Source organism: Terrapene carolina, unplaced genomic scaffold, assembly GCF_002925995.2.
Source record: "Terrapene carolina triunguis isolate 2854851 unplaced genomic scaffold, T_m_triunguis-2.0 Scaffold58, whole genome shotgun sequence".
NCBI lineage: Eukaryota > Metazoa > Chordata > Testudines > Emydidae > Terrapene > Terrapene triunguis.
Window position 1 is genome coordinate 49,914,453 of NW_020664409.1, and position 72,089 is coordinate 49,986,541.

Consider the following 72,089-nt stretch of genomic DNA (forward strand, 5'->3'; position numbering starts at 1 on the left):
TACTTTAAGACATGTCCCCTTGTTGGGAGGGTGTGGAGGTGCACCAGCTCAGTAGAACTCCAGTAGGCACAATGCCTCTTGGAGCTCCCAGGGGAGCAGAGAAAATGTGGCTAAGACACCATTCTAGAGGGTGCAAGGGCTGCTTTCCACCACCGGTGACCGCACTGCTAGACAATGTGGAGGTGTCCCAGCCCTTTAAGCCTAACGATTCAGTGGGGCCTAGCCTAATTTTACCGGTGAGATTGTGTCTGGCGCTTGTGGAGAGAAAAGCTTCTTGCAACTTCAGCCCCCACCCACAACAGACTCACTCAGTGCAGGATACAGTCTGGCCTACAGTCAGCCTTTGGGGCCCACAAAGTCTATGATCATATTTTCCACTAATTTGAGGGACCTAACAATATAAAGGAGAATCTCCATTTTAATTTTTAAGCACATTTCTAGTTCCCTGCCTTGAGAGGACAGCCTTGGGAATGAAGCTGAGTTGAAAGGTTGTCAGTAATATTTTTCTAAAGATGACAGCTTATACTGTTTTTCCTTCACAGACTGGCTTTTGGGGTCTGTGAAAACTATGGTCATGGATCCTTATCCCTGAGAGTCCCAGGTCAGTCTAGGATGGTGAGGACAGTTCCTCCCAGGCTGCCACTGATGGACTGTCACACACTCTCTCAGAAGTAGCTACCTACAGGTCAGTCAGCTGGGCAGCCAACGTGAAGTCTGGCCACAAAAAAGGGCATCTCAATAGCATGGGAGGTTACCCAGAGGAGTAGACTAGGTACAGAACTGTATTCTAATTCCAGGCCTGATACTAACTCCGGCACTGGCCTAAATTACTTAACCTTTCTAGTTAGCTCCCCATCTGTAATATCGGGATAATACCCACTATACAGGTGGTGGTAAGGTAGCTGTAATAATGTAGCAGTTAATGTTTAAAGCACTGTATGTGCATTGGATCCTGCTAAAATTTCACAGTGGGAGCTAATTGTCCACCAGACCCCGTATTTGCTTTGACAAATGTCCCTTGTAATTTTTTTTTTAACTATTGGCAACTATGCTCACAGCCCAGCAGCATCTAGAGTCCTCTTCTGCAGCTGGATTTTTCCCTTCCCGACATTCTTTGTGTAAAGTGTGTCATTTATATTTGGTCCGTACTCCAAAGAATTCTCATTGACTTACCCCAAAATCATCAGGATGGCCTTGTATGCGCTGGTATGATCATGTGAACAGAAATTGGTTCGGTTTGGAGTGGGCAGTGAAAAATTGGTTGACAGGCTTGGTCTGACATACCAAGGAGTCACCTCAGTCTGGATCTTAATGAAAAAGAGAGCAGCGAGTGAGATTAGTTTCCTTTTTTTGCTCTCTTTATCCTTGTCATTGGGCCAATGACCCTTCAGTAGAATTAGGACCTAATTGGCCCATGAGAAACCAGTGGGCTACAGTTGGGAGCAATCAGGTATTCCGGGTGGTGGCTTTTAGCTAATTAGTAATGGAGCAACTGAGCTAGAAAGAGGCTGCTAGAGCAGCATAAAGAGTTGCTTGAAAGAAGGAGGGAAAGAAAGAGGGCTCTCACTCTAGAGAAGTCCTGTGGTTGCTGCAGGAACCCATAGGAGGTGGAGCGGTAGAGACAAGTGCTTAGAGGTGACATTGAGAGCCCCAAGAGAACTGTCAGGATCCCTGGGGAAAGGAGACCATGGCCGGCCCTAGACCAAATGGCACCCCAGGTGAGGAGCATCTTCAGCGCCCTCCCCCCTCCATTGGTTAAACTTTTGAATACCTTATTTTTTTACTGCATTTGTAGCCCAGTGCCCCCCACATCCAGCACCCCAGGCAGTCACTTGCATCGCCTGCCCCTAAATCTAGCCCTGAGGGAGACAGTTGGGTGCTCCTATCAATAAGTTCCAGCAAGGAAACTGGGGACTGTGTCTAGACCAGACAGTCCTACAGTTTGATCTGGCTCCTGGGAAGGAGATAGGAAGATCCACAGGGAGTGGAGTAAGCTCCTGGGTGGAGGGGATCCTGAGTTAGGGTCTACAATGGGTAGAAGAAACTCACAGGAAACAGGTTAGGCTACTGTTTAAACTAGGAGATGGGGGAAAGCCAACTGCTGCAGAGGAGCATGTGGATCAGACAGAGACTTCTCTTAGAAGAGAGTCTACTAATAGAGATTCTCTAGGTTCTAGTCGGGAACAGAGGACGGAAGAGGATAATGTAAGGGTCAGATCAGATGAGAAACATTCACATAAAGAATCAGACACATCAGAAAAGGGCAGACAAATAAACAGTGACAAGTTTTTAAAGTGCTTGTACACAAATGCTAGAAGTCTAAATAATAAGATGGGTGAACTAGAGTGCCTCGTGATAAAGGAGGATATTGATATAATAAGTATCACAGAAACCTGGTGGACTGAGGACAATCAATGGGACACAATCATTCCGGGGTACAAAATATATCGGAAGGACAGAACAGGTCATGGGGGAGGGGGGGAGGAGGGAGTGGCACTATATGTGAAAGAAAATGTAGAATCAAATGAAGTAAAAATCTTAAATAAATCCACATGTTCCATAGAAGCTCTATGGATAGTAATTCCATGTTCTAATAAGAATATAACATTAGAGATCTATTATCGACCACCTGACCAGGACAGTGATAGTGATGATGAAATGCTAAGGGAAATTGAGAGGCTATCAAAATTAAGAACTCAATAATAGTGGGGGATTTCAATTATCCCCATATTGACTGGGAACATGTCACCTCAGGACGAAATACAGAGACAAAATTTCTCGATACTTTAAATGACTGCTTCTTGGAGCAGCTGGTAAGGGAACCCACAAGAGGAGAGGCAACTCTAGATTTAGTCCTGAGTGGAGCGCAGGAGCTGGTCCAAGAGGTAACTATAACAGGACCACTTGGAAATAGTGACCATAATATAATAATGTTTAACATCCCTGTGGTGGGAAGAACATCTCAACAGCCCAACACTGTGGCATTTAATTTCAAAAAGGGGAACTATGCAAAAATGAGGGGGTTAGTTAAACAGAAATTAAAAGGTACAGTGACTAAAGTGAAATCCCTGCAAGCTGCATGGGCACTTTTTAAAGACACCAGAATAGAGGCCCAACTTAAATGTGTACCCCATATTAAGAAACACAGTAAAAGAACTAAAAAAGAGCCACCGTGGCTTAACAACCATGTAAAAGAAGCAGTGAGTGATAAAAAGACTTCCTTTAAAAAGTGGAAGTCAAATCCTAGCGAGGTAAATAGAAAGGAGCATAAACACTGCCAAATTAAGTGTAAAAATGTAATAAGAAAAGCCAAAGAGGAGTTTGAAGAACAGCTAGCCAAAAACTCCAAAGGTAATAACAACATGTTTTTTAAGTATATCAGAAGCAGGAAGCCTGCTAAACAACCAGTGGGGCCCCTCGATGATTGAGATAGAAAAGGAGCGCTTAAAGACGATAAATTCATTGCGGAGAAACTGAAGCAAAGAATTCGTTTAGTCTTCACGGCTGAGGATGTTAGGGAGATTCCCAAACCTGAGCTGGCTTTTGTAGGTGACAAATCTGAGGAACTGTCACAGATTGAAGTGTCACTAGAGGAGGTTTTGGAATGAATTAATAAACTTAACATTAACAAGTCACCAGGACCAGATGGCATTCACCCAAGAGTTCTGAAAGAACTCAAATGTGAAATTGCGGAACTATTAACTAGGGTTTGTAACCTGTCCTTTAAATCGGCTTCTGTACCCAACGACTGGAAGATAGCAAATGTAACGCCAATATTTAAAAAGGGCTCTAGAGGTGATCCCGGCAATTACAGACCGGTAAGTCTAAGGTCGGTACCGGGCAAATTAGTCGAAACAATAGTAAAGAATAAAACTGTCAGACACATAGAAGAATATAAATTGTTGGGCAAAAGTCAACATGGTTTCTGTAAAGGGAAATCATGTCTTACTAATCTATTAGAGTTCTTTGAAGGGGTCAACAAACATGTGGACACGGGGGATCCAGTGGACATAGTGTACTTAGATTTCCAGAAAGCCTTTGACAAGGTCCCTCACCAAAGGCTCTTATGTAAATTAGGTTGTCATGGGATAAAAAGGAAGGTCCTTTCATGGATTGAGAACTGGTTAAAAGACAGGGAACAAAGGGTAGGAATTAATGGTAAATTCTCAGATTGGAGAGGGGTAACTAGTGGTGTTTCCCAAGGGTCAGTCCTAGGACCAATACTATTCATAAATGATCTGGAGAAAGGGGTAAAAAGTGAGGTGGCAAAGTTTGCAGATGATACTAAACTGCTCAAGATAGTTAAGACTGTGAAGAACTTCAAAAAGATCTCACAAAACTAAGTGATTGGGCAACAAAATTTAATGTGGATAAATGTAAAGTAATGCACATTGGAAAAAATAACCCCAACTATACATACAATATGATGGGGGCTAATTTAGCTACAACAAATCAGGAAAAAGATCTTGGAGTCATCGTGGATAGTTCTCTGAAGATGTCCACGCAGTGTGCAGAGGCGGTCAAAAAAGCAAACAGGATGTTAGGAATCATTAAAAAGGGGATAGAGAATAAGATGGAGAATATATTATTGCCCTTATATAAATCGATGATACGCCCACATCTTGTATACTGCGTACAGATGAGGTCTCCTCATCTCAAAAAAGATATACTGTCACTAGAAAAGGTTCAGAGAAGGGCAACTAAAATGATTAGGGGTTTGGAAAGGGTCCCATATGAGGAGAGATTAAAGAGGCTAGGACTTTTCAGCTTGGAAAAGAGGAGACTAAGGGGGGATATGATAGAGGTATATAAAATTATGAGTGATGTGGAGAAAGTAGATAAGGAAAAGTTATTTACTTATTCCCATAATACAAGAACTAGGGCTCACCAAATGAAATTAATAGGCATCAGGTTTAAAACAAATAAAAGGAAGTTCTTCTTCACACAGCGCACAGTCAACGTGTGGAACTCCTTGCCTGAGGAGGTTGTGAAGGCTAGGACTATAACAGCGTTTAAAAGAGAACTGGATAAATTCATGGAGGTTAAGTCCATTAATGGCTATTAGCCAGGATGGGTAAGGAATGGTGTCCCTAGACTCTGTTTGTCAGAGGATGGAGATGGATGGCAGGAGAGAGATCACTTGATCATTACCTGTTAGGTTCACTCCCTCTGGGGCACCTGGCATTGGCCACTGTCGGTAGACTGGGCTGGATGGACCTTTGGTCTGACCCAGTACAGTTCTTATGTTATGTACTGTTGGGGATGTCCTGAGAACTGTAAATGGAAATAGGGAGACCCCGGAGATAAAGTGCCACATCCCCTGGGGAAGGGAGGCAGTCAGGGAATCCTGCTGGGGAAGCAGCAATGTAGGAGAAGCTCTGCAGGGGCCAGGAGAAGGGGCCCAGGAAACAAAGCAGAAGAAGTTATTAGTTTGGAGATTCATTTTTTTGGATTTGCATTTGGATCTTTCAGTTATTCCAGAAGGGGGTTTGGATTTTGTGACTTGGCCAGAAGACCAAGCCATGGAAGGCCCTGTGAGAGGCAGATAGCCTGCAGGAGGTGCTGGAGCTGAAGATACCAGTGATATTATGTACAGACTCAAGGGGGCATGCAAAGGGAGAGTGTGTCCCATCAGAATCCCTATGGAGAAAGTGATTTCCCCCCTCAGACCGTTTAATGAGCCCCTCATGCTTTACATCTAAATTTTACTAAAATCTCCAGCTCTTTCTGCTGACAGGAGTGAAATACCAAATAGTGGCGCAATGGACCAAAATGAATGGAAAAAGGGGGGGAGAGAGTTTTGGGTTTTTTTTAAAGACTCTTTAGCATGGTGTCTGGAAAAATATTTGACACCAGGGGTTGTGAGCTTTTGTGCCAAGAGAAATGTTCTTAAACTGCCTTTAGCCCTTATTAAATCCTAATGTATTTCTAGTTCTGAGGTTAGTGCCTATTTGGTGATAAGGGTTGATGACAGCTTTTTAGGTGTTATAGCCTTAGAGGGAGGAACAGTTCTGAACAAATGTTGAATCCATAGGCTAGATCCATCTTGTCGGATAACTGGAAGCAAAGGAGATTTGTAAACCAAATGTTACAAGTCTGAAGGCCTCCAGGAGCTGGAGAGTCGCAGAACATTATTTTATCTGAGCCTTCTGGGGTGCTGGTCCTGAATCAGATGATGTGGTGATGTCGCAAAATTTTAAGTTGTTCATTAAGAGAGTGACTCCTGTTTTGCATGTGTACAGTCTCTACCTATTTTATGGTTTGTGCTTTTCCACTGTCTAGGAGTGCTACTGTTCAATTTTAGATTTCCCCTATTGGTAAAATGAATAATTTTTCTGGTGTCTTTGGTTATTCAGAGAACTGCAAAGTTATCAGAATTGGGATTCTGGACAAATATTATAAAAGCATCACTGTTCTACAACAAAATAAAATATGAACTGGAGAAGTGAGTACATGGCCTACATTTCAAACCACAGTTCCTCCTGAGTGCACTTATGGTAAATTGTTGCAGAAAAAAATTTCATATAGTGAAGCGCTCTCAGACAATCAGTCAGAGAAATACTTTTAGCTGTATTTTACTCAGCATGTGACACGTACTGAAACCAAACTCTGTTCCCTACTGCCAAGACAGACTGGTTCATATAACTGCATATGCATTCTCTCACACACATACAACTCACACAGTATGTGCCTGATTACAATACCACAAACCCACAAAATGGACTGCTTCATACACATATGCGTCTGTTTCCAAGGAAACAGAACTGCATTTTTGACAAATGCACACAATTTGTTACTCATATCTACTACCATGCCAGTTTTCAAACCTTTTTCTCCAGCTACAGTATGTGCTTCCTAATACCCAGTCTAAGCTAAATAAAATGTTTGTGATTGCTACTGGAAAGCTGTCTTCTGTTATTAGCATGGATGCATAGTGACAGTGGATTTCACTCTCTCACATGCCTGCCAGGGGATGAGATTGAATGGACATGGTTGAAAAGTAACTATTACAGCAGGGTTTCCTGGGTTGGTGGACAATAGGCTCATGAATGAGGTGACACTGGGCCAGATTTTAAAGGTATTTAGGCATTCACTGGGACGTTCAAAAGTGCCTAAATCCTATTGAAATCACCTTATTACTGAACCTACTGTCCAGCAAGTGATTAAAGTGCTAGCTAAGGGCCAAACCCTAATCTGTATTATGTGGATATGCTGAGGAGAAATGGGTGTTGGAAACTTCTTCCTTTCCCGCCCCACCCATTCAGCAAGAGGGTGCCTAGTGCTCAAAAAAGTACAAAACTGAAGGGTACTGTAGCCAGTCTACATTAACTCCGACTGTTGCTAGCCCTGGTGAACCTGCTCAGTGCTAGACCAATCATGGGAGAAGTGCCTAAAATTCTTGTTGTAGATACAACTAGAGAGCAAAATGGTTCTGGTGGCAGATCACTGCTTGGCTGCCAATGAGTCAGATAGGATTTCCCCCCTGAAGGTACACAAGACATCTCCATTGGTGGAAAACAGTAGAAAAATTGTGCATGTGACTCTTTAATCGGTGGAGATCACACCATGACTGCAAACCCTTCAAAATACTTTCCTCGGTCCACCAGCATTATCTCTGTCTTGCTCAGATTCAGTCAGCTGTTCTTCCTTCATGAGCTGATCGCATCCAAGCACTGGGCCATCTTGGTGGTAGTGGAGTGGTCATATGTGATGAAAGATAGGTAGAGCTATGTATCATCTGCATATTGCTGGCACTTGAGTCCACGTCTTTAGACTAGTTCACCTAGTGGCTGCATGTAGATGTTGAAAAGGACCAGAGAGAGAATTGATCCTTGTGGATCCCCACAGGTAAGGGGACTAGTGTTGGAAGTGCAATTTCCTATCACTACTTGTTGGGTGCATCCCTTCAAACCATTTTAGTGCATTACCCTGGACCCCTGTCACCTCTCCCACGTGAGACAGAATGATCAACAGTGTTGAATGGTGCAGCAGCATCCAGGATGATGATAGTGGATGTTTGTCCTCTATCCATAGACAGAAAGAGATCATCCATCAGTGCCACTAAGGCTGTTTCATCAATTCTACGCCAGTCTATGTGATCTTCACTAGGCCAGGTAGGTAGTGTCTGCAAAGTCCACCAGCAGTTTGGTGCAAAGATGTTGCACAATGCCCAAAGACCTGGCCTTAAATGTTGTTCTCGCATTTCATTCCATTTTAAAGCCTGGAATGAAGAGAGGTAGAACTGGAAAATTCTGTACATTCAATATACCAGTTACTAAGGTTTGAAAAGCATGGAAACTGGAATATGCTTTTTCAGGGCTTCAGAACTTTATACTGAAATTTATAGCTTAAGTTCTTTAAATGAATGCTTCAGAACTTAGTTAAATTTATTGTGCTCAGTTACAATATGGAATCTTCTACTGTCAATCATACTATCATGTGTCCTAAAATAGGGGGTGTTAGCAGCTAGTTGGCAGATACTGCATCTTTCCTGGAGCCAAATGAAGCTTTTGGACTGCACTAGGGTCAGCTAGAAATTGTGTGTGTGTTTGTAAATCCCAGGGTGAGCATTATAAGATCTGTTTACTGAGGCTTCAACAGCAAACAATCAAACATACATTTTAACAAAAGGCTATACTGCAAGCTTTGGATATTTCCTATTCTAGAGGTAAATTTGCATTTTGGTGGTGGATGAGAGATGAAAGGGATTAGAGGTGGGCAACGAAGGTGGGCTTTGGATCTGAATTAGATTGGGGCTAAGATTTGGCTTTTAGGTTCAAGGTCCAACCAGGGTTAAGATGCAGGCTCAGGCTTAAAATGAATATACCTGAAGTCTCACAAACATTTCTTGTAGGATTCCAGACCACAATGGCAGGGACTTTCCAGTTCTGTTGTTCACAGGAGATTTCTACCATTTGGGGCTGTAATTGCGCAAGAATAATTTGCATGATTCTGGCCACATCCAACCTGGAAGCAGGAAACAAGACCTCTTGCAGTTTTGGAACCTATTGATAACCAAAATTGTGGAGGAAGGATAACATCTGCGATTGTGAATCTAAACCCCACAAAATTAAAGTGATTCCATGTTCCAAAGTTGGCCCATTTCTAGTTACACTGGACATCAGCAGAATCAAGGGCCACAATGCAGTAGTTTGTTAAAGGTGGAAGCTTTAAAAGTAAAAACCTCTGAAGTAACTTTCTTTTTTTCTTTAAGCACCATTCAGGTTGTTCTCTCAAGAAACACGTGACTCAGCTGCCTATTACCTGCGGTTGGTCCTGGAAAACTTAGAAAGAGCAGTTACAATGGATTCTTCTCCTTCACCTCAGGCAGTGGGAAGCAAAAATTCTACCACAACAGTCAATAAGGTAATAGCAATATTCACTGGATAAAAATGGTTTGAGGTTTCAGCCTTTAAAGCACAACCCTTTTTAATGTCATTCTTACGCTATTTTTTTCATTAGACTGTTTTTTTTAATGTAGAATCTGAACTGTATAGAGATTGTTACCTTTCAGATCCATGTGCAGTATTACATGTCATATAGAAGTTTAATATTATGTGTGTATGTGCATAAACATTTATAGAGCATGTGATCAGGTCTCTGGAAACAAGCACAATATGACAATGTTATCAAAGTTTTTGTGAAAATTACATGCTTTTTCCATGGTGTCAACATCTTTCAGAGGAAAGAATAAGTTAAAGTAATTCAATGAGAGGCATAATTAGACACTACTGGCTTTGTTGTTGTAATGTGTTTACTGGTGACAACCTAGTACGTGTTGCATCTAGGTCAAGTCAGGCCAATTTACCTAATTCCGTGCAATCATTATTTTGTAGCAATCCTATTCCCAGAAGCCCTCGAATGACTAAATCCAGTTATTCTGAACTCTAATCAAAGTTAATCTGATGACTGAAATGGTCTTTGTAGTGGTTGCCATATAGCAAGCTGGTTAAAACTGAGACATAGAAGGGTTAAGCATCTTACCTGAGGAGACATTGTCACCTGGGCACAAGGCTGGCAGTAAGGAGACCAAGGTATGACACAGGATATGTCACTTAACCTCTCTATACTTTTGTTTCCACAGCTATAAATGAGAATACATATATGCCGAACTACACCATGTTTGGAAAGTGTTGTATCTAGTAAGTGCAAAGTATTTAGCCAGCCATTGGCAGACATGAGACTAGAACTCAGATCAGAGATGGTTTGTCTGAGACAGTGATGTCCCCCAGCCTTTTTCTCTTCCCTCTGAGGAGGTTCTTCCTCTGCCAGCTTCTTAAAAATTTAATGCGCATTTTTGAGTGGAAGTGGCCCATTGCGTGCAAAAAAAATCTAAATTGTGGAACATCTGTTACATGAAACTCTAATGGAGAAAAATATATTATTTTTTTCAGAATTCATCCAATTTTGCAGAGTTTTTCAAACCATAATATAGGCAAATATTAATTTGGAGAAAAAATTGATGAATATTTTGCCCAGTTCTATTCTAAACATATAAGCCCAGATCGTCAGATGCAACAGACTTCCACTCGGTGCTGCTGAATGGGGAAGGGGTTGAAGTGAAAGGTGTCTTTTTGCTACTTCTGCACTGCCCCAGTGGCTATGGCTGCTAAGGGGATATATACTTCACTTTGGCTCAGCATAATTTAGAGTGGCTCCGAGACAACAGTGCATCTGGTTTTTTTCAGTAGAACTGATCAAAAATCAGAATTTCTGTCTCATGGGAAATCCTGGTATTTATTTACTACTTTTTTTATTCTGAATCATGACAAAATATCGAACACTCTGTAAACAAGAAGTTCTGAAAAATTTCAGTATGGAAATGAAAAGTTTCAAAACTTCTACTTGGACCTTTTTGAGCAAAATGAAATGTTGCAACATTCCTGAATCTGAAAATTTTGTCGCAGGTTGGTTCAACGTTAACAATGCATCTACTTGAGCTGCAATATTACTTCATAGGAGTTGTGGTTTGAGTGCCTCATGGCCTCCTATGGGCCAGGCTTCCCAGCCAGACTGCATCTTCCATAGTGCAACATGATTGTGGGGTTACTGTGATACACGGTAGCAGCTCAGTCAGAGGGGAGACTCTGGTGCATCATGGGAGATTAAGTTTGGCTACAAGTCTGACCCATAAGGGAGAACAACAGGGGTATAAGGCACCTGAATTCCTGTTTCTATGAGGTGTCACAGCAACTTAGGAGAAGGCATATTAATATCAAACTGGTCCGACACGTAATGTTTCATTTGAGCTGACTGACCCAAAATGAAATTATTTGGAAACTAAATATTTCATTTCAACTTAACCAATGGCACATTAATTTTTTTTTGCAAAATTGATATCTTCCCATGGAAAATTTTGATTTTTTTTGCAGAAACATTTTCTGTTTAAACATTTTGACAGGAAATTTCCAAGCCGCTCTATTTATTAGACAGCAGGCCACATCTTTTCCTCCCCTGATACTTTTCTTACTCCTGTGTTAATAGACGGGTTGTGGCATAGAGCTAGCTATGCCAGTTCCATGCCACCATCGGATTCCTCATGCCAGGTCACTATATAAGTGCTAAGTATCACTGTAGTAATCTTCTGATACTGTCATGTATATGTAGTAATAACAGGACTATGAAATTATCTGACCACTAATTCGTTTGATCTCAACTATAGAAGTCAGTTGAAGTTTGCACAAATAATAGTGGAAGGCAGACATAGTGGGGGAACAAAGGTGACTTTTCTGAGGATATATCAGGGACTAAGGAAAGAGAAGATGATCTTCAGCCCATAAACCATTGTATTCTTTGGGAACTGGCTGGAATTAAGACGGTAGGTATACAGTACCTGAAATGCAAACATATATCAGCAAAGTAAGATTAATGCTCCATAATTAAGACAGTTACTGGAAGGCAAAAGAAAATTACTGGTCTTACTGAAGATCATGATTCAATTTGGTGGATGGAGTGAGCTTGTGTTACTGGAGAACATTTTTTCTTAAGAATCCTGTTAAGAAATATCCCTGTACCCAAATTGTTCCTATAAAGGGATGAGAGCTAGAATGTTCTAAAAACTTATCAAGGTAAGCTTCCTTTTAAATACACTTAGAAATAGAGAAGTATCTCACTCTTCTTTTTATTTATTTATTATTATTTTTTTTGGTCTTGCGGCCCTAAAGATAGAGAAATAACATTAAAATGCTTGTAGAGTATTGAGGCGTAAATTTTCACGATAGTTATAAAGAGTCCTTTACAAGGTTATATCAATTATGTTATCTCAAGTGGAGAATGATGACATTTCTTCTGAGTAGATTTATGACCAATGATGTTTTGGATTAGTCTGACCAGCAAGCTTTGTCTCAAACAGCTGTCACATGTCAATAGTAAGTTTGGGGGGTTTTGGCGGTAGGAGGTATTGAGGAAGATTGTGCATTTGCCAAAGCTGTAGGTATACAGTACCTGAAATGCAAACGTATATCAGCAAAGTAGGATTAACGCTCAATAATCACAGCAATATTTGTATCCATCTCTCATGTGCATATAGTGGAGATGTTGCTATTATCTGAAATTAAACCGAAGTCTAAGATGGTGTGACTGCCCTGATAGTGGATGAAGCATGGTTTGACAGATTTTTATGATAAGTCCCAGTGCAACCAGAATTTTAATAATGCACAAATACCTATTATGTATGTACTTACACTCAATTTGAAATAAAATGTAATAGAGTAAATCATAAAACGTCCATTTAAATGGTCTACAGACAGCCTTGTGCCTTTACAGAATAAACTTTGTGTCCTCTCCCACCCTGTATAACAGCAGAAACTTTCAGTTGCACTTATGCCACAAAACCCAAACAATGGGTGTCTTAAATCTGTAATGTGTTCAGTAGACATGAATTTACCTTTTCCCATACCCAACCCCTTCAAGCTGTTGGGGCACTTTCGTAGCCTGGCTTTCTTCAGGGCTTTAATTAGTACAGTTCTCCTTGCAAAGTGCTACACAAAAGAGAAATAAGGCAGAAATGTCTTGAGAGGGATTGGAGGTGAGCAGCACCTAGAGGTCTTCTCCCCCTCTGCTGGGGCTTTGACACTACCCCTGGCAGGGTGGATGTCCTGGACCTCCAATCCCTTGAATTGCTGTGAACTGGAAGAACATAACTATTTAAAGGATTGTGGGGAAGTCCTTCTAGAGCTGAGTGGTGCCAAAGGCCTCCACCTTCCCTTTCTGTTTCAGGTTCCGTGGCTTCAACTACACAGCTTAGAGCTGTTTCAACCATCTGGACAACCGTAGGGAATTCTCTCCAAGGCTCCCAAACAAACTGGTAATACTGATACGTAGGTGCTGGCTCCTATGTTTCGTTTGGTGAACAATCCTCTTTATAACAGCCTGTAGCGAAGAGGCATGGCCTCCCTCCCTGACAGATGGGGAGAGACCCACGACCGCCCCCTGGTGAGCAGAGCTGTGACACCTGTGACCACCCTGCTGGAAGCAGAGGGGCGGGACAGGAACCAGAAATATAAAAGGCAGGCCCTCCGGCTCACTTAGAGGAGAGCTGCTGGAGGAGCAGGACATTTCCCCTTTCCTGCTGTTGGAGCTCAGGTCTGACAGAGGCTGCTACAGTGTCAGAGACCTGGAGGGACTGCTGGAGCTACCAGGCACCAGGGGCACCGAGGAGCTGTTGGGGCTGCCACTAGCCATTTATCCTAGTGATGACCCCAGAACCCAGGTACCCTCTGAATGGAAGTGTAGGAAGAAGCCCAGGGAAGCTGAATAGGGGTTGGCTGCATTACTGACTGTTGCATGTTGCGGCCGGATTCACTGCTGACTGGTGGCAGACAATTCCACCACTGTTCGGGCCATGGGCTGGGACGCAGTGGAGTCAGGTGGGCCTGTGTTTCCCTACTACCCCACCCCTGGGGATGGCAGCCTCCCCACCTTTAGGCCAAGAGGCCTGCACTGGTCTGTTGTCCACCCGAGCTAGGATGCCAGACAGTTTTGCTGTCTGCCCTGCCAGAGAGCTGATCCCTCTAGAGTGCAGCCTGACTGCAGTCCAGAGCCATTAGCTGTTTGTTGCCCATCCTGATTGAGGTCCTGGGGCCTATAGACTCAATGCTGTTCTGCTTGACTACAGGCCAGTGACCAGAGCCATTAACTGTTGGCTGCCCCACCGTGGCAGAGGGCTGGGGCTCACAGACTCAATTGCTGCCCGGCTCGGACTGCAGGCTTGGGCCTACTAGCTGTCGGCTAATTCCTCCCTGAACTGGGTCACTCCAGAGGCATTATAGCGAGGGGGGCGTGCTCTCCCTCCCTGACAGATGTGGATAGAGATGTGACTACCTTAAACAGCCCTTAACATATCTGAAGACTGTATTATCAGGTTCCCCCCTCAGTATTCTCGTGTCAAGACTAAATATGCTCAGTTTTTTAACCTTTCCACATAGGTCAGGTTTTCTAAACCTTTTATCATTTTTTCTCTCTCTCCCCTCTGGACTGTCCAATTTGTCCACATCTTTCCTGAAGTGTAGCACCCAGAATTGGACACAGGACTCCAGCTGAGGTCTCACTAGTGACGAGTAGAGCAAAAAATTACTTTCTTTTTATGGAACACTTGGTGGAAAAGAGAGTGTGCACAACTGTCACTTGTGTCACATCAGCTTTTACATTGTGAACTATTTGGGCCAGGGATTGTGTCTTTTTATATATTTTTGTAAATGGTCTATCACATTTTTGTATTGAAAAACCATTTATTAATAATAATGAATCATAGATATGCTGCTTTACCAGTTCCAGTAGATGTTTGTGCTGATCCAACTTGTTGCGGATAGTTGTAATAGAAATTTTTAATGTCCCAATTTCAGAAATAATTACTTGTTGTGATTGCTACCCCCAAGGCTCTTTCCAGGACCTCTGAAATATAAACTGTGGACTTAGGTCCTCCTGGTTCCTGTAATGGGATTTGCTCAGCAGGTCCTTAGTGCTGCACAGAGTCCTCCTGTTGATTTCAATAGGACTTTACAAAGCTGGAATGGTCAAGTGCATGTTTCCCTTTGCACGACCAGGGCCTTAGACTCTGCAAAACATACACGCTACTTTTCTGTGTCACTGTCCTGGTGCAGAAAGGAGTTAATCTTACTAGTCCTTGCAACAATCCTACATGGTTTTATTTGGTCAGGACAGATTGCTTTTATATGGAATAAAAACAGCGTTGGAGCTTTACAGATTCAGTTTTGCCATAGGTGTAGGGATGGAATAAGGGATGGAATAGAGGAAGAGTGCAGCTACCGTCTGTTAGTGTCATGGGCTCTCGTGCGCACGCGGTTCTTTAACAGATATCGCACTAGGGCTGAGCTCAGCAATTCTCTGCCCCTTGTTTTTTCATCTAAGTCTATGAACTATCCTTTTAACTTGTAGCACTCTTTTGCGGTCCTTGTGGGGTGAGGGAGGGGGTCGTTTTATGTCTTGGATTAAAGAGAGACGCAGCAACCTGCTTCCACTCCCACTAGCTGCCATCTAGCAGCTCCCTGTCAATGGAGCTTGGAAGCAAATTGTTTGTTTTTAAAAAAGGCTTGAGCTAAAAATAAATATATTAGGAAGATTATTTTGAATAGTAATGGGCCTTAATGGAGCTGTTAAAGTAGAGTCTTAGAGCATAGGTGTCCCTTGGTGTTACTCCTAGTTTAATGTATATAGATAAATGGGCACACTTCCTGAAGTGTTCTTGTGCACACACCCAAATTTTTACATGTATACTCCATCCCTCCTTTCCTATGTGAAGCAGTTCCCACAGACACTGCAGCTAGGAGAAATGTCACAATACATTATTCCCTGAGGAGATGCAGCTTCTCAGTGGTTTAAAGGAGGGAAGGATCCCTAAGTCTCCCACATGCAGGAGAGAACCATCTGCCACTCTTGCCTGGTAGGTCTGACCCTGCCACCCTGGTCTGGTAGGTCAAACAGGATTTGAACATCCAGGGGCTTGCTTCACACCAAATGGAAACCTCTCTGCCTTGCAAAGGGGAACATCTCACACATCACACTATGAAAAGCTCTGGTCAGCTAATGTCTGAGGGGAGACTATGGTGTTTCTCCTCTTGATTTTTGTACTCAGTGGGATTGTAGTCAAGTGAGGAGGGAAGTATTTGATAAATGCAGTGGAGTTATTCTTTTGACTACTTTGATGGTCTTGATTTCCATGCTTTTCCCTTTTATCCCTGGTTCCTGTCTGCACACCTTCTTTTAATGTCACCCCATCCTTTCCCTTAGTAAAGGGCTAGTTTCTTTTTACTATATGATTCCTCTAAACAGAGATCATAAGACCTGTATATACATTCATTCACGAGGACACTAGGGTTATGTCTACAGTACACCTGGAAATGAGCCTCCCAGCCCAGGTCCACAGACGTGTTCACAGAGCTTGCGTTAGCTTGTTAAAAATAGCTGTGTAGATGTTGCTTGGACGCTGTGGCTCAAGCTTCCAAGCTGCACTGTCTACACAAGCTGCACCGTTCTTGACATGCTAGTGCAAACTCTGCTAGCACAAGTCCATGGACCTAGGCTGGGAGGCTCGCTCCCAGATGCAGTGTAGACATACCCTAGGTGGGAGGCACTGCACCTTAGTGTGTATACTCCAGGAAGGCTGAGCTAAAGGCTGAGACCTGGGCCACTTAGGAAGGAGGGGTAAGTGGACTCTCCCACTCTAGTGTGCTGGGGGTGCTCCAGGATGGAGCTACATATACACTACATATGAATAGGAATACTAAATTCTTATGGACTTTATTTTTACATATTACAGAAATATACTGTATCATTCATTGCACATATATGTCCCTGTATAAAATCACTCAATGTTTATTAAACTTAATACAAGTGAACATTTCTTAAAGAAATGGAAACAAATTACTACCCTGTCTCTTTAAGCATTTGTGATTATATTATTGCATCATTGCACGCTGCCTTTGGCATTTTAGACACCGCCCCCACATTGAAACAGCATGGACAACATCATTTTAAATAAATGTTTTTACTTCTGAAGTGCTTGTGATTAAGGTCAAGTTTAACTAATATCCTTCATGAGTATAAGAGCCAATATAAGTTAGCCTTAAAAGGCTGTTTTTGTTCAGAGTCCTAATTCAGAGTCCTAAAATGCATTGCACTTGAAATACTGCTATTGTGTCACTAAAGTGTTAAATATTTACAGTATGTTCTCCCCCAAAATCACATCAGTTGCAATAGATGTGTGGCATGCCTCTCCCCTGCCCCTGCTTCCCCCTCCTCCCCCACAGCATTGCTCATTCTCTTATGGCTACCTGCACTTGTAACACAGCATAAATCCACAACACCCATAGCTCTGACACTTTGTTTTTTTAACCGTATTCAACACATGGATAGGTCCAGCCATTCAAGTTTATTATTACTTGTAATCAAGCTCTTTACAGAAAGGAAACTACAGGGACTCAAGCCACAAACACTTGCTGCCACCACCACGGACATTTGTATTGCACATAGTTGTTTTTTTTAATTATCTTAATTTTTCTTGGCAGTGGCCCCAGACTTTAAGACTCTCTGTCGTCCTTCTGAACCCCAGCCAGGATACATGCTACAGGAGCCAGGCCATAACCATTGAGACAGTAACTCAGAAATGTTAAGTTGTTTCATCAGCACAGATCCTTCATGTGGATGCATCATTTTTTCCCATTTGCAATTATCTTCCTCAGCCCTCTGCTCCAACAGTTGGATCATGGAATATGCCCTGAAGTCATGACAGTATCAACCTTAATTTTTAATTTTCTTGCTCTTGTTGATTTTTGTTTCTTACTCTTAGATGTAGAGGGTTTCATGTGTGTTATACTTCCCGGGGGGATAGTTTCCTGTCCATGTCTGTGTTTAACTCCATTTGACATTAATGGAAGTTATGTCCCTATGCTTAAAAATGTCTAAACATTAGAGCTCCTTAAGGTACTCCGTGCACAGACAACTTTCTCTTTCCTCTGTTTGGGTAGATTTTGTTTTTGTTTGTTTTTTGTTTTCTTTACATAGAAGTCAGTGTCAGGAAGAGCCTTTATTTTAATTTAATTTTATTGTATTAAGCCAAACAAACTGGAGTGAAATCTTGATCCCATTGCAGTCAGCAGTAAAACTCCCACTGACTTCAGTGAGCCCAGGATTTTGCACTTGGCATCCCCAGGAATGATAGCAGCAGCAGGCCCTCGCATCCAAATGCGTCTCCTTTGGGTAATGTTTCTACCTTCCCGCTCTTCAAGCAACAAATCAAATCATTACCAAGTGTCTGTCAATGTTCTGATCCCTTTGAGGAAATGGCTGAGGGACAACAAAGCCATAAATTGAAAGGAAAAAAATCTCCTCTTGATCTCTGTATTATGCAGATAGAACAGATAAACAGCAAACTAAAGCTCTCTCACTTGCTTTAACATATTCCCTGCTGCTCATGGACAGATTTAGGGATACGCTGTGCATTCCACAGTATGATTTTTTTTTTTCAGTATGGGAATGAGCCTTAGGTTCATCTTAAGTTGCTTTCTATGTCTATTTACAAATCTTTTAGGCAACTTTGACCCCTCTGATGTCAGGGTCCTTGCATGGGCCTCCGGCTCTTGAGCCATGTCTCCTACCATCCCAGGCAACCCCATTGTACAATTGTATTAAAAAATGTGTCCATCTCTCACTCTCAAAACGAATTACACTGTTGGCCCACACAACTCCCATTTGGAAAGTGTTCCAGAACCTCACCCCTCTGAAACCTTCTTCTAATTTCCTGCCTGAATTTGTTCATGGCAATTTATATCCACTTGTTCTTGTGCCAACATTGTCCTTTAGCTTAAATAGCTCTTCACGCTCCCAGGTATTTGCCCCTCCCTCCACTGTATATAGAGAGAGTAGGGCTGTCAAGCGATTAAAAAAAAAATCGTGATTAATCACACTGTTAAACAACAATAGAATACCATTTATTTAAATATTTTTGGATGTTTTCTACATTTTCAAATATATTGATATCAATTACAACACAGAATACAAGGTGTACAATGCTCACTTTATATTTATTTTTATTACAAATATTTGCACTGTAAAAACAAAATAAATAGTATATTTCAATTCACCTGTGGAAGTAGACACACCTAATACAAGTACTGTAGTGCAATCTCTTTATAATGAAAGTTGAACTTACAAATGTAGAATTATGTACAAAAAATAACTGCATTTAATAAATAAAACAATGTAAAACTTTAGAACCTACAAGTCCACTCAGTCCTACTTCTTGTTCAGCCAATCACTCAGACAGACAAGTTTGATTACTATTTGCAGGAGATAATGCTGCCCACATTTTGTTTACAATGTCACCTGAAAGTGAGAACAGGCATTCGCATGGCACTGTTGTAGCTGGCATCTCAAGATATTTACATGCCAGATGCGCAAAAGATTCATATGTCCCTTTATGCTTCAACCACCATTCCAGAAGACATGCGTCCATGCTGATGATGGGTTCTGCTCGATAATGATCCAAAGCAGAGTAGACCGATGCATGTTCATTTTCATCATCTCTAGTCAGATGCCACCAGCAGAAGGTTGATTTCCTTTTTCGGTGGTTCGGGTTCTGTAGTTTCCGCATTGGAGTGCTGCTCTTTTAAGACTTCTGAAAACAAGCTCCACTCCTCGTCCCTCTCAGATTTTGGAAGGCACTTCATATTCTTAAACCTTGTGTTGAGTGCTATATCTATCCTTAGAAATCTCACATTGGTATCTGCTTTGCGTTTTGTCAAATCTGCTGTGAAAGTGGTCTTAAAACGACCATGTGCTGGGTCATCATCAGAGACTGCTAACATGAAATATATAGCAGAATGTGGGTAAAATAGAACAGGAGACATACAATTCTCCCCCAAGGAGTTCAGTCACAAATTTAATTAACGCATTATTTTTTTAACGAGCATCATCAGCATGGAAGCGTGTCGTCTGGAATGGTGGCTGAAGCATGAAGGGGCATATGAATGTTTAGCATATCTGGCATGTAAATACCTTTAAATGCCGGCTACAAAAGTGCTATGCGAACACCTGTTCTCACTTTCAGGTGACATTGTAAATAAGAAGCAGTCAGCAGTATCTCCCGTAAATGTAAACAAACTTGTTTGTCTTAGCAATTGGCTGAACAAGAAGTAGGACTGAGTGGACTTGTAGGCTCTGAAGTTTTACATTGTTTTGTTTTTGAATGCAGTTATGTAGCAAAAAAAATCTACATTTGTAAGCTACACTTTCACGACGCAGAGATTGCACCATAGTACTTGCATGAGGTGAATTGAAAAATACTATTTCTTTTGTTTATCATTTTTACAGTGCAAATATTTGTAATAAAAAATAATAATATAAAGTGAGCACTGTACACTTTGTATTCTGTGTTGTAGTAGAAATCAATATATTTGAAAATGTAGAAAAACATCCAAAATATTTAATAAATTTCATTTGGTATTCTATTGTTTAACAATGTGATTAATCGTGATTAATGTTTTTAATCTCAGTTAATTTTTTTGAGTTAATCATGTGAGTTAACTGCGATTAATCGACAGCCCTAATAGAGAGCAATCATATCCCCCCCCCCATCCTTCTTTTTGCTAGAATAAACAAGCCAACCTTTTCCAATCTCCTTTTATAAGATAGAACAATCAGGGGGAAGGGAGAGCCTATTAGCTCATCGCTGTGCCTTTTCTATTTAAATATATCTTTCTTGAAGAGGGGGGAAGATTTCCTGAGACTGGATGCTCAGGGAGCAGGATAGAGAGCAGGTGAAGGACTCTTAAACATCTGTAGTACTATAAATGCTTATAAACATTCAAGAGTTGGTTTGCAGTAATGGGAGTTCACAATAAATAAAGAAAATAAACATAAATGTGACTTCTCAATATATTAATGCTGTATCAAGCACTCAAAGGAAAATGTTAGCTGTGTGAGCTTATCCTTATACCATATTTTGATCTACAAAAATAGAAATTGCTGAAGAATGTAGTAAAAAGAACAGTGTGTGTGAATGATAGATACACAGAGAGAGAGAGAGATACCTGGATAGATTTCCAGAATAGGACAGATCCTGTAGTCCTCAGTCAGGCAAAAATCCCCATGGAGGTCCACTCTGGTTCAATTCTGGCAGCTTCTAAAATATAGAACATTCTGAGCTCCACTGTGGGACTCATAAACTATTAAAAATGATACTACCCTATTCCTGTACATTATCACACTCCCATTGATTTTGTAGGGTATGAGGGCACTCCCTAAAGGCTTGATGCTGCAGCCAGTTAACCTTGACCTATTAGCAACATTTTGGAGCAAGCCTCCCAGCCTGAGTGGAGAGATCTAGGCTAGCAGGGCTTGCGCTAGTGCTCTAAAAATAGTTATATAGACATCGCTTTGAAGATGTGGCTTGGGCTGGCGCTCGGGCTCTGAAGCCACAACTTCAAACAACTATCTTTACAGCACTTTTGAGCACTAACGTGAGCCCTGCTAGCTTGTGTCTGTCGATCCGGGCTGGGACGCTCTCTCAAAAATGCTGTAGACATACCCTTAGATGGAGCAGGGGAAATATAAAGGCAGCAAGGGGGAGGAGTGGAGGGAGAAATACCTGGGTATGAGCTGGAGCCCTGCCAACAGATCTCTATGTGGAAACTCTTGACTGTAGTTGCTGCCTTTGTTCTGCAATAGCTGTTTTTTTTTTCTGCTTGGACTCTTTGTAAATTCTCATAAAGATGGCGCTGGGAAGAAGTGACCACAACTGACTGACTGTTTTATTTTCTTGGGCAGGGAAATCTGTGCACCAGTCCACAGGGAGTTTTACTTTAGTAAAACCTGATGGATCAGGTCCATAATTGGTTAGTTAGCTTTTTTATTCAATATTATCAATTTTATCTATCATTTATTGCTGAGTGTTTCCCCTCATTTATTAACCCTTCTTCCTTCCTTTCCTTTATATCTTAACTCCCCTGTTTTTCTTGGTCCCTTCTCTCCTATTTTTTCATTCATTTTATATTTGTTTCCTTTTCTTCATATTTATCCCTTCTTTATTTTAGCCTTTCTGCCTTTATTTTCTTTTTTCTTCATCTCTCTCTTTTTTCACATGTACGTATCTGATATTGAAATCACCAGGAGGCACATTAGGAGGCCCCAGAGCTCACCTTGAACTAGAGAAATAGAAAAAGCTTGCTCATGCTATAAACAGAATGCTAATTTCAATTAATTGATGGAAATGCTTTTCCATGCTTTTAGGAAAGAAAGGTGTACTACAGATGCAATATTTGCAATGAGGCAAAAGTTTGAAAGAACGATAAATGGAGGGCATAACTGCTATGTAGCTTTTATTGATCTTGAGGGAGCTTATGACTTGGTTCCACAGGAGTTGGTGTTTGGAGTATTGAGATGGATGGGAGGGGGAATGCAAGAAGTAGGGAAGATAGAGGAGCTGAAGTGAGGGTCAAGAGCTAAGGTGGTAATGATACATGGAATTTCAGAGAGTTTTACAGTGATGATGGGTTTGAGACAAGGCAATGTGCTGAGTCCATTTCTCATCGTCCTAGTTATGGAGTTAATTAGCAGGAGAACCAAGCTTGTGGAAAGGCAGAGAAAACTCATATATATTGCTGACAATCTGGCCCCTTTGGCTTATAGCAAAGAGGAATTGGTAAATATGGGATCAGACTAGGCTTCTGTGTTTGAAGAGCATGATTTGAAGGTAAACACAAAGAAATCTGAAGTAGAGAAGGTGGAAGAATAGCTGTTGATTGACGTTTCAGGAGAGAAGCTGAATCAAAAGAAAGAATTTGTGTACTTGGGAAGTACACTTGGTGCCATGGGAGAGAGATCTGGAGAACTGAAAAGAAGAAACCAGTGTGCCTGGGCCTCAGTCAGAGAGGCAGCAGGAGTACTATGAGACAAGCAGTTAAGTAAACTAAAAGGAAAAGTGTATGTTGCGTATGTTTGACGCTGCCTGGTTTGGAAACAGTGGGTCTTACGGAAATGAAAAAAGAGAAGAAACAGGCAGTAGAAAATAATATACTGAGGAGATTAGCAGGCAAGCAGAGGGTAGACAGAGTGCGCATGGAAGAAATTAGGGGAAAGATGAATTTAGGACTCTCAGGCTGGAGAACACATGTTTGAGGCAGGCTTAGAAATGTGATAAGAATGGGTGAAGAACGACCATCAAACAAAGCATGGGAGGAAGAGAACAGCAGGAAAGGATGTGGAAGACCTAGCATACAATGGAAATACTTTGTCAAGAGAACTTTGAAGAGAAAAGGACTGGAACTCCAAGACCTCGGAACCTGTGCTGTGGACTAGAAGAAGTGGCAAAGGATCGTGGGCACCTCCCACCCTTTGAAAACAGGACAAGGAGTCAGAAAGTGAAGTGAAGGAAATGCTTTTCCTGTGAATAACTTCAGCCAAAGTAGTAAACATTAGGGGCTGTGATTATTTTGCTCTCAATTATACCAGTATCAGTCTGAAGTTAATACATTGGTATTAATGGCACTTCGCTGGTTTGACCCTTAGAGCAAAATCTGGTCCCATAATTCCATGAGAGACAAACATAAAAACAACCCTCCATAAGTAGGCTTGGCAGAACTCATTTTTTCTATATAATTTCAGTGGATAATATTGTTTTGTTTTTAACATTTTATCAATCTTAAATTTTTACAGTTGCAGGAAATTATGGAGGGTCAGAGAATTATTTAATGACAGTAGATGTTTAGATTCAAAAAGTTAAAGCTTTATAACCCTAAAAACACAAATTGTCAACATCACATGTCAAAATATACAAAATAAATATCCTTAAATCAAACTGTAAATTCTCAAGCAGCATATTTCTTACTTTGCCTTTCTATAAATTTCAGTTATAGATGGAAACATTTTTTTTCACCTGTATGTATGGTGAAATTGACATTTACTGATATTTATTGATAAAAATCTAATCCTTCCAAGTATACACACAATCCATATTTTGGTAAAATGTGCAAGATTTGAAATTTGCTGCAGTGACTTAAGTGGTTTCCTTGTTCATGCCATGCCATTTAAAATTAATGCTTTCATAATAGCATTAGGTCCAATGCTCCCTCTCGAGTTGCATGCTGAAGACATCTCTGTATTCTAGCACCCCCTACCTCTCATTGATAGGGGAGGGGTGATTCAACAGCCTCTTCTTATGGACCAGGAAGGGGACACTTCTTGAGTGCTGGGATCTACATGGGGGAAGAGGAGTAAATGGGGGAGGGCATAAAGCTGTGGAAAGGAGGCATAGAGTCCTTGAAGAGCTCATGGCAGAGAAATAATACAGTTCCAGGCGCCGTGATATTTCTGCAGCCCATCTCCATGGTGTGGCTCTCTTAAGGATCACCTCTATGTTGTGGGAATCTTGCTGGAGGGATCATCATTGACCTAGAGCCAGCAAAGGATCAAGGGCCCTCTACTGGGTGGCCTGGACCTTCTGTTAAGATCCATTTAGGAATCTGAAGGAAATGGGGGGTCTTGCACCAGTGCAAGTGGGCAACAACCCTCCCTTCTCAATGGAAGGATCAGACATGTCTCTCTGAGGTAAAATTTACATAGATGTCCTGCCCTTTTGCTCCCCCCTGTGGATATTCCTGCAGGAGACAGGCCCTCTATTAATTTCAAATATAATATCACACCTCAAGCTACAAAGCCAAATGTTTTCCTCATCAATAATACTTGAATGTCATGAAGAAAACACTTCAAGCCAGAAATTAGAGAAACAACCTGTATTATCATACAAGTATGGTTCAAATCATGTATTTATAATCATATGATGATTTCTCAGAGAAACTACAACAATGATGAGAGGCAAATTACCAAGTAAATGCTTTATTGGCCATGGTAACATGATACAGGAGAGAGAGGAGAATAATTTGGGCATCCTCTCTTAATGCCTCAAAAACCAATAGCTGTCTTCATCTTCCACGGTCTTTCCTCAAGAATCTGTGGCTTAACACATCTGTCTGTTCTAGTCTATATAAGTTCTTATACCACACTCATTGCCATAGTATCTGAACACCTTCCAGTAGAATGTTAAGCAACATGTCTAGTATCTGACACGTTTGTACTCTTGTCCTCTCCCCAGGGGAAGAAACATGCAGTGGAGTGCTTTGTTTTGGAATTGTTTAAATAAATATATGTCCATACACAAAAATTACTGTTTGCTAGAATACAAGTTTAAAAAATGAACCTTATATATACAGCAGAAGGTGATGAGGTTTGTGATGGCCCTTATTCCTGTGAGAGTTCATTCCAGAGGCTTGGATCAGCACTTGAGAAAGCACTGTCTCCTGCACAGACGAATTTTACCCTTATTGCAGAGAGTTCAGTTTTGTCAGAGGAACGAAGTTGTCAAACACAGTCTTCATCCCAGAGCCTTAGTAATCTTTTAGATATCTGGAGCTCAGGCCATCTAAGTGTCTTAGGAATAAGGACAGAGACCAGAAACCAGACACTTGTTTAAGATAAGATCTTGTAATCATTGCCAAATAATGCTGTAAGAAGGAAATAAGAGAATTCATGTGCAAACAGAAGGTAGGAGATTCCTTCTACTTTAATGTAAGAAAAGGTGAGCTAATTTGTGCAGGGCTGATGCTGATTGAAATAATGTCTATGGCCAGTAGACTGGAGAAACTGGTCTGTAGCAGTTCACTGAAATGAGGATATTACTGCTGCACTGCTTCTGAGGTCAATGTCAGTTTGCATTATCTACCCTATAAGTACCATTCCTTCAACCCAGACTGAATCTGGCTAGATCAAATTGGACAGTTATATATTTTTTAAATGAAAACATAATAAATAATAAATACGTTTGCAACCAAACATTGGTGTTTGTTATATTTCAGTTAGTAAAGAGAGGGGTTTTTAATGATAAATGTCAATATTTTGAATTTCCTACATTAGGAGTTAAGAGTCTGATCCACAACCCATAAATGCCAATATGAATCTTTCCGTTGACTTTAGTGGGTTTGGGATCAGAGCCTGAAACTGTACTGTGCTGCACCAACCTCAGCTTTCTTGTAGTGGTTGCATAGTTGCAATAGTTAAACTAGATTAAATGAGAGGTCTTAGTATGAGGAGAGAGGATCAGACTGCTGGCCAGCTGAAATGGGAGAAGGCAATCTACTGGTCAAATTCATACTGCTCAATCACATGATCTGTATTTGGCCAATTTCTAGCTCCATGTCAAGGAATGGCTGTTATTGATTCAAGGAGCCTTCTTCCTTTTGCCACTGGTCTCATCTTCTTTAACACATGATAAATACTGTCTCTACTAAAAATATCTGAAGCCTACTTGTCTTGGTGTGGTAAGACCAGCATCAGTAGATCAATGGTTCTTAATCGTTCCACACTGTGACCCCATGCTACAACAGAAGAAAGTTTCAATGCCTTCCCCCCCACACACGCTATCTACCCATAAAGAAAAGGAGGGTGGCTGTGACCCTCTGGACCTGTTTGTGATACCCAGGCTGAGAATACATGTAACAGAGAATGAGAATTAATGTTCCACAGTCGATTACACCAGACAATGATTTTCATAAATTTTCCCAATCACAAGTAAAAAGTCATGTAACTCCTGTTCTGCATCTGCTTTCAAGTCATGCTTACAGACACCATGAGAATAGGTCAAAAAACAAATCAATAAAAGTCTCATTATAAGGCAGGTAAGCCAGTGAAGTGAAAGGCAGATCAAAGATTTAATTGCTGCCTATTAAATATATTGGAGGGGAATATAAATGAGTTTTAGCAGAGCATGATAAGAGGATCTGGTTTTGTTCCAAATAAAATTGTTTTTTATCTATCAAATTGGCAAATACATAGTCAATTTCTTTCTGATTTTTCTGATATAGGGTAACATCTAGATCTGCAATAGTTTTGAATAGTATTCAGATTTAATGAATACAACTTCTTAAATCTAATCAACTACTGATGTGCATCTACAATTTAGGTAGGCAAGCATTATTAGTTGGCCTTTGTAGAACTGCAGAGATTTTCAGAATCCTATGTATTTCCTTTCTAGCTGTGATTACAGAATTATGACATCTGGAATGACGTCAGATGTAAATACTTCAAATGAAAAAAAATCAGAAATTGATTAGAAAAATCAGACAGATCTACAAAATAATTATATTTTGAAGGCCTCTGGCCCTCCCTGTTTGTTTTACATTACGGGACACTTAAAGAGATCTCACTTCCCACTGAATAATGTCAGTCTTGAATTTCTAATGATTAGAGAGTTGTGGTGGTTGCATTCAAAGGTGTAGCAATTGGAAGTAACGTTGGCTTGCCTATTTTTTATGAAATTACACATTGATTTTAAAACTTGATCCTGTACCAATGGAGCTACACAACTTTACATAGCTTACAATCTGACCTGATATATTTTTTGTAGCAATTGACAATTCTGTATAGCTGAATGATCTTTGTTCTTTTACTCACCTGCATTTCTTTAGCTTTCATATTAGTTTTTATTTTTAAAAGATCTATTTCCCACTGCAAAGAGCAACTGAACTGCCTAAAAGCACAAGAATTTCAAATTCACTTTTATTTCTAGTTCTGTTCTCTTTTATCCTTCTAGGATAAATACTTGAAGCCTTTGATCATTGATCCTGATAACCCAGAGAGGTACTCGCAAGTGCTTGTGGACCCCAACAAACTATACAATGTGGTGAAGAAAGCACGAGAGCAGAAATCCCACCAGGAAGTTAGCCTGTTGAATGGACTCATAGATCTCGTGTTCAGCACTCAGGAGCTAGCAGTAGCCCATGGGCTGGGGCTGAAAGGGAAGGATAAAGAAGAAAAGGCCCTCAACAGGGTAAAAGTATCAGCCTGTGAAGGTAAATATTATTTTTAAAAGGCCAAATGATTGATTTGATGTAGAAACAGGTCTGAACTAAAATAATGGAGCCTGAATACCCTGCCACTAGGGGGTAAGGAACTCCCATTCTTGGCTGGAGCTACTCCTGATTTATGCTGGTGCAAATGGAAGGAGAAGCAGGCCCACACTTTCTAACTGAAGTGATCAATTTGTGTCTTCTGGCATGGCTAAAAGAGCACAGATTTGTTAATAAACAATGTAACTTCCCCTGAGCTGCGCAGATCTTGTTGAGTTGAATTTTCTAGCAATGATTTTCAGCTTTTTCTCACTCTTACTAGCTTCTCCCCTTCTTCTTTCAGGGAACAGTCTCTCATTTTATCTCCCATTGCTAGTACCTCTTAGTCTTTGTGTCTCTGTTTCTTTAATCCTCCCTTTAATTCATACCCGCAGCTACTATTTTCTGAGTCTGTTCTCTCACTTCCTCAGCTTTCTGGCTCACTAGCCCCTACACTCTTTATGTACTTAAACTTCAAGATCATCGCTTGTTATGTCCACACCCTCCTTCTGCTCCTGCTCCTCCTCAAGTAGATTAAAATTGTACATCTTGGATTACCTAATGGAACTGGAATAAATATTTAGAAAACAGGCACAGTGACTCTGTCAAGGCTGTATCCCCACTTTGAACTTTAGGGTACAAATGTAGGGGCCTGCATGAAAACTTCTAAGCTTAACTACCAGCTTAGCTCTGGTCCCGCTGCCACCATTCCCAATGGATTCCCTCCCTGGGAAGCCTTGAGAAACCTCTCACCAATTCCCTGGTGAATACAGATCCAAACCCCCTCCTTCCTTTCACCAACTCCTGGTGAATACAGATCCAAACCCCCTTGGATCTTAAAACAAGGAGAAATCAATCTGGTTCTTAAAAAGAAGGCTTTTAATTAAAGAAAAAGGTAAAAATCATCTCTGTAAAATCAGTATGAAAAATAACTTTACAGGGTAATCAAACTTAAAGAGCTCAGAGGTTCAAAGTACAGCAAACAAAGATAAACACTCTGGTAAATGGTACATTTACAAGTTGAGAAAACAAAGTAAAACTAAGACGCCTTGCCTGGCTTTTTTACTTACAAGTTTGAAATAGGAGAGACTTGTTTAGAAAGATGGGGAGAACCTGGATTGATGTCTGGTCCCTCTCAGTCCCAAGAGCGAACAACCCTTTAAAACAAAGAGCACACACAAAAGCCTTCCCCCCCCAAGATTTGAAAGTATCTTGTCCCCTTATTGGTCCTTTGGGTCAGGTGTCAGCCAGGTTACCCGAGCTTCTTAACCCTTTACAGGTAAAAGGATTTTGGAGTCTCTGGCCAGGAGGGATTTTAGTACTGTACACAGGAGAGCTGTTACCCTTCCCTTTATAGTTATGACAGACTCCTCTAATCTATGTATTTTAAAAGTTCCCAAACCATTCAGCAGTATCCCTGCACCTAGCTGAGATCTGATCACATGCATGAATGCACCTCCAAATGCAGCAGAAAGGATTTACCCTTTTGATCATTATGAATTATTTACAGAACTGATTTGTTTCATACATGGCACAAAAGAACTAGCTCAGCCCAGTCCATTCATACCTATGCCTCTGATGCTGTTGCTCGTGTGCTGATGTTTGTAACATGGTGATCTGCACCTTTAAGGGCCTGTTTAGTGATAGAGACCCTTTTAACAATAGGTGTTTGAGCTTGGGTGAAGGGATTATTGGACTGAGCTGGAAGGGACCAGGTGACTGCTATAAAGAGCTGAAAGAGCTCAGCTGAAGGGGAGCTGCAGGAAAGAGGTTGTCTTTTGTGGCAGGCCCTAGAGCAGGGGTGTGTGCAAGGGGGAAAGTCTCTGAGCCCCTGCAGCTTGGTTTGGTCGGGGGATGGTTGTTTTATTTACCTTGATTGATTTTGTGTTTCAATATTAAACTGTCCCCTGAAGAAAGGGCCTAAACAGACTCTTAGTGTGGTGTTTAATGCTTCCTGGGCTGGGGAGACAGGCCAGCAGCTTACAGTGCCATTGCACACTCTTGCCTGGTCTACACTGGCCTTAATTTCTTAAAATTTTCCACTGTTTGCTACCGCCAGTTCAGCTCTCCGAATTGGAGCAACAGCATGAGTGCTAGTGTAGGGAAATGTTGGCTACCAGTGTGCTAACCACAAGGTCATCTAGACCTGCTCTGAGCTAGTTAGCACACAGCTCAGGGTCTTCAGATATTTTTATCCATGCAGGCGCAGAAGGCCGCTAAATGTTACCATCTGCTCTCTGGCACTGAGTTTGCTGTGGGACCCAGAAACCAGACACCTGTGTGGAATAAGTTCTTGTAATAAATCATTGCCAAACAATGTTGTAAGAAGTATGTGAGTAAATTCAAATGAGCAGAAGTAAAACTGGGATAACACACGCAGGGCTGAGGCTGATGGACTTGGGAAATCATGCCTGTGGCCAGTAGACTGGAGAAACTGGTCTGTAGCGATTCACAGAAGTGCTGATATTACTGCTGCACTGCGTCTGATGTCACTGTCAATTTGAACTACCTACCAGGCAAGCACCAATCATTCAACTGAGACCAAACCTTGGGTTAGGTCTAAACTGCATAGTTAACTTTTCCTAAACTGCTCCATTTTTCATTCATGAATTTGGGTTCCTGCTTTGTTATGGCCATAACAATTCCTGCCACTTAATGTCCTGTCCACCCTTATTTATATACACATGCCTCATATCTGCAGTGTAACCAGAGGTGAAAGTAACTTAAAGGACTTACTGGTACTCCGGAGTCCTGAGCAGAGAGCGTGGCCTCCACCGGAAGAGGCATGGCCTCAACTGGAAGAGCAGGGCCTTTAAGTTCCCAGGGCCCTTTAAATCAAGATTTAAAAGCCCCTGGGCTCCGACTGTGGCTGGGAGCCCTGGGGCCTTTAAATCACCCCTGGAGCTCCCAGCTGCAGAGGCGGCTGTGAGCCCCGGGGCTCAGGGGCGATTTAAAGGGCCCGGGACTCCCGCTGCTACCACAGCGGCGCTCCAGGCCCTTTAAATCACCATGGAAGCCCTGCTGCGCTACCCCAGGGCTCCGGCAGTGGGGCTTAGGTGGCGCTTTAAAGGGCCCGGGGCTCCAGCCGCTGCGGGGAGCCCCGGGCCCTTTAAATCACCGCCCGAGCCCTGCTGCCGCTACCCCAGGGCTCTGGCAGTGGGGCTCAGGAGGCGATTTAAAGGGTCCGGGGCTCCAGCCACTGCGGGGAGCCCCGGGCCCTTTAAATCACCAGCCAGTCTGGTCCGGCGCAGCATACTGGCTTTTGCCAGTATGCCGTACCGGGCGGTACCAGCTTACTTTCACCTCTGAGGGTAACACATTTTCCAGAAGTAGAAGTTCCTTGTACAACTTTTCTAGTGACATGCCTGAAATCCAAGCTTGTTTACTATGCAGAAGCCCATCCCTGTTCAGGGCACCATGTAAGCATATGTTTAACTTAAAGCACATTGACTTCAGTGAGACTTAAGCATATGCTTCAAGTTAAGTATTGATTTAGTTGCTAAATTCTCTTCTGAATCTTATCCATAGATAATACTGTACATTTAAAGTCAATTACACTTCTACTTAGATTTTGTAAAAGTATGGTGAAACAAATTATTCGGTGTGACTTTCTGAGATTTTATTATTAATGTGTCTTATAAAATGTCTAGGACATTAATCAAATCAATTATACATTTTAACTATATGACCTTATTTCACCTTTACGTATGTAAATAGATTTTAATTGAAGCTCCTTCTTATAGCAAGCAGCAATAAATCTGAGTGGGAATATAACCAGAAACTGAAATAAAAATATAGAATTTTAATTTTAATACAGCAGGTGATCCTGTTGCCCAGGATAGTAAGTGACTCAGGAGAGGAAGTCACTAACGGAGCAGTGAGTTTATTTAGAGCCAGTTTCCCTCTCTGTGGTGTTTGGTTTGGTTTGGAAGAGACTTGATACTGCCATAATTTAAGCTTCATTCTATAAACACAGCCTTGGCTTTCACTCTGCTTCACTCTTTCCTTACTTCACATTTTCCGGGCATTTCCTGCCAAGCTACGTTTACTCTTTTTCGTAGCAGATTACTGCCAGCTATCTCCTGGTTTCCCTCACACTAAGTCCCTTTAGGCACCATCACAGTTCTTTTGGGTGACTCTTCCCTTTGAACTGTGAAAGAGCAGCACAGAAACTCCCAAGTTCTGGGAACTGGTAGTCTGGCAGCACCTTGTTCATGTCATAAATCAGGCTGACAGATCACTAAATATTATTTGATATGGCCTGAATTGAAATGCATATTGACGTTGGAAAAGCCCTTTTTCTTTTTATCCCTCAGAACTTTCACATGGTTTTCTTTTCCTGTCCAAAGATGTGGCTGGTGAATTTTCATTGGTTGTAGAAAGTTGAAATGTTACTCTTCATTGTAAATTAATTTCTTTTATAATACTCTGTCTGTGTACACACAGTGGCTGATCAGAAAAGGGTTGTGTTCTGCTTCATCCTAACATTTGAACTAAGCAAAAAGCGTGAACAAAGGGGAAGGGGATTTAGTTTCTCATTAACAATGTGTCCCCCATCTTGAAAAAAGTGTAATATAAAGCCACAAGCTATTAAAGATGTATACTGCATATGCATGTTTAATAATTCATTGTAAAGTCTGCCTGGGTGAACTATAGATCATATAATTATAGAAATGAAATAGACAAGATTAACTGGGCCAAAATTTCAAAAGGTAGAAGATGTGGCATGGCTGGTTGAATAGGCTGCAAAATCAGTGGCCACCGGGGTTCTCTGGATTATGGAGCCTTCCAGGGTTGCCCACTGAAGAGTGTTCATTCATGGCCCAGGCACATGAGAGTTCCATCTGAAGCCAAGGCTTGTATACACAGCCTTGCAGTGTGGGCAGGGGGTTGCACTGTAATTGCCCATGTAGACCCTGATAGCGTGAACTAAAAGGTACCTAGTTGACGGTAACATAGTCCTGTTTCAAATAGGACTAGCTACCTATTTCATGTTTACATAGTTCACAGGACTACATAAATGCAAACTAGAAACCTGTTACTTTGGCTAGCAGGGTCTGCATGGGTCAGTTACAGTGCAACACCTTAGTATACTTTGCAATTCACACCCCCACGCTCGGCACTGCAGGGCCCTGCAGACAAGTCCTGAGAATTGACAAGATCTCAATGTAGTGATCTTGAGGCTGCTGCATTGCCTCTCAAGCCTGCTGGGGTACCTCAGACTGGGCTCCTGACACCAAGTAATAGATCAGAGTTGCTGTGGAACTTGACCAGTGAGAATGAACAAATTGATGTTGAGAGCTACAAATTCAATTCTGCTGCTGCGGTGGGATGTCCTCCATTATCAAACTCCTTTGCTGTCTGTTACAATGCTCAGCTTCAGGGCCCTGTCAGTCCTGCTGCCTATGACACGTCAGGAAATGGAGAAGTTCCATGCAATGAAAAAAAAAAAAAAAGAGAATCCTATTAGCCTCTAATGCCTCAAGTGTATAACTCACACATTTGTCCAGCAACTCCACGTGTCAGAAATCCAGTAGTATAGTTAACTTTATGAAACCACTTCTGGCTCTGTGCTGGCTAAAAATGCCAAACAGAAGGTTGGTTATGAAGCAAAACTTTGTTCTAAGCTTGGAAATTTTTCCAAAATAATTGGGTTGTCAAAAGTTCAATAAAAAACCTTTTCTTTGCATTGCTGGCTCTGTGTGTGTGTGTGTATGTGAACAGATATGATCATTTGTGGCATTGTGGAACTCCATGTTTGCAAATGCTGCTAAGTGATGATAAAATGGCAATATTACTGTTTGTGTAAACATAGCACTTATGAAAGTCAGGACTTAATAGCATTGACTAAAGCAGGCTTAACGTGGGTAAAGAAAAGCTTTGTCCCGCAAAGCTCCACCAAAGCACCTCAGTCCTGCTGTGCAGCACAACTGTTATTCTTGTCTAAGTTGGGCATCTCTGGAGCAAAAGCTGTTGATTCCAGTTTTGCAGACGTTTTGGGGAGAAGACCATCACACTGATTTACACTCCTCGTGGCATAAGATAAAATGTGAATCTAGATCAAAAGAGGTGAATGGCTAGTGCACTAATTAACTGTGCAAGCTGGTACTTGACTTAGAAAGTGACTTTTTGACAAACAATATGGGCCAAATCCTGGAGGGTCTTTTTTTTTTTTTTTTTAATTAAATTAATGGAGATATCCTATCTCCTAGAACTGGAAGGGACCTTGAAAGGTCATTGAGTCCTGCCCCCTGCCTTCACTAGCAGAACCAAGTACTGATTTTGCCCCAGATCCCTAAGTGGCCCCCTCAAGGATTGAACTCACAACCCAGGGTTTAGCAGGCCAATGCTCAAACCACTGAGCTGTCCCTCCCCCCATATTCTTAGTCAGTCCTTATTCAGACAAAGCTCCCATTGAAGTCTATTCATGTTCCCATCTAAGTGCCTGATCCAAAACCTTGAAATCACTGGAGTCTTTCCATTGATTTCATTGAGCTTTGGATCAGGCCCTAAGTGAGTCTTCTGTGATTTCACACACCCTAGATTTCACTTTGTGAAATTTCTATAAAATAGCTATTTTTGCACTGAACGCCTGAAGGCGGTAGGCGTTCTGTCTGATGACTATGTAAAAACTGAGGAAAGCTTTCATGGTTTTTGCCATTATTACTAGCTTTGTGTCTTCCAAACACTTTCCCGCTTATCTGTGGTGAAAATGAATGGGAGAAGTGTTGGAGAGCACTGCAGTGAGACATAGCCGCACTGAACAATCAAGTCACTAATATGCTCTACAGGATTATGGGTGCTATCCACTCAACAATTAAAGACCAAATTGTTTACTATATACAAAAAGACTTTATCCTTTTAACCAATTTGTTTGTAAGAGCTTTCTCTTTCAGCAGCGGAGTACTAACAGATTCAGTAAGGTGCTCTCTCAAATATTAACAGCAGTTACACATTTATGCAGCTGTAATTAAGGCTGAGTTGAAGTTTCCAAAATGCATCCCTTGAGAGTCCTTATGACTCAGACTTAGTGCATTTTCCTCTGGTCTAAAGTTAGGCATTCAAGGTCTCAACTTGGAACACTTTTATTTTTGCTTTCCTAAGAGTACGGAAAATTTGGTCCAGCCATTTTAAAATTATAGCTGCGAAAAAAATAAAATAAATAGAGCTATTGCCTTAGATTGGGATGCTTTCATGTACTCGAACCCAGCTTCCATTTAAAGAAAAAAATGTTGGCGAGCTGCAAGTCCATAATAAGTTGGTATTTTGGAGAAAGGAAATTTAAAATGGGCCTTTGAAGAACATTTAAATACATATTTACTCACGAATCCAAAGTGGCTCAGGAGAAGGAACTATTCTAGTTTGTTGGATAGTGCTACGGGTTTACAGCTGCCTGGAATATATGTTTACCTGACAGAATGTTCTTGTCTCTTAGAAAATAATTTATAGTGTATGCGTGGTTTTACTTATATAAAGGAAAATATCGTCACAATATATTTTAACTAACCTGAAAAAGCAAGGTCCTTAATCCTTTCTTTTCTTATTGGGGGGGTCTTGCCATGCTACAGTGTGAGTTAATGCAAGGACAGTGAATCAGAGTTTATAAATGAGTGGTAAGAACTGGAATTATAATCATTAGAAAAAGAGAAAAACAAAAAGGGACATGACAGATGTTTTGAAATATTGAAGGTCAAAGAGAATATAGGTGCCAAAAACCTTTCCAAAAGTAATGGGTTGAAAATCAAGACGTGAAACGAAGAAAAGATCAAAAAGGAAGGAAGTTTATATTTCCAGACTTTGTCCAAAACCCACTGAAGTCAACGGGAGTCTTTTCTACTGTCTTCAGTGGCCTCTGCATCAATCTCTCTCTGGACAACAGATAATTAGGTCCTGATTCAGCAAAACTCTTAAGCGAATGATTAACTCCCATTGAGGTAAATGTGATTTAAGCATCTGTTTAAAATTAAGCACAAGATTACGAGCTCTGCTGAATTGGAGCCTTAAATGCTAAATGCAGGCAGATTAGATTCATGTCGTTTCCACTTCAGGAAAACAGTCTTTACATTCTAGTCTACTCTAGAAAAATTACCTATTGCTGCCAATGGGTGTTAAACCACATAAAGCAGAAACCATTGTTAACTGCAAGCATAGATGAGGCTAGATCATGCTCAGCACCATTACAAAAAACTGGGATTAAAAATTAATCTGTGCAGATGTCTTTTAAACAAATGGAATTTAATTTCCAAATTAGGTAAGGTATGGCCAGGTGAAAATTGTGAAACATTAAAGGGCAAGACTATACAGGTAGCAAAGACATCTATATTAAACATTTAAAGTTATGTATAGGCACCTAAATCAGTTACCTGCTTTTTTCAAAAGTGCTGAGAGCACAGAAGCTCCTACCTAAGTCAAATAGAATGGCTAGGTCAGGGGTCGGCAAGTGGTGTGCCGAGTCTTCATTTATTCACTCTGATTTAAGGTTTTGCATGCCAGTAATACATTTTAACGTTTTTAGAAGGTCTTTTTCTATAAGTCTATAATATATAACTAAACTATTGTTGTATGTAAAGTAAATAAAGTTTTTAAAATGTTTAAGAAGCTTCCTTTAAAATTAAATTAAAATGCAGAGGCCCCTGGACCGGTGGCCAGGACCCTGGCAGTGTGAGTGCCACTAAAAATCAGCTCGCGTGCCACCTTTGGCACGCGTGCCATAGGTTATCTACCCCTGGGCTAGGTACTTGGCATTTTTGAAAATCAGGCCACCAATTTAGGTGCCTACATATTGCTTTGGGAGCTTAACTTTACATGATCATTTTTGAAAGTCTTGTCTAGAAGCTGTAATCATGAACACCGTCAAACAAGTTAGACAAATCATTTTTATGGTCTAATAACTCCACTGAAGCCATTTATATATTAGATTAACACATTTCTGATTTCCAGCAGTCTAGGTTGGATCACAATCAGGCCATTAAGATCCAACTTTACCTTTTGATGTTAGCACAGATTTCCTCCTGACTGCAAGGAGAGCTGTTATACACCAACACATCAAAGGGTGGGAGCTCAAGATGGGAGGCAGGGGGAACTTTGGAAAAAGAAAATGCTAGATGGATAGGCAATTGGCCTAGATGTTTGAGTCCTTCAACCCCAAACTGGTATTGTTGTGCATGCAAGCCTTTGCTTCCAATTTTCTGGTTTGTCAGTTTGATACAGCACTAATGTTATTTGAACCAGGCTCTTTAATAAATTATAAATCTGTGAACATAGGTGAAGTCCTAAAGCACAGTGTTTTCGGTTCTTATCTATTACAGCACATTTGCTGAATTTTACTCCTTCCAGCTCCAGTGGCTCAAAAAGAAAACAGGAAAGCATTCTTTGTTTCAATAATACATGGAAAAATGAGCTGAAACTATGATATTTGTGAGACATGAGAGCATACATCTTAGATTGCTATTATTATCCAATGCTGGGATCATAGTCCTGGAACATATGCTTAAAATATTGCTAACCCCCTCATGAATATAATTTCAGTAGAAACGTGGTAATCTGTTGAAACAAATCTACACAGAACATTATGGTATAATTGAAGTTGTTTAATTGCCTGTTATATCCTTTAACTGATCCCTCGAAACACTGTTATTAGTATTTAATGTAACATTTCTGTAATAAAAAAAGATGAATTTATTGGGTGAGAGGACAATCTTCCCTTTCATGAAATAAACTGGCAGATGGAAATATGAAATAAAGTACCTCGAGCCAGCTTTTGCTATACCTGCACATAATCTCACTTACTCTGAGCCATTAAAAATGTGTTTCTTTGGAACTATTACAGTCTGTTGAAGGATCTGCTCCTCCTCCAGTTCCACAGTGATACAGATGCTCTGCAACTCTAATATATTGTATTGACCTCCAATGAAAAAGGGTGGTGGTAAGGGAGAATGTACCTTCTCATGTTAAGATAAATTAAAATGTTTAATAAGTATGAGAAGGCAAAGTGGGAGTTCCTCACATCACTCTGGCTGGTGCCTTTTATATATGCCTAGAAAGAGCTTTGACAGTATTATGTAAATACATATAGCGTCTGTATTGTGATGCACATGGGATAAACTGCAGAGCCACATGATAAATTATCATGCACATTTCAACCATCTCACCTAGCCTCTGCCCCAACAATCCATTTCCTTGGCATTTATTCTAGCATTCCAGCCCTCTGAGCAGCTTCAAACAGCATCCTGCTAGAGACCTATTTCCTCCTCCTCCAAATGTGGAATTTCAACCCTACCCTCAGATTACACCTGCCCATGCCCCATGGTAGACAAGAGTCAATCCTGACTCAGTAACTGTTTTTCTCTACAGAAAAAAAAAATCTTGACTGCTTTAAAATCCATTATTTCAAACCATAAAGGGAAGGAAACAGGAGATTTAGGCCAGTAGAAATTCTCCATTTGCTATTGGCACCCAGCACTCCCCTCTAGCCTTGAAATGGCCCAAACATTGGACTTTAAAGTTCTGACCTCCCTCTTTTTTTTTTTAAAGCTACATTAAGAGCTTTTATGGTTCCCTCTGAGCCCTGCACAGTTAGACTAATAGTTAAGGCCCTGAACTGCAAACACTGACACATAACCTTAACTTAATCTGAGTGAGTAGTTCCACTGAAGTCAATGGGACTACTCAGGTGCTCATGCATGAGACCTACCCCGGTCTCAGAGCCCAAGCATCTACACTGCAATTTTATAGCCCTGCTGTTCTAGACCCGTGACCCCAAGTCAGCTGACTCAGGCCAGCTGCATCCATGCCCTGGGTCGTTTATTGTAGCGTAGACATATCCTGTGATTCTAATTGTTTGCAGGTCCTGGGCTTATGGCATCCAGCCTTATAGGCAAAGGGATACAAGAAATAATCTTAACTTTTAACTTTCTCTCAAATATCCTTCAAATAATATTTCGGTAATAGATGTGGCACACAGACTGTATGATGGTGTTGTATGGAAGTTTTACCAGCACTCATTTGGGATGAACTGTGTAACTCAGTTTTGGCTTCACTTCTTGTGAGTAATGTGGACACTGGTCACGCCGATAAAACCTTTACATCGCCATGTACACTCTCTATGCATGTGTCAATATTCTTCTGAGTAAATTTTGGATCCTCAAATGATAGATTACATAAAAGTCGATGTTCATTGCTAGGTCCTCATCACTAGTATTTTAGCAGGTGGTACTATTTGAATGCAAGAGTTTCCTGTGATTTCATCAAAACTCCAAAGCATGGCCAAAATATTTAGGTAAATTCAGCACCAGACGATTCACTGCCTCATACATTTATTCATTCATATAAAATAATACTAATAGTTATCCTTACTGCATGGTATCAAATGCTGTCAATGCGTATATTCAACTAGACTGCCCAAAATTACTTACCAAAACAACAAGTCGTTTAGAATCCAGTGCAACTGCTTTAGTGCTTGCTTATAGTACCGAGTGGCAGATGTTGTGATATGCTCGTTTCCAGCAGATTTTGAGGTGAGTTAGAGCACTCAGGAAACAGATGTTAATTGGGTGAAGTTCCATTATAGTACTAATTATTATTGCAAGTTCTTTTCACTCTCACTCTTTTTACTTATTGACTTCTGAGATCATCTCTCTCCTTTTCTGTGACAGCTTTTTTAAGACAAACATGCACTGCAGAAGGCTGGAAAGAGCTGAGCCAGGTTGAATTCCGAAGAAAATTCACAGCAAAGATTTGCAATGCCCGGCGGGATCTGAAAAATTCCATGCAAAAGTCCTCTTGAAAACACCCTACCTCTGAGGTCTATGGGACTTTGATATGTAACTCCAGATAATCTAATGAGAATCCTCTGACTGCATTTTCACATGGCATGTTAAGAAACTTGGTACTTCTGCTGAATAACTTGAAACAATTATGAAACAATCTAAGTGATTTTGGGGCCATCAGACTGCCTCAACGAAACTAACCATATCATTCTGCATATAGAGTGCCTCAAGCATGGATATGAATGAGGAGACTATGTATGAGAGAGAGAGAGGGTTTTTTTTTTTACCACCTACTGTTACATTTACTTTTTAAAGTGGTGTTGGGATAGTAAATTTGAACAAAAGCATTGAGTTTCTTTAGCTAGTTATTGTCATCCTGTACAATGCATTTTCTGTTGTGTCTGAGGATAACTTTGCATGATAGGGTGCCTTGTTCTTAGCACTTTGAGTGTTGGGGTTTTGCTCTGCAGTCCTGCAGCCTGTATATATTGCTCATGAAACTGGACTGTAACTGCAGACACCAATTACATGCTAGAAATCATCACCTGAGAAAATGAGCGATTCAAAATAAAATCTCTGTGATAAAACTTTACTGGTGAATGAGTAATATAAGTGAGTGCATGAAAATGGAACCCTCCTGGAAAGGCTGGGCAAAATGCACCTCGTGAGCTAATTATGCACAAAATGGCATTTATGAACACGGATTGTTCAATAGAAAATGGAACACTTGGCCACAACAAGTGGAAAGGTTAATGCTCAAGTCAAATCTAAGAGGAAATGGCATAATGAAACAACTGTTTGATCAAAGTTCTGCATTGTTTTAAGTTGTACATTCCCCAGCCGGGAATCTTAACCCAGACAGAGTCCAAACTACCCTGTGGTGGGGCAGCTCCCCCACCCCAGCAAAGAGGGGTTAAAAGCAACCGGGAAAGCTGGGTTGATTAAGGAAGCAGCCACAGCTGTGGTCAGCTGAATCTCTCTAGCCTTTGAGAGAGAAGGACCAGGCTGCCTGGGAGTTGAGCAGGGTACCTGAGGTGGAGCAGTGCTGGGGAAGGGCAGAGGGACCTGGGGGAGCTCCAGCCTAGCAAAGCCCCAGGCTGCAGGCCTTGTCAAAGGCCTACAAAAGGGTACTGGAGCTGCAAAGGTAGGGTGACCAGATGTCCCGGTTTTATAGGGACAGTCCTGATTTTTGGGTCTTTTTCTTATATAGGCTCCTATTATCCCTCACCCCCGTCCCGATTTTTCACACTTGCTGTCTGGTCACCCTATGCAAAGGGGCAGCCCCTAGTTAGGCAGAGGCAGCTGGTCCAACCTCCCTTGCTGATGATCAGTGGTTTACAGACTGCAGTTTGCCCCAGGGAGTGGGGGCTAGATGATGACTGGCAGTAGCCACTGAGGCAAGGTGGGGATAGGGGGTTGGGGGTTCCCCTGGGAGGGGAGACCCAGAGTGAGGGGGTACTGCTGGGGGCCGAACCTCTGGGCAAAGGGCACCAGGGTCTGGGAAGAACATGGGCCAGCGGCAGGCAAGACATCAGCCGGCCTGCAGAGGGCGCTCTGAGCTGGAAAAGAGTTAATTCCCTGGACAACCAGCAGGAGGCACCGCACCAGTGAGTCTCAACCCTGCCACATACCCACATAAACAATAGCTCTTTATTCAACCTGGAGCTTCAAAGGCTCTTAAACAGTAATTCCAATCTTCTGCAATGGAACACTGAGGAGTGGCAGGGAGTGATACACATGCAAGGCTCCAGCCGTTATAATAGAGCAGGGGCCGGCAACGTTTGGCACGCGGCTCGCCAGGGTAAGCACCCTAGCGGGCCAGGCCAGTTTATTTACCTGCTGACGTGGCAGGTTCGGCCGATCGCGGCCCCCACTGGCTGCGGTTCACCGTCCCGGGCCAATGGGGGCGGAGAGAAGCGGCGCGGGCGAGGGATGTGCTGGCCGCGGCTTCCCGCCACCACCATTGGCCCGGGACGGCGAACCGCGGCCAGTGGGGGCTGCGATCAGCCGAACCTGCCGCGACAGCAGGTAAATAAACTGGCCCGGCCCGCCAGGGTGCGGGCGAGCCGCATGCCAAACGTTGCCGACCCCTGTAATAGAGCATGTACTCAGATGGACGTAGAAACAACAATCTCCTTTTACGGGATACACACATGTGTGCCTTGTAATGAGAGCACTAGCATTTTCTTTTCCAATCAGATATTTACATAATTTTTTTCACTTTTAAACACCTTGCCAATTCTAGCCCATCCAAAGTTAAAACCTCTCTGCAAACGTGTGTGAGATGATGAGTTATCTTATGACTATGTTGGTGCATATCAGATCAACTTCATGCCACATCCTGCCTCTTCTGCACCAAAATGTGGGAAGTAACAGGTCATTTGCTTTCACAACACTATTTCTCCTTTACTGGGGGTCCATGGGTCTGAGATCCACACTGACGGACCAGGCAAACTACATCATCATCATTCCCTAAATTTGAGGCTGCTCTACCTTTTTCTACACAGAGCCCTGCATTGGTGGGGCACCTGACTCCATCCATCTAAGGAGTGGTCCAAGGGCAGCCATTGGCAGGAAAAGCCATAGTAATGGTGCTGCTGGGGAGTGTTGCCCCAGAGCCAGTGCAGAGGCACTGAAATTCTACACAGAGCTGTGGGCTCAGTCCTGCAAGGTGGTGTGCACTCCTGTGAGATGTTGTGGAGTCAGTGGGAGTGGAGGCACTTAGTACCTTGAAAGACCGATGGGCCAGATTTTCAAATGTTCTGCATCCACAACTGGGGACAGATTTTTCAAAAGAACTCATGTGCCATATTGGCCCCTAACGTGGGTGCTCATCACGCAATATTGTTTTGAAAATCTGTCTGACACCGTGGCTGCTGAACACTCTTGAAAGTGTGGATCTATGTGGCTTACACAGAATTGCCAAGTGCCTTGAGATCTCTGCACATTCCAGGGGAGCCACTGGTTTTTGGGGACAAAGCTAGAGCTCATTAAATAGCAGCAAATTTAGCCCCACCAAAGAATTTGGAAGAACTGCACAAAGATAATAGAAATTTGCAGGAATTTCTGGCAAAATCCACGTCAATGTTTCCCTTCAAATTTCTGGAATTTAATTATGTTGGGTTTTATTTTTTATCCTACCACTACTACTACACCTTTTAAATACCAGATCTCATTTTTAAACATAAGAAAAGTCATTCACAACTGTGTTGGGCAGTGTGTCTCTTTATTAGACCATGCAAATAGGAGCCAGAGCTCCAGTTTTGTTGATAAGGGCAGGTTCAAGGCTTGTGACCCTATCAAATTGTTTGTGTGACTTGCAAAATTAGTTCATGTATGTGAAGCATTTTTTCTCCTTCTATTTAAACCCATTTTTGTTCCATGTTGGATTGCTGGCAAATTCTCTGTCTATGCTCCACCCTAACTCTTGCTCAACACAGACTTTAAAACATAACTAGGACATTAATAGTTCAACAAGGAAAAGAGCATCTTAAGAAACTGTTATGTGAACCCTAAACAGGCTTAGCAAAGGTATAATACTAACTGCAGAAAAAAGTACAAGCACATAAAGTGTGTATGTATGTGTATATATACATATAAAAAAAACCATGCTATACTGGTACAGGCTTTATCAGTCTAGATAGACTTATTTTTGTGTTCCTTGCTCAAGTTTTCTAATAACTCTCACTCTTTTTATTCAATACAGAGCTTTCCCTCTTTGCTCTTGAGAACGTCTTTGAGTACAGTCACATGACCCACTTTAATAGGTCTACCCTTATTCAGGTGGTCACTTAGATCTCCCAGGCATTTCTTATAAGAAACACAGCAGCCACTCTGTAGGTAATGAATACTAGTCACATAGCATACTTCTGGCTAAGAAAACCCTGAGTTAAGGTAAGCTTTGTAGGAAAACTTCCAAATGTGATTCTAGAGACTGAATGATGATGAGGTGATTTCTCCCCCCCCCCCAAAGTTAAAAAATAAAGGAGCATTACCATGTGCAGATTATGATAAGGCAGCTCTCTCTTCTCATGCAAGGGTGTTGTGATTCTAGGCAGGTCTTGTTTCTTTGTATTAAACAGTGTGTAAGAAGTGGCTCTGTGGAAATTGTACCCAATAAGCAAAATCCTGTAACTATTGATGTTTGGCAAAAGTCTCATTGACTTTAATAGAACTGGGATTGGCCCTGTCTCTTCTTTGGTCATAAATTGGCATTCTCTCTGTACCTGGTGTGATCAGGATTGTTGTTAGCTATTGTGTTATATTAGCCTGTCTTCCTTTCTTTATTTTATTTGGTGGCTAAAACTAATGGGAATCTGAAGGAGGACATGGAGGATATGAGCACAAAAGTGTAATGCTGATTAACAGAGCCTGTTATGTCATACTATGTATCTTACATGTAATTAGCAAGATGTAAACAGTTGTATTTAATAATTGCTTGTTGCATAGTTTGCACTACAGCATGCTCTTTTTCTAAAGTTTTTAGGAAATAAGGCTAATACATAAATGCCTAGAAAATACCATTCTGAGGTATGCATCATAAAAAACAGCACTATATAACTCAATATGTTACATACAATTACACCGATGATTTGTGTATGTTTGTTGTTGGCTCTGAATAACAAAAGCTTTTCAAAATTAAGCAACAACTACTGGCAACTTCATTTTAGTAACAGAGCTTGACATATCACAAGCAAAATTATTGATTCAAAAAATAACACCAAAACCATATAAACAGCATCGTATGTATTAACTGATGTTTTGTTAGAAGTACCAAACTAAAAATGAAGGGGTTTTATCTCTTCTTTTGAAATTGTATGATAAACTCATTTACATTTTCACACAGGTGCCTTGGATTTCAAATACACTTCCTGTTTGTTTGTTTTTTTTATTTTTTTTTTTTTAATTTTAAATGTTTGTATTGATTTATTGCACATTCTATGCAAATAGTCCTATTGGTTTGGGCATGACCTGGTCTGCCAAAATTTGCAAGATGGCGAATTGATGAATTAGAACACAATACAAAAGTGAGGTACTGTATACAGTGTAGATTTTGAAGGCATTAACTGCAACATGAATGAAATAAAGTGAAAATCATGTACTGTGAGATGGTTTTCATAACAGTGCATATGTCTACAGAGCACTACAACAGAGCATCTGATCCATCCTGCAGAGGTGTCATTCAATAATTACTTTTGAGAAATAGAAGATACTTGGGGGAGGGGGGTTCCAGACTTTCACTTCCCAGAGTCTATTAAAGCCACTGGATTATCCTTTAAAAATAACTCCATTAAATGGAGTGCTCCATTCAATCGCATGGCTTTATAGTCTACTCCAAAATATGTTCATTCCCTAAAAAGGAGAAAAGATATATTTTTGGGGGGACAAGGGGGTTGAATTTTGTGACTATTGGAGTTAACAGATTGTAAATGTCTTATGGTATTTTTGGCACACTGTATCTTTTTAAAAAGGTTCTCTCTGACTTTATTCCACTGTGCCATTTCCACTGCTAGCAATTCAAAGAGAAGCAATCTCCATTTCTTGGTGGTAAGGGGTTAAGGATCCTTTCCAGTTCCAATTGAAGGCAATAGGATTTTTTTCCATTACTTTATGTGAGCTGGATCAAACCCTTAAAGTGCACACTTCCACCTTTTCTTTTAGTGCCTGGTATCCCCATTAAGAAAGTTACAGGTTGAGAATTCTGAGTATATATTCTACCTTAGTCTTGGGTGTCAATAATTTATACTGTTAAGGCGAAATGTCTGCTATAAAGGTGAAGTTTATAGTAGACATCAATGAAATTAAGAGCCTGGGTTTCCAGCAAAGGATCATTGTGTTTTACTCACATAGCAATGACATATTAGAGGAGTTCAAGACCTGGCAAAAAACTGAACTTGCTTGACCCATTTGTGTATGTTGGAGGGCCAGTCTCTTGGTCACTTATTTAAGAACATAGATCAGAGGTCACATTTTATTTTTAAAAGAAAACACTTCCTTGTCATTTTTCTGGTGCTGAGAAATGGCCCTTCCATCTCATCTGCTTTGTTTCTCAATATTTAAAAGTACTTTACCACTCAAGTCACGCCTGCTGCTACCAACCAACCAGCTTTGCTCCCGTTCCAATAATGGGATCTTTGACGTCTGTAATTAGTTTTATTTCTTCTATCTACCCTCTTTTTCTTAAAAGGACTTATCGTAGCATGTAAAAAGGAGCAGGTTACAAAGGCAAGTTGAAGTATGCTATTAACTGCTTTATAATAAAGTCCCTTAACATGCTGGGTATCGCTCTTGTGTGTCACAATGTGCAGTACATTAGGGATTGGAGGGTTATTACTTTTTCAAATTGCCAGTCCTTTGCTGCTTGTTAAATTCTTATTCAGAGCCCAAGTTTGGTATGGTGTGACAGAGCTCTGCCTTCTCGGACAAGAGACTTAACTTCATTTTCAATTACCCCCCGCCCCCAAGATCTAATTTATTTTCACTTCCAGAAAAGTTAATGGCCAAGGATGAAATTCACTTCACTTCTTTAAGGCCTGACTAACTGGGGGAAAAACCATTTCCTCCGTCAGGAACCAGGGCACGGGACTGCAATCTGGGCCATGGGGGGACGGTACCTGCATGGTGTGTTTTGTGCACTGAGCCCATGTGAGCATGGGTACTCTGGCCAGTCCCCATTGCTGCCCTCTATGCCAAGCCATGTATGATCAGCACAGAGTACAAGGAAGCTGTGACTGTTCTGCCAATGACCATCTTCCCCATCCTCCCCCGCATTTAATATGGGGTTTAAGTGGTACAGAGGACCTGGTATTATAAGGATGGCTGTTTACATCTAGGGCCTGATCCAAAGCATGCTGAAGTTAGTGGAAAAGCAAATCATTAGCTAAAAGTAACTATTCAGTGAGATGTCTATCTTATCTTGAGTCTGTAAACTCTGTCACAAGAAACTAAATTGAAATGTGAGCTGTTCTTTACTTGCAAAGAACATTATCACTGTGGCTTGCATTTAGTAAAATACCTGTAACACATCAGTTTGAGACATTTAAATGTGTACAGAGTAAAAATGTTACAAAAAATCAAAATGGGAGCACTTCCCATTGTGTTTGGCTTTATCTCAAAATCCTGGGATGATTTTTTTGGTATACATTGTGTATGGAAAAAATAGAATTCTAGCTTTGTATTCACACCAATTATCTTTGCATTTTGTCTTTACTCTTGGGCATCACTTTGTTTTGTAACTCCTCTCATTGAGCCTTTAAATTTAATGTCAGGTGCCTGAATGTGTGTTCATTGGTTATAAATCTGATTTAACTATATAGTACATCATATCCTAAAAAATGTATATTTAAGTCCTATTTAAAGTAGCAGATTAATTGTTGATCTCTCGATGTTCTCCAGTTTCAGAAAACTAAACTGCAAGTGAATGAGTGTGCTGACTACTGGCAGGAGATACAATCAAGACAGTGCTATTGTAAGAACAACTAGGAGTCTGGTGGCACCTTAAAGACTAGCAGATTTATTTGGGCATAAGCTTTCATGGGTAAAAAATCCCACTCCTTCAGATGCAACATCTGAGATGCATCTGAAGAAGTGGGGTTTTTTACCCACGAAATCTTATGCCCAAATAAATCCGCTAGTCTTTAAGGTGCCACAGGACTCCTTGTTGTTTTTGTGCATACAGACTAACATGGCTACCCCTCTGATACTTGACTGTAAGAGTACGTCTCTGGAGACTTCCGAGTCACAGTCAAGACTTTCAAAAGTGGATGCCTAATTTTAGGCTCATATGTTCATATTTAGGCACTAAGAGTGGCTTGACTTTCAAAGGTACTCACTGTGGAGATAAAAGGAGAAGGAAACATGCGTCAGGACCCTAATGAGGCCCTGGGTGATCACTACTTCCCACCACCCAACACAGATGTAATAAGGTTGAGCAGTGTCTGTATAAGAGAAACTAAAACTACTGATTATTCCTCAGATAAGGCTTTTAATGACTTTCAACTATAAAGGCAACACAGACAAAATAAGAAAAGCAGAATTAAAGACCAACACTAAATAAGGATTAATATAAATGGCAAGTTGTATTGAAGACAAGCACAAGTACAAATAATATTATGCATCAGGTACTTACTACTATTTTTAATACTGCAGTATTGATATAACCTGAGGTCAAATTATCCCGACACCACTATTCTTAATACTGTAGTGTCAACACAACTTGACATCAAATCAGCTCAAGCTTACCCTGCATTCATCCAAAAAAATACAGTTCAGTCGGCCATTTTCCGCACTGGCCAGGTACAGACGGTCACAAAGTGCACGTCCCTTTGGTTCAGAGAGTGTGGGTCAAGTTTCCCTTATGACCAAAACACACACACAGCTCTGTGCCTTAGTTCCTTTTATCTTATCTGTCGCCGTGTCTCAAAACAGACCAACCAATCGGGTTACGCCAAATGTTTACTGTGGTTATTGTGGTTGCTTTAATATCCAATGGTTGTTTTAGTTTTATCGTTAGATAACTTATCTCCATATAGCCAATTATCTCAACTGTGAGTAATGTGGTTTTATAAGCCGTGCCTGAGGGCATGACCTATTTCACCATATAGGAGTCAGCATAAAACGTTGTCTGGCTGCAGGTGTCTTTTGACCACAAGTTGCAGCTTAATTTTGCAAAGCTTGCTTTTTAAAGCTAATTTTACAACGCTCGCTCTGTAAAATTTCCGGAAGTTTTAGGCCTAACACTGACAATACTGTTGTTCATTTTAAGCTTGACAATACTCTTGTTCAAATTATTCACACCCACCATCCATCCTCTCCCTTCTACTTTGGTGTGAGCTGCTCAGTGCTCAGCTCACTTAAAAATCAGGCCAGTTAGGTGCCTAAGTGTGGAGTTAGAAGCATAACTTTACAGAGCTGCTTTTGAGAATTTTGGCCCAGAAGTCAGATTTTTTTTTTAAGAAGAAAAATGTGTGGTTGGGAAACACGTTAACAGGGAGATGGTGTCAGGATTTTGATATTTCTCAAGGTTTCCCCATGGCACAATTTAATTTAATTTTATTTATTTATTTATTTATTTATTGGTAAGAAACTTTTGTACTAGCAGGACAAAAATGAGAATCACATTTGATGAATGTGATCGCATTCTGCTCTCCGGTCCATGCCTCGGCTGATGTTCTATTCCCCTTTCACGTGTGGAACTTTATGTGAGGAATACACGCCCCCCCCTCCCCCCCAGGATGGCAGCAGTCCCACTGATGGAAGTTGGAATTGAGTATATAGGTAGGACAGAGCTTAGACTTGTGCTGTGCAAGTCTAAGAGCATAATTTTACCCTAAATGAGGTATTTCTTTATGTGGGTATTTATTTTACATTCTTGCAGACTGTGTAATACTTTTCCATTCCATGCAATATATCTTTTTAATACACTCAAAGAAATAGAAAGGTATCCAAGCTTTACTTAACATTTAAAAAAAATTACCTTTGAAATCATGATTACTGTGTGTATTTTTAACAATATAATAAGCACTCATAAAAGACTGGATTTTGATCTGTTGAACCATTGTGATTGATTCAGTGGTGGGGCTTTTTGTTTCTTATACTAGAGTAAATGTGATCAGTGATTTTTTTGAGCCATACCTGTATTGTTTTAATTCAGTGTTTAAATGTTATTTAACTGATCATTTTAAAAGAAGATTTCCTCTAGATGCAGCTGCCTCTTTTAGGAGCACAGAAGTTAATTGTTCAAAAAAATAACTTTTTCCTCTGTCTGTAAGAGAAAGCAGAAGATCAATTTATTTCCCAACCACAGGATTTACTTTCTTCCCAGGACTGCAGCTGCCATGACGCACACATGTTTTCTCAGAATGAGAAGAACTTGAAACTCACCATAATCACAGCCGTCACTTTCTACCCAGCCAGACACACCCAGAGTACTAGTCTCTCTTCAGGAATTTAATCCCCAGAATAATATAAAAACCACCATGCAAAATGACTTGTTTTATGCTAGCAACACTTTTTTCCCAGCTGTATAAAAGCTGGCTTGCTCTTTCTCAGAATTGTAGATGTGGGAAGGAAGGGGCATAAGACATGAAAAGAGGGGTTAAAGCCTGCGCTACTGTCATTATTTTGATCTTTTCACAGCGCAGATGCAACAACTCCCAGTTGAAATTTAAAAAAAAAAAAGACAATTCTGTTCTGTAAAAGAATGAATCTATTGTCATTTAAAAGTTTTATCTTCTTGATCTCTTCTGGTTTCCAGAGCATACAATGTACTGTTGCTTCCTGTTTCATATAATATTAAGTCAGGGTGGACATTTCTGGGGCCAGATTTTCAACTGCTATAAATTGGTATAGTTTTGAGTTCAATGGAGATACGTCAATTTTATGCTAGCTGAGGGTCTGGCTGTAGCCTGCAGTAAACAAATGATGCTGTTGTCCAGGATGTACTTTCCTAGTGGCAACAAAGAGATTTTGCAACATTGCTATTTAAACACCACCCCTCCAAAAATGATCAAACCCAACACATGTACTCCGAACAGGAGAGGATGGAGAGATGTGAGGCGGGCAGTTTCAAGCTCCCTGTTTCTCCCTACCAGCCCCATCCCTGAAATGATTTAGAACAGCTGGTGGGCTCCTCCAGGTTGTGCCACTGGTATAGGGTTCTTAATAGATCCTACACAGGGCAGATAAATGTATCAGAGTTCTGCTCCAGCACAACCCATTCATGCCTTGTGAGTAGGATGGATGACTATACAGGGCTGTCAGCAAAACAGAGAGACTCTCTGGTAGTCCCCCACCAAAAGGGTACTACTTTGCTTGACACTTGTAGATAGGTTATGGTTCCTTTGTGCCTTAATGAATTACAGCATCTGGCCCATGATCCTGTACTTCTTACTCAGGTATAATTAAAACTGATGTTAATTGGAGCTTTGCCTGTATGCATATTGTAGAATCAGGCCCCTAATACGCCGGTATACAATAAATTACTCCATGCTAATTACAGCAGAAATAGATTTTTCTTCCACAAAGTTGATGGGGTTGGGCCATTGTGTTCAATCAGGGTTAACATACCTATTGTAGATGATGGTATGCAAAATACATTGATATGTGGAAGACTGAGTTTAATTCCTTGAAATAACTATATAAACGTGCACTTCAATAATCCACTTTCCTTTTTGCTTGAATGAAAGCTTTGCCTTTGAAATACTGACCTTGCAACACAAGAAGTTTATCGGCTCAGATATTTCCATTGCAAACGAAGCTCTTGTTTTGATTTTGAATTTAGGCTTGGGGACTGTGAAAGAATTGCAGCATTAATCCTAAATTTTATAGTCTTTATTGACCAAAAGATGTTATCGCGTAATCATGCTTTAAATGGAGCGTCTATAGTGCTAGATCCTTCTGGGACACTCACTTTACTTTGTTTTATTTTTACAATGCAACGCATTTGTTTTCTAGAGGAATTTATATCTATACTGTGATCCATCCATACACGTTATATAGCAGTGTGCTCATAAAACTACAGTCCAGTGCTGACTCAGGAGCACACTTTAAGTCAGAGGCTGAAAAAGAACAAAGTTGGTTCGATAAATTATGGCCGTACATGCCATTTCAGAGACTGCCTAAATCCAATTCTTTAGCAAGCTGGCAACGGCAAAATAGTAAAGTCCTACCAAATCAAAAGAAGTTCAATCAAATGCTTGCTGCTAGCCTTAAATCCCTAATTGCACAATAATGCAGGACTAAACAAATTTCTACCTAAAACTGCTGTAATAGGAAGCTGTGGTTGAGTCCTGGTTCAATTTCACACCACTACTGTGCTGTAGATACCCAAGTCATTTTCAGTATATTAATGGACACTTGGGGTAGCAAACAGTTTGATGCTGACTGCTGTGTAGTGCTCTTATATTAAGCTCTGTAAGGCTGAAAAATAGTGTTTACATTTATTCAGCCTATTTAAACAAAGGAAATAGCACAGGAAACAGTTTCCTTGCGCAACGTTTGTATTTGCTGCCCTGCCACATCCTTGCTATTGCATGGAGACTATCTTAGACACATTTAAGTGATACTCTGACAAGATTTTTATTGTTTTTTAATATATGTTTCATAAAACATGATTCTAGGAGCTGCACTCCTCCAGAGTACAGAAACTTGTCATGAGGCCTATGTTTCTACTCAAAACTGTTCAAGTTCTGTATTTCAAGTAGCAAATATCTTGAATGACATGCTGGTAAACAATATATGCACCAAGAATTATTCATTTGAATTTTAAATAAACAAATCTGAGAACCACAACATACATTCAGAAAAATTGCAAATGGAAAGAGGTGAAATATATGTAATAAATAGCTTGTTGTTCACCCATTTCTATTTAGTCAAATCAGTGTAATTCTCATTAAGACTGACCAAGTCTCAGGACAAAATGCCATTTAAAAAATGAACACCTCTGTGACAGTAGAAACTGATGATTTGGATTTATTAGAAGCAAAATTTAAATGTATACTTACAGTTTCACTGCTCTATTAAAATATTGTGTGCTGCTATTGGCTCTTTCTACAGTTTTTGGCCTTAAATCTATAAGTGAAGATTTATTATCATTATGTTTTTCTTAATTCTTTATATAACACCCAATAGTTTCCTAGGTGCTGTACAAATAGTGGCAAAGGATTATATTATACTGGTGTTTCATTAAAAGCTCAAAATTGGCTATGCCATTATTTATGCTGCAGTTGAGAAGGTCTGGATACTTGATAACCGTATATATCTTAAACTGGAGGGAGGGAGGGGGGATGGGAAAGTGTATGCATACACATTTTACTTGGTACAAGTTCACTGGCATTATACCAGATATGAGTCTCTATAACTTATAGGGCAATTTGGATTCCTGTTAGACTACAGTGGGCAGGCCTCTTAAATTCTAACTAATGTTGGTCCTATCAGCACCATGCTGGCCCATTCATTTCCCAGTTCATGGATGGGTAGATAAATTTCCAACCTTTGATCTATTTTTTTGTTTTTGTTTTGGCTTGTAAGATAGTGATTAAGAACTGCATATGCCAGCCAACACTTTATGGTAGGAGAGTGATCTTGCCTTCAGACACAGATGGGGGGGGGGGCGCGGGGGAAGAGATGAATGTGTTCATTCTCTTCCTTGGAAGGTTGAGGGTGATCATCCTGGCGATTGACTTCAAGATGTTGCTTTGTGCCTCAACTTCCTCAATGCAGCTTTGGTCAAGGAGGTCAAATTTAGCCAAGGTAGGGAAACCTATGACGTTAGGGAGGGCTTTACAAATTCCAGCAAATTGGAAGTAACCAGTCTACCCTGGTAGAGGTGATCAATGCATTTGACCTGCCATTGCACATTTTAATACCAAACACTTTCCCTGTGAGCTAGGAATGCTTAAGGATATTCCACTTACCCATTTTCTGCTAAAGTTCTAAGCACACAAGCATCCTCAGAAGGTGTCCAGCTGTGTTTGTCACCATGCTCTCTCTCTCTCTCTTATATATGATTTTTTTCCCACCATTTGGGTGCTGTTTCCGTTTCCTTCAGGCCTTGATCCTGCATGGCCTGTGAGGTGAGCACCAGGATGTATATAGCTGTTGTGCTTCCTCTGAGATGTGAGTTTAGGCTACATGTGGAACAAGTGAGAATGATAACCAACAGGGTTAGTCCTCTACACTGTGTTAGTGCCCTTGAGTACCCATTCCCATACTCAAGTACAGGGTAAAAGAGGAACTCTGTCCGTGATAGCTGTGTTTTGAGGAGACATCAGCCTATACGTGCAAACCTCATCATGTATATGAAGTGCTTAGCTAACCACCCTCTTTGGACCCACTACTGCTACAAGCAGGAGTAACTTGGAAGCTGCACAGTAGCACACTCCTTAAAGCAGTATCATGTCCCCGTATATCTCATTCTTCTCCTACCTTTTCACCTTCCACTTGTATGCACAAGTATTGTGGAGGATGAAGTCCTAAGTATAATCTGGACATTAGAAACCACACAAATGCCTCTTCTAAGTTAAGAAATATTAATACTCAGCACTCTATGTCCAAAGCACTGCACAAATTTGAACATCCTCAAGGTGTAGATATGATTCAGCAAGCTACATCTGAAATGAAGATGGACTTTTCCATGTCCCCATTCATTGATGGGCATCCACTGAAGAAAATTGACTGGAAGGTAAGTCCTTATGGAGAAAAAAGGAATTCAAACTTTTAACATCAAGGATGCTTAGCCTTCACCTTACTTTACTTCAAAAGGCAAAGTAATTAGTTAACAGAAACATGTTGTGGCTTACCCCCTCATGGATTAAAATATTTTATGTATTTATTACTTATCACTGCCAATATTGCTACATAAGACACACAGATAGTCAGGTCTTACCATGAGTTAACAATGCCAAAGACTGACATACTCTATTACCCAGCAAGAAGCTCCATCTTGGAGGATCCCTGTACCTGCACAAATGAAGTCAATGTGGTTCTGTGAAGGTAGAGAGGCCAGGATACAATAGGAAAGCCAGAGGAGGGAATAAACTAGGGGTTTAGTAGATATTCTGTTGTAGTGATTATGGAATTAATGAGTTTTCAGGAGGAATCTAAATGAGTAGTGAGGCTTCTATTCTAAATATGCCTCTTTTGTTAAGAAGAGACTGCATTTTCTAAGACCAGCTTTAGTTTATAATTAACTGGGATGTAACTCTAATCACAAGGTTAGCCACCACATATAGCCATAGTATAAATATTTTATACAGTCCCTTGAAGGATGTAAATTGTTGTGTACTGTAATGTTTGAGTATTATAACAACAAGAGATTCTGGACTCCTAAATATTATGGAAACATCAGTGTTTGAGTAATTTGACCCTCATACGTAATAAAGAACAAGTTGTTTACCCTTCTACAGAGTATTCTGATATAAATGTTTCATGAAATTAATACATGAAAAGCTGAAGATCAAGGGACCTCAGGATCAGGGCCGGCTCCAGGGTTTCGGCCACCCCAAGCAGCCCAAAAAAAAAAAAAAAAAAAAAGCCGCGATCGCTATCTGCGGCTGCAATTCGGCGGGAGGTCCTTCGCTCCGAGCCAGAGTGAGGGACTGTCCACCGAATTGCCGCCGAATAGCTGGACGTGCCGCCCCTCTCCGGAGTGGCTGCCCCAAGCACCTGCTTGACAAGCTGGTGCCTGGAGCCGGCTCTGTTCAGGATTCATAGGATAAATTACTTGATTGTATTAATAGTCAATAATTGTTGATTTGAGGATTTGAAGTGGGAAGATCATTCGGTTCTTCTTTGAGCGCTGATCCCTATGTGTATTCCACATGAGGATATGCATGAGCCTGCCACTGAAGAATTTGCAAGTAGTGTCCATTGATCCACACCTGAGCCCTGACACTCCACATGCTCAGTACCATGATATAAGGGAAGGGGTGGACTAACCACCCCTCCAGTTCCTTCTTACCACATGGCCTGAGTCGAAATCCTCTGTGTCCAAAGCTGCTTCATCATTTTATTATCTATACTGTAAATAGTTCTGTCTTTTACTGTTTTAGTCTTTGTTTAGTATAGAGTAGCTTTTGCCCACCTTGGGGATCCTCCCTGTGCTCCTCCTCAGGAGCAGGACTGTCAGGGTTCCCTCCCCAATCTGAACTCTGGGGTACAGATGTGGGGACCCACATGAAAGACCCCCTAAGCTTATTTCTACCAGCTTAGGTTAAAAACTTCCCCAAGGCACAAATTCTTCCTTGTCCTTGGACGGTACCGCTGCCACCACCAAGTGAGTTAGACAAAGATTCAGGAAAAGGACCACTTGGAGTTCCTGTTTCCCCACAATATATCCCCCCCAAGCCCTTTCACCCCCTTTCTTGGGGAGGCTTGAGAATAATATACCAACCAAATAAGTAAACAAGGTGAGCACAGAGCAGACCTTTGGGTTTTGAGGACACTAAAAACCCAACAGGTTCTTAAAAGCAGAACTTTATTATAAAGAAAAAAAAGTAAAAGAAGCACCTCTGTAAAATCAGGATGGAAGGTAATTTTACAGGGTAATAAGATTTAAAACAAGGAGGATTCCCCTCTAGGCAAAACTTCAGTTACAAAAAACAGGAATAAACCTCCCTCTTAGCATAGGGAAAATTCACAAGCTAAAACAAAAGATAATCTAACGCATTTCCTTGCTTTACTTACAATTTTTGTAATCTTGGATGCTTATTTCAGGCAGAGTTTTAGGAGATGTTTTTTTCTGACCTGGTCCCTCTCTGTCCCAGAGAGAACAACAAAGAGAGCAGAAACTTTCAAATCTGTGGGGGGAGGTTTTGTATCTTCTTCCCTTATTGGTCCTCTTGGTCAGGTGCCAACCAGGTTATTTGAGCTTCTTAACCCCTTACAGGTAAAAGAGCGATTTTATGCTACCCTTAGCTGTATTTTTATGACAAGGACTATGCCCAGAGTTCCAGGGCCGAAGAACTACATCTCCTGCCCACATTCCTTCTTCATCAGCGACAACCACCGGCATGGCTGGACTCCCTTGAGGGATCTCCACCAAGTGCAGCATCTGCTACTCCTTCCCTCCCCAAACCTCCTCAGTTAAAACTCTTGGGTATCTCAGGGAGACCTCAGTCAGATCCAGGCCAAGAGGATCCCCCATACATTGGTCTGTCTGCCAGCAGTGACCCTCCAAGCACAAGTTCTGGAGCTGAGACATCCCCTTCATATTGGTGCACATAAAAAAAATCGTGTGGTGGGAGTGGGGCTGAGGGGTTCAGAGAGTAGGAGGGGGCTCAAGGCTGGGGCAGAGGGTTGGGGTGAGGGCTCTGGCTGGGCATGCAGGCTCTGGGGTGGGGATGAGGGGTTTGGTGTACAGGAGGGTGCTCTGGCAGGGAGAGAGGACTCGGGCTCGGGGTGAGAGGCACCTCTCTCTGCTGCGGTGGGGCTGGGCTGCAGGATAGGTGCCCCTCCCCCAGCCCCAGCAGGTCTGGTCCCAGGCTGGGGGAGGGGCGCCCTGGCCATGCCTGGGTCCCGGGCTGGGGGAGGGGCGCTCTGGCTGTGCCTGGGTCCTGGGCCGCAGCAGAGTTGGGGAAAGGGGAAGAGCACTGCGGCAGGTCCAGGGTGCCCCGGCCATGGCAGGTCCCTGGGTGGATTCCCTGAGCGCCTGCACGGAGCTAAGTAGGCTGCTGCACGGCCGCGCAGCTTACAGGGAACTTAGGTGGGATATTGAGAACAGGGCCACTGATTCAATGAAGATCAGCTTCCTCATCACCATCACATTAACTAGAAGGGTGAGTAAACTGAGGATGTTAATGGCTGACCCACCATACACCACTTTTCATAAGAAGGTTTCCCTTTCCCTCACCTGAAATTCATCTCTGAGGTATTTTCTGTTTCACATAAAATCAGTCTATTCACTTAATGATATTGTTTCCAAAACCTCATGCTTCCAGTGAGGAGAAGAGACTTCACTCCTTTGATGTCAGATGGGTTCTAATGTTTTACCTGCAAAGAACGAAACCAATTAGGAAAAAGTGTCTACTCTGTCGCTATAGCAGAGCAATCACAGGAACAAGCATTATCTGCTCAGAAACACTCTCCAAGCAGATATCTAGCTGGATCACTCTGTTATCCGTTGGCATGTCTCCCTCCCCTAGATGGGCTGAGGACCCTGTGACGGGTTGGACCCCTTGGGAAGTCACCCGATGTGCTGAGATACCACTGAGTCTACCTGTTCCACCAGCATGGGCCCCTTTTAACCTGTTTTGCTGAGCCAGGCTCTTAAAACCTCCTCCAACACAACTGCAGCTGGGTGTGACCCTGCCTGTGATCAGTTCTGGGAAGACTCGGCTTAAGGAACTTGCTCCAGCACTCAGATGTTCACCTCCCTTGGAGTACAGACCCAAAGGTCTATTCTATTCACCTCTTCCCTCCATGTGGAGGAGGGTCTGCACAATTTCTCATTTCCCCTCCTCCCTCCCAGTTAGAAATCACATAAACTGGGTTGTATTATAAAGCAAAAATTTATTAACTATAACAGGCGTATTTTAAGTAGTTAAGGAGGTAGCAGACAGAACAAGGCAGATTACTAAGAAAATAAAACAAAGCATGCAAACTAAGCTGAATACACTAAAGAAACTGGTTACATGTGAGTTCTCACCCTAAATGTGTTTCTAATAATCTTCTTCACAGGCCAGATGCCCTTCCAGCCTGGGTCCAGTTCTTTCCCCCTGTTCAGTCTTAGGCCCTGTCCACACTGGCAAGTTTCTGCGCAGTAAAGCAGCTTCCTGTCCTGTAACTCCCAAGGTGTACACACTGCCAAGCCACTTATTGCGCAGAAACTGTGCAGTTGCAGCACTTTTTTTAAAAAAACCACCCCAACAAGAAGCGTACAGTTTTCTGCGCCGGGGGTATAGCACTGCAGTGCCAGTGTAGACACCATGGTCAATTACAGTGCTGCGATTGGTCTCCGGGAGGTGTCCCACAATGCCTGTTCTCGCCTCTCTGGTCAGTGGTTTGAACTCTACTGCCCTGCCCACAGGTGACCAACTGTCATCCTCACCCGGTAAATTACTTTGGAATTTTGAAAATCCCTTTCCTGTTTGCTTGGTGATGTGTGCAGTGGTCTCAGCGCATCTTTCCAGGTGGCCATGCCTGCTCCACGCACCAGGCGATCCCCCGCTTGGAGCAATGTCGAGCTGCTGGACCTCATCGGCATTTGGGGAGAGGAGGCTGTGCAGTCCCAGCTGCGCTCCAGCCGTAGGAATTATGATACCTACGGACAGATTTCACGATGCATGACAGAAAGGGGCCATGACCGGGGCACACTGCAGTGCAGGGTCAACGTGAAGGAGCTGAGGAACGCCCACCACAAGGCGCGGGAGGCAAACCACCACTCCAGTGCTGCACCCATGAGCTGCCGGTTCTACAAAGAGCTGGACATGATACTCGGCGACCCCACCTCCACTGCGAAGACCACTGCAGATACTTCAGTGGCTCACTTGAGAGTGGACCAAGCCAGGAGGAGGAAATCTTGGACGTGGATGTGGAGGGAGAGGGGGATCCAGAGGCAGAGGATGACTCGGAGGTCAGAGATGCATGCAGCTAGGAGCTCTTTTCTACCCTGGAGGAGGCTAGCCAGTCACAGCTGTTGGAGCTTGGCGAAGCACAAACAGGAGAGGAGGCCCCTGGAAAGTGGGTCTGATTTTGGGAATTGCTGAAATGAGTGGTTGGGGGCAGGAGGGTTACAGAAAGCAGGCTTGTATCCCACCACATGCCTAGTCTGAGTGGTGGAACAGGCTGTTGATTGACTCCCTCACTTGATGGGAATCTCCCTCAGAGATCTCCAGGAAACTCTCGTGGAGATACTGGGCAATCCGTTGCCGCAGGTTCTTTGGCAGAGCTGCTTTGTTTCTTGCCCCATTAACATTAACTTTCCCACGCCACTGTCCCATCACGGAGGTGGGATGGGGGCAGGAACACCCTTTCTGCACACAAGCAGGCCGCATAGGGGTCAGGGCAGAAGCCACAGTCTTGGAGAAGACCCTCCCTTGATTCCCTGCTCACCCTGAGCAGCGAGATATCTTCCATAATGATCACCTCCTGTGGAAAGTGTGGGGACAGGAATGATTATCAGCCACCCTTCCCCCACAGTGCTGGCTCTCCCCAAGAGCCACGTGCCCAGTGTACAGCAGGGCCTAAGAAAGGTGATTTACCCTGCCCCTGCGGCTGCTCACCATTTTGGGGATCTTGTAGCTCGTGTGCTTGCCTGGGGTCAGCCAGTTAGTGACAGGTGTGAGAGTGCTGGCTGTGTTTTAAATCACTGAATCAGTGTTCTCTGTATTGCAAACAATACTGCTTCTGTAAAACGTTGCATTTAAACTTCACAGAGATGACTTTGGGAGCCCAGCCTCCCTCTTCTGTTATCGGCGGCTGAACGGCTGCGCAGAATTAGAAAGCAGCCAAGAAGAACTAAGGAGGACTTTCTGCATGATATTACGATGCACTCCACTGCCAAGAAACAGGAATTGAATGAGTGGCGGGACAGCGAGAAGAAGGACCGAAAGGAGAACATGGCACACCAGAATGAAGCCATGGAGCAGCTCTTAAAGGTTATGGATCACCAAGTGGACACGCTCCAGGCAATACTAGTTCTTCAAACCGAGCAGCTCCGTGCTCGCCCTCCCCTGCAGTTGCAGTCACAACTCTTTCCCATGCTTCCCCTTCCTCCCCCACCCTCCGACACTGCCAACACACTCTTATCAACCTCCTGGCTCCAGTCTATATCCACAGCATTCCACTCCTCCCTCCTCACAGTCCAGCACTGCAGACTCCCACTACTCACTGCACTCAACAGCCATCCCTCTGCAGTTTGGCCCTCTTGAAGTACAGCACCTACTGTATTGTACTCCAAAGGAGAAGGTTGGATATGATCCCTGGACATACACAAATCTTTAGCCATCCCGGGACCTTACCTCCTCCTAGGACCTTCCCTTTCCCCATCCCCCTCACTGCTGATGGGTTTTTTTGTTTGTTTGTTTGTTTGTTTGATTCTTTCTCCTCCAGTTGTTTTTAATAAAAGAATTGTGTTGGTTGGAAAGCAATCTTTATTCTATTAATTAAAAGCAAAAGGAGCCCTGCAAAGCAACATACAATTATGTTAAACCCACATATTGCATCATCTGCACCAATCACCTCCTAGCATTTCAAGCACTGCACTCCCGAGCATAGCAACAAATATTTAGTGGCTTTCAGCTTCCGATTGCTGCCTCAAGGCATCCCTGATCCTTATGGCCCCATGCTGCGCCCCTCTAATAGCCCTGGTCTCTGGCTGTTCAAATTCAGCCTCCTGGCGCTGAGCCTCTGTGGTCCAGCCCTGAGTGAAGCTTTCACATTTCCTTTCACAAATATTATACAGTACACGGCTATAAGCATAAGAATATTGTCATCAGCCAGGTTCAGCTTCCCATAGAGGCAGTGCCAACAAACCTTTAAATGGCCAAATGCACACTCAACAGTCATTCTGCACTTGCTCAGCCTGTTGTTGAATCACTCCTCGCTGCTGTCAAGTTGTCCTATCTATGGCTTCATAAGCCATGGCATTAAGGGGTAGGCGGGGTCTCCCAGGATCACAATAGGCATTTTGACTTCCCCTACGGTGATCTTCTGGTCCAGGAAGAAAGTCCCTGCTTGCAGCTTCCTGAACAGGCCAGTGTTCCGAATCTTCAGCAGGAGTGCCACCAGCTTTTCGGACGCCCTAGGTGGCGGAAGGTCCCGCCCCAAAATGCCGCCCCCACAGAGGTGGCGGAAGGTCCCGCCGCCGAAATACCACCACGGTCGCCGCCCCCCAAATTGTAGCGCCCTAGGCAACCGCCTAATGGGTTGCGCCGGCCCTGATCTTCAGTGTTCAATCTTTACTTCATACAGCTAGGTGAGGCCAAGATCAAAGGCCCAAATAGGCAAGCAGACAATGGCTCATTCCTTGGGGCATAGCTTCAAAAGGTTGGGTTTTTATAGAACCAAATGTGTGGAATTTGCATTCATGTCCCGCAAGATATTCCCCAGAAAAAACACATTTTGTTCCAAAAGTCCATTCTTGTCTAGCACATTGTTCAATATAGTCATTTGAACTCCCAGGACTCACATCTGTCACATCTCCTCCCTTGAGGGGTACAATCCTGACCCACAATAATACATGAACCATTCATTTAATACAATGGGCCCCAAAGGTACTTAAGACTTAATTCAATAAAGTTTTCCAAGGATATAGCAGGAAATTGCCATATCTGTCACAAGCTGATCCATTATGCCCCTGAGCTCTTCTGAAAATCTGGCCCTTAATAAAAGTTGCCTGATTTTCAGAAGTGATGCATATGTAGAGCTCTGGAAACCAGCAGCCAGATTTTCAAGTGCTGACCATTCACCAGCTTCCATTGCTGTCAGTGGGAGCTACTGTCTGTTTTGTGCTTCTGAAAATCAGGTGCCTAAATCAGTAACCTAAGTATGGGTTAATGTACCCAACTTTAGGCAGCCACTTCTGAAAATGTTGACCTGGCTGTTTAATCTATGCTGTCTGCTAGGTTTATATGTACTATGTATTAAAGTGATTAGTCAGGGGTCTAAAAAGAATACATTTTGGACTGATGACTAACCACTATTCTTTAATCCAGGTATCTATTGAACCACACATAAATATAGCAAGCACCACCGTTGTATGAGTTGATTATGAAAGTTGTCATACATCTTTGCTAATTCATTGCTTAGCCCAAAGAGTAATAAAAAGGTCAACAAATGGATGAGTATCATCAAAACAGAGTAGTGGATTCTTTGCAAAAGAAAAGATTTTTGCAGCCCACAGAAATGCAAAATGTAGCATTTTTAGAAGCCCCTAAGGCTGTGCGATTATTTCTTTTTTCATCTACTCAAGAGGAGTGGCAATCAAACTGTCTAAGCCTGGCGGGCAAAGAGGGCATTCCAGTCAGCTCATTGCATTTGATGTGACCTTAGGTATCTGCTGATCTCATAATGTATCTCCAGCAGACCTGCTTTGTCAGGCATATGAGCTGCAGAAATTTGTGCATGAAGTAGGAGTTCACAAAGAAGTCCTTTAATCTCTCTAATAAAGTCAAAACTGACAACTAGATGTCTTAAGGTTGTGTGGAGGAGGAGGGGAGATTATAAGGACCAGGACTAGCTGGTTTAGTTTGGAGCTAAAATAGCAATCCCTTCCCCTCCCCGAGTGTTTAAAATATAAATGACTCCTTTCCTCTTTTGAGAAGGATTAATTTCTCATCTTAAAAATCCCCCTTTTTACAAAGGAATCTCAAACAATCAGTAATACATATCAGCTCTGCCATAAATTCTTTTCCTTCGTAGGCTTTTCTTAACAAACTGGAAAAGTAGAGCAAGAAGTAGGATTTGAAGGAGGAATCAATGATCCGCCTTGCTAGATTTCTGTCAGGAATATTTAGTACCCAATAGAGAGACTGGTATTGTTTATTCAATTGACTTTAACCTTGGCTTGTGTCTTTTTTCTCCTTGATGCTGCAATGAAGTCCTAATGTGCGATTTTTGTGATAGCCCATCTTAAGGGAAACATTCTGATGTCATGTGATGAGGACCTGTGACAAGGCTCCTCTCGCCACATTAGTGCCTCCTGCTGGTCGTCCTGGGGATCAGTTCCACTGGTCGGTATGCCCACTCCTGGTGGTGTCTCACCCACCATCACTCCAAGGACTGCAGCGTCCTCTTCATGACCCAGTCCTCCGGCCGTGCCACACTCTGTGCTCCCCTGCCTTTGGGGGACCAGTACTGCAATCCAACTATCCAACCACTTCCTCAGGGGGGAAGACCCGGGCCCACCCACTACTCCAGGTCCTGGCCCAGAGACCCTGTAGATGGCAGCCATGTCCTGCATCCCCTCCAACCTCTCAGTACATTTCCCTGGGTCACTTCCCCACGACCCCAGCACCTTTTTCACCCTTACCTCAGGGCCTCAGCATGCCAGCCTTAGCAGCCAGCCAGGAGCTCTTTCTTGCTCCCCTGTTCCTGCCCAGCACTGCTCTGTCCAAGGTGCTAGTTTTCTTCTGCATGCTAGGCAGCCAGTCCTCTCTCCTAGAGCTCCAGGGAGCAACTGACCCTGCTGTGCCCTGCAGCTCTTCTTATATGGGCCTGGCAGGCCTTGATGGGTTATTCCTTGCAGCCCATCTCCTATTGGCTGCTTTTTGCGCAGCCTCCCTAGTGCTCCCTTAACATCTTACAGGCCAGTGTGAGGGGGACACTGAGGCAGGACCATATGACAAAATCTAGCAGGAGAATTTGAGTAGATGAATGAAAACATCCTGGCCCCTCTTTTCCCTCCCTTGTTCCTCCAGTTGACTATTTTCAATTGAGTATTGTCTAAAATCTAGACTATGAGCACTCTGGGGTAAGGACTCTCACTGTGCTTGTACAATGAGGCCTTAATCCCTGCTTTCTTGTCCTTAGGTGTTACTGCAATACAAATAATGATAAGGAAATGACGTCCCTTACTAGTAACAAAAATGTGTACAATAATAGTGAAGGGAAACAGAAAAAAGAAAGCATTTAATAAAAAAGAAATCTTTCTTTTTTCCAGTTTTTCTAAATGAAATTCTTTCTGTAAATTCTTTCTGTGTATATGGGAGTTCTCAGCCCAACACACAAGCCCCAAGCCTGCAGCCATATAGGCAGCTACAGGTAGATATCTGCCAGCTTCTTTTAAACTGAGGTTATTTTAATCTTTATAACCTTTTCCCCTTAGTGACTTAATTCAAAACATTCTTTCACCTCGGTGGGTTGGATGTTTGGCACCCTCAAGACTGGAGCTAATACTGTCAGTGTTTCACCCTCCCACCCAACCCAAAGATAATTTGTACATCTCCACCATGTGGCAGACCTCCACTATCTGAGAAGAGAAATATCATGGTTCTTGTTGCACCCTTTTTATTTTTAGTTGATGATGGATTACTGCTGTATCATGAGACCTGTCTACTATCTCTGCGTGCATGTGCATGTGCTGGAAATAAAGTCGGGAAACCATTTAGAATCGAATGCAATTATATGTTAAAGATTATGATAAGGTGAGTGGTGATGGCCTACGTTGTTGTCTAGAAAAGAAGTCTCTCTTGAGTTCTCGCTCACTGGAAGCTGTGGAGTTCTGTTAATATGAGTAAGGTAAGGTTACACGGCAATCTTTGGAAAATAATAGGCAACTTCCACTCTTGAAAGTTCCAGGGAAATCCAAATGTGTGGTGTGCACTGTGAAACCCTACCAAGTTGACACAGTCTTCTTGAGATGAAAAGTAAGAGATTCCAGTATGCAGTATTTAATATTGTATTTTCAGAATTTATAATGGCATTTCACTAACACCACACTGAGGGTTTTTTTTCTTTTCTTTCCTTTTGAGAGCAATGCCATGTTGGATCAAGATTAGGGATATTACAATGTGTTTTTACAATACAATTACATTGTATAATGTGTTCCTGCAACTATCTCAGAGCCACAATATATATCCGTTACTTTCATTATAGCATTTATATTGCTGTAAGTGGTGGACAGCAGGCAAAGAGACGTATGAAGTGCTAATGATAGTGTCAGTGTGGAAAATGAATGTGAGAATTACCATAGTAGGGCAGACCAATAGTCCATCTGATCCAGTATTCTGACAGAAGCTGATATTAGTTGCCTAAGATGAAGGTATCACCACTCACATGTAGTGCACTCAAATGTGCAATGCCAAGGGAGAAAGTTTCTTTCTGATATCAGCTGGTGATCAGCTTATCCCCTGAACCATAAGGACAGTAAGCCTTTGTACTTTCATCCTCTTATTGCAGCATCCACTGATGTCATGGCTATGAGGTCTGTCAATACTAATATGAAGCCTGCTTTTTAGTTTTCCGTTTGACCATACAACTCAACGCTAGGTTCCAATTCAACATACTCATTTTGAAATAAGCCAGTTAAGGAGTAGTAATACTATTCAATGGAAAAATATGTGTTTAGTCTTTCGAAGCCCCTAACTGTAAAGCTAAGATCTAGATTATACAATCACATTGTTGTTTCTGTGCAGTTATGGACTGCACTAAGGCCATTACTTTTAAGACCTAGATGACTTCTTAAGGGATAGGTTCTGCTGTAATATAGATACACAATGAGGTGCAGCTACTTGACAATTTCACTTGCATAACAAAATCCTCCAGTGGCACAGAGCTGCCATAGTAGCTCCTGAGCTGCTACTACTCCTTGTCCCTGGTATAGGGGGAGCATCAGAGGAAAAGGGGTATGCATAGGCTGGTTTTATACCTTAGTGCTCCTCAGTTGCTAGAACGTCCCCTGGGGGCTTTGTGACAGACAAGGTTGGCGAGATAATATTTTATTAGGCCAGTTTCTGTTGGTGGAAGGGACAAGCTTTTGAGCTTCACTGGGCTCTTCTCCATGGCTGGAGAAGGTAACCAGAGTGTCTAAGCTAAATGCAAGTTGGGACAGATTTTTAAGCATAAGGGGTCTGTAGGAGACCACTTAAATGAGGTAATAAGGGTTAGCAGGCAGTAGGGTATGTTGTAAATTGTTGTAATGAGCCATGAAACTAGTGTCTCTGTTGAGCCCATGTGTTGTTTTTTGTTTTGTTTTGTTTTAGTGTCTAGCGGTGTTGTGAATATAAGTAACCAAGTCCATCTTTTGGAGATGCAGGTTTCCTTTGAGGACTGAGGTGTCAGATATGGAGTAATCACTCTGTGAAAAGTGTTCACCCATGGATAATATGGTGGTTTTTGTCTTTTGTAATTTTTCTCTGAGCTAATTTAAGAGTAGGAATTGTCTGGTTACACTCACATATTTGTTGCTGGAACATTTGATGCACTGGGTGAGGTGCAATACATGTTATGATAGCCATTTGTAGGACCCATGGATCTTGAAAGGCATTTTGTGGAGGGTGTTGTAGTGGTGGACATATGTCTTCAGGCTTTGCATCTGTTGTTCTGTCAGGGTCTGGTGTTATGCTTAAAGCACACGAGATCTTTTATAGGGGAGAAGGCAACACGCCGCATTTATTGAGAATACAGCAGTTAGCATATGCTTTTCAGTCACTCACACTCACACACTCACACACACACACAGTTCCACCAGTCGATGTTTATAGTTACCAGTCCAGAGTCTGGATCAATCTAGTGGCCAGCCAGATTGGTCGCAGAGGGGAGCCGGGCTCGTCGGTTGTGATCCGATGCTCCTGAAGTAGTGGCAAGATGAACCCAAAGCCCCGTGGCAAAGCACCCTGTTCTTATAGTCCTTTTTCTCCATTGAAGTCTATGGATTTTGCTGTGTCAGTTTATGACCGGTTACTGCTTAATTGGTGTTCTCTTTTGATGTAAACATTCCCAAACACCTCCGAGAGGGTCATCCTGTCTTGGATTTGATTTAATCAATTGTCTTTAGGGGTGCCAGCCTCCACCTCAGGGTCGTCAATCTGCCCTTCCTCAATCATGGATGCACGTTGCTGGTTCTCTGGCGTCAATAAGTCTTGATAAGTGTCTTCGCTCCTCCTTTCTTGAACATCTGGTTAACAATGTCCTTCACACCTTATCTTTTCCTGATGCATGCATTCCTCATTCACACAAACAGTCTTTTGCAGAGACCTTTGAGAATATAAACAGCAGTATTTTATATCGAGCGAAAAGACATTGTAAATTAAACCTTGCTAAATTTTATAACCAAAACAATTCACATTGAGGCCCAGGCCTTCAACGTTTCTCTAATCTACTTAACATAGACACAATACAGGATCCTGTCTCTTACTAACTAAACCTTAAAACAAAGAACTAAAAGGGCCCAATTTGTAATGCATATGGGAAACAGAATGCCATAGTCCCAGAGGGTCATTCCTTTCTGCTATTCAAAAAGGGTGGCTGGCAGGATAAATTCAAAAAGAGTGGCTGGCAGGATGAAATAAAATCATACATTAATTCTTATAGTACAATATAAAATCCTGCTCCTACACTGGTACCACTTTGAGTTTTGTGTATCCTGATCTGTGGGGCATTTGCTTCTGATTATGAGCTGGGGAAGGAGGGATGGTTTGAAGGCCAGAAGAAGGAGTTTCTTTCAGGATGTGACCCCCATCAAGTATGGGTGGTAATGTTTAATAACCTGTATGGGTTCCAGTGTGGGGTGCTAAGTGACAACTAAGGGTGTGTGGTTAATGATTTCCCCCCTGTATTGAAGCAGGTTCTCTCAGAGTATTTTGGTGTCTTGGTCCATGATGCAATCTAGTTCTCTGGTGAAGTGTCCTTGTTTAGTGAAGGTGGTTTTAAGTGTTTTTGGGTGTGTATCCTGGACATTTTCTTCAGGCAAATTCTGTGCTATATGAGTGCCTGGCTGTAGACAAAAGATTTCTTGGTGCCTCTGGGGTGACTGCTGGATCTGTGGAGGTAGGTGTAGTGATCTGTTGGTTTCATGCATATAGTTCTTTGTATGGTTTGATTGTTGAAGCTGATTGTTGTGTGCAGGAAGCTGGTGCTGGCGTAGGAGCATTCTAGAGAGAGTTTGAAAATATCATCGATGTTTCTCAGGTATACTGTTGGTTTCATGGTGCATTTTTCCAGAAATTCTTCAAGTAGGCACATGAAGAGGTTGGCATATTGTGGAGCCTTCCTAGTACCCATGGCTGTCCCCATGGTTTGGACAAAGTGTTTGCTGTTAAATGTGAAGTTGTGGTGGGTGAGAATGAAATGGATGAGTTTGGTGATGTGTTTAGAGTGGATTTCCAAGCATTGTAAATTATTGTTTAAATATTTGAGGCAAGCAGTTATATCGTCATGCTGAGGGATGTTGGTGAATAGGGAGGTGACATCCATGGTGGCAAGAATCGTGTTCTCATAGACTCATAGACTTTAAGGTCAGAAGGGACCATTATGATCATCTAGTCTGACCTCCCGCATGATGCAGGCCACAAAAGCTGACCCATCCACTCCTGGAATAATTCTCTCCCTTGACTCAGCTGTTGAAGTCCCCAAATCATGATTTAAAGACTTCAAGTCGCAGAGAATCCTCCAGCCAGCGACCCCTGCCCCATGCTGCGGAGGAAGGCGAAAAACCTCCAGGGCCTCTGCCAATCTACCCTGGAGGAAAATTCCTTCCCAACCCAAAATATGGCGATCAGCTGAACCCCAAGCATGCGAGCAAGATTCTTCAGCCAGACCCTCCGGAAAAAAGTTCTCTGTAGTAACTTTTAATATCCCATCATTGACCATTGTTACTAATTACCAGCGATGGCACATTATTGACCTATTGACTAAAATCACGTTATCCCATCAAACCATCCCCTCCATAAACTTATCAAGCTTAATCTTAAAGCCAGAGAGGTCTTTCGCCCCCACTGTTTCCCTCGGGAGGCTGTTCCAGAACTTCACCCCTCTGACGGTTAGAACCTTCGTCTAATTTCAAGCCTAAACTTCCCGACGGCCAGTTTATATCCATTTGTTCTCGTGTCCACATTAGTACTGAGCTGAAATAATTCCTCTCCCTCCCTGGTACTTATCCCTCTGATATATTTAAAGAGAGCAATCATATCCCCCCTCAGCCTTCTTTTGGTTAAGGTAAACAAACCGAGCTCCTCGAGTCTCCTTTCATACGACAGGTTTTCCATTCCTCGGATCATCCTAGTGGCCCTTCTCTGTACCCGTTCCAGTTTGTATTCATCCTTTTTAAACATGGGAGACCAGAACTGCACACAGTACTCCAAATGAGGTCTCACCAGTGCCTTGTATAACGGAACCAGCACCTCCTTATCCCTACTAGAAATACCTCGCCTAATGCATCCCAGGACCGCATTAGCTTTTTTCACGGCCACGTCACATTGCCGACTCATAGTCATCCTGCGATCAACCAGGACTCCGAGGTCCTTCTCCTCTTCCATTACTTCCAACCGATGCATCCCCAGTTTATAACTAAAATTCTTGTTAGTCATCCCTAAATGCATCACCTTACACTTCTCACTATTAAATTTCATCCTATTACTATTACTCCAGTTTACAAGGTCATCCAAATCTCCCTGCAGAATATCCCAATCCTTCTCCGAATTGGCAATACCTCCCAACTTTGTATCATCCGCAAACTTTCAGCCCACTCCTACATTCGGTTCCGAGGTCAGTAATAAATAGATTAAATAAAATCGGACCCAAAACCGAACCTTGAGGAACTCCACTGGTAACCTCCCTCCAACCTGACAGTTCACCTTTCAGTACGACCCGCTGAAGTCTCCCCTTTAACCAGTTCTTTATCCACCTCTGAATTTTCATATCGATCCCCATCTTTTCCAATTTAACCAATAATTCCTCATGCGGTACCGTATCAAACGCTTTACTGAAATCGAGGTATATTAGATCCACCGCATTTCCTTTATCTAAAAAATCTGTTACTTTCTCAAAGAAGGAGATCAGGTTGGTTTGGCACGATCTACCTTTCGTAAAACCGTGTTGTAAGTTGTCCCAATTGCCATTGACCTCAAGGTCCTTAACTACTTTCTCCTTCAAATTTTTTCCCAAGACCTTGCATATTACAGATGTTAAACTAACAGGTCTGTAGTTACCCGGTCACTTTTTTTCCCCTTCTTGAAAATAGGAACCACATTAGCTATTCTCCAGTCCAACGGTACCACCCCCGAGTTTAGCGATAATTTTTAATGAATCTGTAATGGGCTTGCAATTTCTCACGCCAGTTCCTTTAATATTCTCGGATGAAGATCATCCGGTCCGCCCGATTTAATCCCGTTAAGCTGTTCGAGTTTGGCTTCTACCTCAGATACGGTAATGTCAACCCCCCCCTCCTTTATTCCCATCCGTCACGCTGCCACTATTCCTGAGTCCTTCATTAGCCTCATTAAAGACCGATGCAAAATATTTGTTTAGATATTGTGCCATGCCTAGATTATCCTTAATCTCCACTCCATCTACAGTCTTAAGCGGTCCCACTTCTTCTTCCTTAGTTTTCTTCCTATTTATATGGCTATAAAACCTCTTACTATTGGTTTTAATTCCCCTCGCAAGGTCCAACTCTACACGGCTTTTGGCCTTTCTCACTCCATCTCTACATGCTCTGACCTCAATAAGGTAGGTTTCTTTGCTGATCCCTCCCATCTTCCACTCCTTGTAGGCTTTCTGTTTTTTCTTAATCACCCGTCTGAGACGCTCGCTCATCCAGCTCGGTCTAAATCTCCTGCCTACGAACCGTTTTCCCTTTCTCAGGATACAGGCCTCCGACAGCTCCTGCAACTTCAACTTGAAATAATCCCAGGCGCCTTCCGCCTTTAGATCCATAAATATGTTAGTCCAATCTACTTCCCTAACTAGTCGCCTTAATTTATTAAAGTTAGCCCTTTTGAAATCGTAAACCTTAGTCTCCGATTTAATTTTGTTAATCCTTCCATTTAGTTTAAACCGAATTAGCTCATGATCACTCGAGCCAAGGTTGTCCCCTACAACCATTTCCTCAACAAGGTCCTCACTACTCACCAAAACCAAATCTAAAATGGCATCCCCCCTCGTCGGTTCAGCAACTACTTGATGAAGGAATTCATCAGCTATCACGTCTAGGAAAATCTGAGCCCTATTATTGTTACTAGCATTTGTTATAAATAAATAAATAAATGGAGATATCCTATCTCCTAGAACTGGAAGGGACCTTGAAAGGTCATCAAGTCCAGCCCCCTGCTTTCACTAGCAGGACCAAGTACTGATTTTTGCCCCAGATCCCTAAGTGGCCCCCTCAAGGATTGAAATCACAACCCTGGGTTTAGCAGGCCAATGCTCAAACCACTGAGCTATCCCTCCCCCCTTTGTTCCCCAATCTATATCCGGGAAGTTAAAGTCTCCCATGATTACACAGTTCCTATTAGTATTTACTTCCCTAAAAACATTAAAGAGTTCTCTGTCCATATCCAGGCTAGATCCCAGCGGTCTATAGCACACCCCAAGCACTATCCCAGGGGAGGCTCTAGTAGTTCTTTTACGCAGTGTGAGTATTGCCCAGACAGACTCCGTCTTATCCATTCCATCACTTATTATTTCTTTACAGTTTATCTCATTGTTGACATACAATGCTACTCCCCCACCTTTACCTTTGTTCCGGTCTTTCCTAAACAGCACATACCCCTCCATACCTGTACTCCAGTCATGACTACCGTTCCACCACGTTTCGGTTATTCCTACGATATCCGGTTTCATTTCTCGGACCAGGAGCTCCAATTCCTCCATTTTGTTACCTAGGCTTCTCGCATTGGTATATAAACATCTTAATTTATGCCGTTTGGCCTCTCTCACATTTGTTATCCAATTTGGTACGGACACCATACCGCCAGTATGACCTCTTAGTCTAGTATCCATCCCCCTCCCTTCTCCGTATGTCCAATGTCTTCCCCCCGGCTGTAACTGTTCTTATCTCATCGACCTCCCTCTCAATGTTATAATCTGGTGTGGAGATTAACTGGACATCTCCCAACCGTCTCCCCCAAATTCCTAGTTTAAAGCTCTTTTGATGAGATGAGCCAGCCTCCCTCCCAGAAGTCTATTTCCTTCCCTACTTAGGTGAAGTCCGTCCCGAGAGAATAGTTTTCTGTCCCCGAAAGCCTCCCAGTGGCCATACATCCCAAAGCCCTCTTTATAGCACCACTCCCTTAGCCAACTATTTATCATCACAATCCTGTCACCCCTTTGCTGCCCTTCTCTAGGAACAGGCAGAATCCCACTGAAGATGATCTGAGCCTCGATTTCCTTAAGCGTCTTCCCCAGCCTGGCATAATCTCCCTTGATTCTCTCCAGCGAGAACCTAGCCGTGTCATTTGTTCCTACGTGAAGGATGATCAAGGGGTTCTTACCTGCTCCTTTTAGGATCCTTTTCAACCGCAGGTCCACATCCTGTATCTTAGCGCCCGGT

The 72,089-nt window shown here is 42.1% G+C and overlaps 1 long non-coding RNA gene across 1 annotated transcript; it reads left to right on the forward strand.

Moving 5' to 3' along the window:
- The first annotated feature begins 21,649 nt into the window (after positions 1 to 21,649).
- Positions 21,650 to 40,211, forward strand: LOC112105472. Its single transcript, XR_003900010.1, has 3 exons — positions 21,650 to 21,851; positions 27,599 to 27,857; positions 39,548 to 40,211. It is a non-coding gene; the product is annotated as an uncharacterized LOC112105472 (long non-coding RNA).
- Positions 40,212 to 72,089: the final 31,878 nt, after the last annotated feature.